At 43.1% G+C, this 72,089-nt stretch overlaps 1 protein-coding gene and 4 non-coding genes across 6 annotated transcripts in view; 2 read left to right on the forward strand and 3 right to left on the reverse strand.

Annotated features, from left to right (window-relative positions):
* jcada (junctional cadherin 5 associated a) overlaps positions 1-16,105 on the forward strand; it is a 17,237-nt gene extending 1,132 nt beyond the window's left edge. For both annotated transcript variants that reach the window (XM_041066082.1, XM_041066081.1), the window contains exons 2-5: positions 7,802-8,327; positions 10,380-11,321; positions 11,637-15,229; positions 15,541-16,105. In XM_041066082.1, the coding sequence (XP_040922016.1) occupies positions 7,957-8,327; positions 10,380-11,321; positions 11,637-15,229; positions 15,541-15,575 (4,941 nt within the window). In that variant the 5' untranslated portion in view covers positions 7,802-7,956 and the 3' untranslated portion in view covers positions 15,576-16,105. The remainder of the gene's footprint in view (positions 1-7,801; positions 8,328-10,379; positions 11,322-11,636; positions 15,230-15,540) is intronic.
* Positions 16,106-18,836: 2,731 nt separating this feature from the next.
* trnag-ucc lies at positions 18,837-18,908 on the forward strand. Its single transcript has one exon. It is a non-coding gene; the product is annotated as a tRNA-Gly (tRNA).
* A 345-nt stretch (positions 18,909-19,253) lies between these two features.
* On the reverse strand, positions 19,254-19,325 carry trnag-ucc. The gene has a single exon. It is a non-coding gene; the product is annotated as a tRNA-Gly (tRNA).
* Positions 19,326-35,777: 16,452 nt separating this feature from the next.
* trnas-uga lies at positions 35,778-35,859 on the reverse strand. Its single transcript has one exon. It is a non-coding gene; the product is annotated as a tRNA-Ser (tRNA).
* A 557-nt stretch (positions 35,860-36,416) lies between these two features.
* Positions 36,417-36,498, reverse strand: trnas-aga. Its single transcript has one exon. It is a non-coding gene; the product is annotated as a tRNA-Ser (tRNA).
* Between the last annotated feature and the right edge of the window lie 35,591 nt (positions 36,499-72,089).

Raw genomic sequence — 72,089 nt, forward strand, 5'->3', positions numbered from 1 at the left:
CATGCCAAGCCTGTCAGTCATTTCATAACGACATGATGACAACACTCGGGTCCAGTAACGCGGAGCTCTCGGTTCTGGTCTGGTGCACGCCAAATGGCGATGGGCATGAGCTGCAAACAGCCTGTGGCAAATGGTCCGCCAAGTTTAGGTGTCTTTGATGTTTGCATGCTGTCACTTTGTCACACCTGCAGCATGTTTGCATGATGATGGCTGCTGCTTGACCTCTCTTCTCTTCCCCCCCTCATGCAGCCTCCTGCACACACAAGCCTTGTTTCCTAACCTTGCATGGATGCAGTGTCAAAGCAGCAGCTATCCCACTGCCAGTTTGCTTAAACTGGTAAATAATGTTATGTGCTTAAATTTATGTGTGAGAATTGAACGTTGAACTTGAAAGGTTTCTACGGTGTAGTTATATTTAATAGCCCACAACTCCCAATGGATTCAGCACTTGCCTCTGCTCTTTATTCATACCTCAAATTATGTCACAGTGATTGCAGCAGCTTAATGGCTTTAATTTTAGAAGGTCTTGCACATAAATTGCTGCTGTCACTTAGGGACCTCTAGAGGACGGATCGTCAAAGCCAAGATTTCACCTGATCTGTTCAAGTTCATGATAATGTTATTACTTAGTTATCACAACGCTGCTGCACCGAACAAACCTCAGCTGAAGCACCATTATCCTAAGTGTAGGTGTTTGTGTGGTAATCCCATTTTATCCCACCAGATCTGATCAAGCCACTGTTATTAGAGCTGGTCTGTCACATCTGCCCTCAGGTCTGATTATTTTAGGTAGTGTTGTTTAGAGTATTTATGGATGTACTGTTAATATTGCCCAGGAGTGAGCCGTTCCCTCTTGCCAAGACCTTTCATAGCTCAGTGAGCTTACATCGAAAGCTGTTAGTAAATGTCAGCAAAGAGACATTTTCGAGATGGAGCGTGCAGGATTTGTAGATACCAGAAGCCGATGAGTTAAAAAGCCCAAAATACTGCAAATCATGGCCCAGACCAGCACCAGCTAATGTGCAATTTCACAGAGAAGGGTAAGAAAGAATCCTAAAGTGTGTGTGGGCGCATATGTGTTATGTGGTGGGTCTTTTCACACATCCTTGAGACTGGGATGGTGTGTGAAGACAAGGCCCTTCTAGATGCCCTGAGGGGGGTGGGGGTGGGGGGTTGAAGTATGGTGGGACGGGGAGCGTATTAAAAAGGGAAGCAGCTCATTAATTCCTTCCAGCAGCGGAGGAAAGGGTTGGTCAGCGAAACTGGAGGGGCCCTCCACGGCTATGAAATGAGTCATTCCAGTTCAACTTCCAGGAGTGGTCCAAAACAGCGTGCGATAAGTGAGGGCTGGGATAACTTCCTGGTCCTGCAGGCAGCCTGGTTATCCTAGAACTAGACTTTCCCTTTCCAGTAATCGCACACACAGTGTGTGTGTGTGTGTGTGTGTGTGTGTGTGTGTGTGTGTGTGTGTGTGTGTGTGTGTGTGTGCGTGCGTGCGTGTGTGCACTGGCTGTTTTAACATCTTTGATGGCAGACAGCTCTCTCTTCCCTCTGTCAGTCTTAAGCTTTATTTCTAGGCCAGGCACATCAAGAAAATGAATTTTTACCGCCATTGGGTAGCTGCAGACGAAGCCTCTGAAAGTCATCTGATGTTTGCCCGGCTACAGGGATCCCCTCGGAGGTCCTGTCTGATGTCACATGTGATGTCAGAGCAGAGGTGACGCAGGCAGGAGGAAGGAGGCTGGTGGATGAAGCCAGCCAGAAACGTGTGAAAGCTACTGACATCTGCCAGTGTGTCTCTCAGAGCGAGGATGCAGGAAATGAGATGGAGTGCACAGTCGGTGTGTGCATGGTCGTGTCCCCGGCCGAACGCTCGCCGGTGGATGTCCGTACGGGATTTCTGTTTGTCAGTTTTATGCCCATGCAGTGATTAAGCCCTTGAGATAACCCTGACTGTTCGTTTTCTTGTGTTTACGTAGCCGTTTTCCACATACAGCCGTCATGACAGCTCTTTAGTGACATTGTGTGGAAGAGCCTTTTCATCCCACCTGTGATCTGCATCACAGTCACCTGTCGACATAATTCAGCAGCTGCCTCGTCCTATCAGCTGTCGTTAAACATCCTACTCTAAATGTGCCTGAGTTCTCACGATGCAGCGTCGCCTTTTGAATTTTGCTGTGGTTGAAACATGTTCGTGTTGGATTGTTTATCACCTTTCCTTCTGTAACACTGAGCGGGAGGCACGCAGAGTCCACATCTGATGATCAGAAAGCCAGAGCGTGCTAACCCTTTGATCACTGTGTTCCTGGCTGATAAACCATGCCACTGTCATCTCTAGCAAGCCCCAGACCTTGACAGACACTAATTACCATGAAGCCAGTTTGGCAGGCTCAGAAACAGCATGGATGGGAGTAGTTCAGCGCAGGTGAAGCCTACTGTGGAGCAGAACAGTGCCTCGTTGGATTAGCGTGCCTAATAACCTCTCCTTTATGCCCCCCCCCTCCCCTCCCCTGTTCATTTGAAATGATCATTTTCAAATGCTGGCATGAGCGGTGGTGTTTTGGAGCAGGCGCTCAGCCCCTCAGTATCTCCCGGCAGATAATGTGAGAGTGCCGGATGCATTCAGTTGAAGAAAATCTCATGACGTCAAATTCCTGCATTTCAGCTAAATTGAGCTAAGCCCGCCATACAATGGAAAATGAGTCCATTGATGTAATTACCTTCACGTCGGCAGTGTCTTAGTGGTTGCTCTACGGCTCTGCCTTATGCATTAATGAGGTATTAGCAGTACAGTTCTTGTGCGTAAGCCAGTTATTGAAAAATTTCTTTGGATTGAAGCACTGACGCTGCGTTAAACTTGAAGGACAAATATTTGGCTGGTCTACTTTTTGACAGTCTGAAATGAATCAGAACCGCGGCACAGTGTTGCAGACTGCGATGTGTTGGAATATGGTGGAAAAAAAAAACAAAAAAACACCGCCCTCCCCTCCCCTCCCCTCCCCTCCCCTCCCCTCTTCTCCCCCCTCCATCCCATCCTGCCTTTGATTTCTCTGCCAGTGGAGTCTGACTGTAATAAGTTTTGGACTGAAGCGGTGCAGCGGGAATATCTTAGCAGCCCACATGCTATTGTCTGCGAGCTGCCATTCACAAAAGCAAAACAACTGTTGCCATGGGATGTGCTCAACAAAATAATGTAAGTGGGTGTTTTTTTGGCTAAACCTTTCCACATGAGCTAATTGACTCACAATGCTTGGGTCCTGCCTGTTGCTGCTCTCTCTCACAGGAGGGCGTGGATGCTCCAGAAAGCACATGGGTTGCAACGTGGTGATGAGCTCCTTTTGAAAGCTTTTTGTTGTTACTCCTCGTTTAAACAGATGTTCGCATGTTCGTTTACAACCTTTGTTTTCCATTGTTGCAGTAGGTTATAATTGCCCTCAACTAGTTGCACGGCTGCTGAGCCCAGTGGGATTTTTCTGATGGATGGCCGGTGTCCAGAGGGCAGATAACTCCCCAGATAATATGCCCACACTTTATGTTGCTGAGCTACAGTCTACCTGATGTGGAGAACACTGTGCTTCCCAGAGGTCAGCGTGGGTAAAATATGGCCTGAGGCTGTTTTGGCTGTTTATTCCTCCGGCCTCAGCCAAAAGCGGGCCACCCAACTTCTTTCCCCAGGACAAACAGGAGCTCTCACAGAGCCTGACTGGAAGCATTTGCGACACCGTCGGCTCTCCTCCGTCCTCGTGACGACGCACTTCCTCAGGAAGAGAGAGAGACGGCCCCTCCGCTGGACACAGTGATGTCACATAGATAAACAATCGACGCACGGTTGCTGTTTGCTGAATGTGATGGGCTGTCATCCCCGAGAAACCTGTGTGCGTGCACAGTCCTAACAGATGCAGGCCAGAGACTAGCCAAGTACACACCCACTCGGGTCAGTTGTTATAGATCCAAGGAGACTGGGAACAATGTGGTGGAGAGGTGCGGCTCTTGTGGAATATTTTAGGAAGCAGGCTTATCGTCTTTTTGGTTCCAGGCTGTGGTGTTTGAGAGTTCTTTTGTTGTGGTTCCTTCAGACTGGAGCCTGGTAATTCTAGATTTGTTTTTCTCTGTAGTTCTTCACATTTAGGTGGGATGTGCTATTTTAACTCAACATTAATCATTGTTACTCGGTTTGTTTGGACCACAGTGCAGAAACTCTCCTGTTTTTCTGCTTTATGCTTGTCATAGTTCACTTTCATAGACAATCAGGACTCTTCATCATCTATAAAGTTTATTTATTTAGTCTGATTTATTCAGCGAACCTTTACCATGTTAGGCTTGTAACCCAGACAATCTAGACTTTTTACTAACATATTCTAACGCTGCAGTTCTGCCCTCCCCGAGGCCCGATCTAGGTCTCTGTCCTGCATTGTCTGCCACCCATGCTGTCCCTCTGCTTTCCTTCCTCCCCACCTCCCCACCGTGCCCTCATCTCAGTTGGGCCATGAATAAGGAGCTGACACCAAACTGTCAACCTGCAAGCCGTCATGCCCCTGCAGCCTGCCGCTGGTGTAGTCACCAGGAAGGGCACGGGCCCCCCTCACACAGCTAAAAATGCTTGTATCTGGTTTTAATAAACAAGCCGCGGCCTTGACAAAAGTTCGCTTGACCTCCAAAGCGGCGGTCTTACATCTTTCGCCGCGTAGTAAATGCGAACGATGATGTTACAGTAGTAGTTTACAGTGGCTGATCAGAGAAACGTGGGAGCTGGTGTGGGGGTCGTCTGTAGGGAAATGCCAGCCCTCATGTGGTTCTCTTTATTTTTAGCCTACTTTGCAGCACATGTTATCCATAAACTGTATCATTAATTTCTTTTTGAGCGAGCCGTGTCATTAAAACTCTGCACTCTTTTTTTTTTTCTTTTTTTGCCCCCCTTGCCAAATTCAAGCGCCTTTAATGCCAGTCTTTTTCACACAAGAAGGCATTGTAGTGAAACACAATGTTGTTGTGTTTTGGGGGATGAAAGCTGACCATTGTTGAATACCGTTGCTTGAATCTGAGGTTTTTATTTGAAATAAAATGGGTAATTCCATTGCGTAACAGCATTAGCAGTATTTAAACGGAGCTTGTCATGGGAAGGTGGGGGGGGGGGGTAGCGAGGGTGGGGGTAGGGTTTGTGGGGGGGGGGGGGGGGGTGGGGGGGGGGGGTGCTGAGTGAGGGCAGGTCATTTTACAGGAGGAAATCCTGACTATTAATGATGATGGAGATAATCCTCATTTAGTGATGACACCGAGAGCAATTGCCTCAGATTAAAGGTTTAGTTAGATTAGATGGCATATGGATGCTCTGTTAAGACAGGTTAACATGCAGGTATCATAACAAATGTATCATTATCATATTAATAATCACAGCCCTTTACCTAAGGCTCAATTAATTAAGCCTTTGCCTGGTTGGAGGGATATGCTTCATCGACAGGAAGGAGGAAAGGGTGTGATACCAATCTGACTGTGATCTCAAAGCCTGATACGAGCTCCTCTAACGGGATACCTGCTGGTGCTTCTTAACTTCAAGTGTAGAAGTTCCCACTTCCGTGAAAAATTCATGTTCATCATGAATAGTCTGAAGTGACGAATGGCCACAGACATCACGATCTCAGATTTCATTCAGGAGCCACAGTATGACACTGTGTGAGGAAGTGAACACAGTCACTGGCCTGTTGCCTGACACAAGCTCAGCTAAAGTTCATGAAATAACAGTCAATGAAAAATCGTGTCCCCACCCCATACTTTTTTTTTTTTTGGCCTTGAAATTGTTCACAGGAACTTCCCAACCAAACTCCGAACTAGCTTCTCTTTGAGGAGATTACTCAAAACACTGATGGAAAGAGTTAAACTCAACAAAAATATGAACTGGGCAAGCACCAAGAGTCAATCCTCCAAAACTAACAGGTTTAAGGTTTTAAATGAAAAAGATAATCGTATTAGAGAGCCAGACATACAAAGAGAGCGGCATTTCACGGTCTTGGATCCTGTTAATCACCTAGTAGGCTATCCTAGGGCTCAGGTACAAGGAGGAGAGAAGCAAAGCAGGGAGGGAGGGAGGGAACAGGAGGGAAGAGACAGGGGTTGTGATGCTGCCCTCTGAGCCAGGACTCCTTTCATAGATGGATGTTTTCATCTCTATGGGACTATTATGGCTAAACAAATGCTAAGAAGCAAAACAAATGCTAATCTGTTTGCAGCTGAATACATTTCGCCGACACTATCGCGGCCGTCTGTTTTCCAGAGCCGAAAACGAGCAATTTGGCTCTGCCGTTAAACAATCGCAGTGCGATTGGCTTTTAAACTGTCCGAGCAGCATACGAATCTGGCAACAAGTCTCATGCTGCTGGTCCTGAATGCCGTCTCTTATTAAGGACAGCCAGGTTTGTTGGCAGTCTGTTTCAGCGGACGGTATTGAATGAGTGGGTTGCAGCAGCATCTGTCCTGTTGACAAGGCAGCAAGCATGACTTCATCAAGAGCATTACATCACGAGCAGATGCACCCTGGGTGTCATCAGTTCAGTTCCTCATCAGTCCTCGGTTCTACTTATAATCATTTCGGGGGCAGAAAGCAAATGTCATAATGCCATTTAACCTTTACAGTCTCACACTCTTTGCAGATTATCAGGGTTTACACAGTGTTTTTGCAACGTCCCAGTTTTCTGTGTTGTTGTTTTTTTTTTTGTGGTGTCCCTCTACAACTGCTCCATCTTCACGTTGGTTTAAACTCTTCAAAATAATGTAATTTACACAGACAGGGCTACAAATATCGGTTACTGATTAGTGTGCAGATTATTTTCTCGATTAATTGTTTAGGTTATACGCTGTCAGAAATGAGCAGTTTCCCAGAGTGTAAGGTGACTTCTTCACATCGCTTCTTTTGTCAAGCAAGAAATTCAGTTTACTATCATAGAAAACTTAAAACATCACCAAAAATCAGACTCAGAAAAGCAGGAACCTTTAATTCAGAAACTGTTTCAGGAAACACACCGTAGAAGAAGGCGTGGAGCATGTTAAATCATCATTCTGATGTTCTGTACTTTTTCAGATTGATCTTGAATTCTATGTTTTTTCAAGGGGTTTATAAATATACCCAACCTTAATCCAACCCAGAGATTTATTTAGGGCATACGGCTGAATAGAATGTCTTCATCCTTTTAGACTATAACCATGAAATAGTTCTGAGATGAAGAAGAGATGTTAAGAGGCAGAATGCAGAGGTGAGCAGAGAGGAATACAATCCCCCAGTTGCCTCACTGATGCAAAACATGTTGCGGTTGGCTGCTAACAGCTACCTTACAGCCACTGCATGGAGGTCTACAGGGAGCCCACTGTAAATAGTGGCATTTTGTGCTTTCACTGCAGCACCAGCAGCCTTATGAAACTCTTGTCGCCGCCGATGATCACGTTACCGTGGTTTGTTTTTTTGGCAGCGTTTTTTTATGTCCCAGTCCGGCTCAGTTCTGGACGGGTTTTAGTGCTGGTGATCTCCGAGTGAGATGGAAAGAAGGTTGTTGCTAGGAGGACTGGAGAAGAGAGGAGGGAAAGGCTGCTGGGAAGGCGGGTGATCTTGATTGTGTCGTGGCGGCTCAGAATTTGGGTCCGGGGGTCTTTTTTTTTTTTTTTTTTGTTTCGTCCTCTCAGCCATCCGCATGGGTTGGGACCTTTGACAAAAACTGGACACGGGTAGCGGGGATAATGGTTTTACTGTCACCTTCTTTTCTCTGTGTCACATCTTGTCTCTTCATGTCATTCCCCCTCTTTCTTTTTTTCCCAGTGATGGCCTCAGTTGCGCAGCTGTGCCGGTAATCCTGCTGCTGCACGTAGGGAAGAAGCAGAGGCGCCTTGACAACCGACCTACCTTCCTCTCTCACAGAAAAAAAAAAGAAAGGGGAAAAAAATATAATCACACCAGCATAAACAAATGCGACCATGTACAGCGTGGAGGACCTCCTCATCTCTCATGGATACAAGCTGCCCAAGCATAACACCTCCTCCTCAACCCCTACCCCAACCCCTGTGTCCTCGTCCCGCCAGGCTCCCTCGTCCTCACCGCCGTCCTACAGCAAACACCATGAAATCCTGGAGAACAGGCCCGGCCCCAGGACTGTGAACGGCTTTGAAAGAGGGCCCGGGGCGCCCTATGGGAACGGTGGTGGAGCCAGGCAGCCCCAAGCGTACGTCAGCGGCTGTACCAACAACAATAACGAACCCAGGGACAGGAGCCAGCCCAGGCGGGAGGGTGAGAACCGGAGCCAGATTGACACCCACTCCCTGGGAGAGTCACTGACCTCAGACAGTGGGTAAGACATAGTCTGTGTTGTACCTTGAGACCAGTGATGTGCGCATGTCTGCCTGAACCTTGTGCCCTGTCCTGGTTATGGTTTGTTGCTTTGTTATGATGCTTTGATGGAGAAAATTAATAAAACTTGTCAAGGAGTTTTGGGGATTTCACATCATATGATAAATAGAAGTGCCTAACACTGTCTCTGTCCTTCCTGCCATCTCTCTCCGTCTTCTGTCTTTCGCTCTGTGTCACTTCCTTTCTCTCTTCCGTTTCCCAGTCAAGTCTTGTGCAGGGGAGGAGGCATAATGTGTGCCGGAGTCTTAATCTGCCACATGGGACCTTGAAATTATAATCAAAACAGCTTTTGGGCAAACCTGAAACCTGTGTGCCCCATTTGAGCATGCCCAGGCTCAGACACACAGGTTGCCAGGTTTGTCAGGATAGCCCCTTTCCCATTGTACCTCCAAACATAGCCAATATTCCATACTGGCTTCCACCATTTCACAGGCTTTACACCTACTTATATAATGCATACATCATCAATAATACAAGATTCATGTAGGGCTTATTTAAATATGTATATGGAGGATAGGCTATATTTAGCTTAGTCTGGAGTTATGCAATTGAAACCTTGCCGGATAAGGACTGTTATGATACTGCATGATATTTCCAGAGATATCGCCTGGCTGCAGCCAAACTGTTTTTTCCTGAAAACAGGATTGTTTAGTTTGCCTATTTGCACCAATTCTGGGGGTTAGTGTGCTGTAACTGAGACAAAGTCAATACAGCTGTTCCCATGTCCACACAATTAGGCCAGCTTGTCAGATTTTTTTCCCCCTTTTTCCTTACATTTTGTTTGGCTGACTTTTTTCCCCTAATCCGTTTTAGCCACCAGCCAGTGACAGAGCATCTGAAAATAGTCGAATGACCTTGAATAATGTCAGAGGCTGCGTTAGTGTTTTTTTTTTTTCACATTTTAGTTTCATTCTTTGAGAAGAGTAATCCTCATTTTCATGTCGCTGCTGTGCCAGTGCTATCAGAGCTTTCTATTGGGAATGTGGGAATTGCTAAGACATATGTTCTACAATTTCAGTCTGTTGTTTGTTCATCCTTCTTTTTTTCCCCTTATCCAAATCCGTTTTGCCTGGCAGCCGCAGTGTAGATAAGGAACAGGCCTAACTTGGCGCTCAGATTAGGCTGTGCTACTTAGACCCAATTAGACTAATGATGGTAACTCATCTTACAGAGAGATGCCCTCAGATTTAGCAAATTGGCGTGGCCAGCCCCCCCCCCCCCCCCCCAGCAAACATCTCTGGCCAGTGGTGATCGTGGATGGAAATGTCAAGGACGCTCAGCGGCCTCAGCCTCGAGGGTGTGCACACATGTGCTTGCGTCTTGTTTACGTTGTCAGTCAGTCAGTCAGTCACTCCACAAATATCCTGAAATGATCAGGCTGTACGCGGCGACCCATTGCGTGCTGTTGTAACCCATCAGCTCTGCCGTCAAACATCCTCACATAGATGCTGCAGCTTTCCTGTCACTGGTTTGGTGAGATGATGCGTACTTAAAGCTAAAGAACAGTTCAATAGAAAAGCTGTCAATGGTACGTCCTCTAAATTGTTGATCTGTCTTGGAGGACATCTGGGACTAAGCCACCGTCTGTCATTGTATAACGTGTTCATTATGCTCCATAGAAAATCACAATTACCAGACACTGCACTGCCACTCGTGGTCATCTGTCTCCATCTAGTGGGAGATGAATTCGGTTGTTTAATCTGTCCACGTTATAGAGAAACAGTAAACATGTTCCCTCTTTTCCTGCCAGCAGTACCTCTATGTTGGCATTTAATGGCCCTGAACAGCTGTATGTCAGTGTTTTGATTATTTGATTGCTTAAATAATTCAAAGTGCTCAGAGCTTTACTGAGATTTAGAGTGGGTAGGGAGCAACTGCTCCACTTCAGTTTAGGAAAGGTCTGAGCATTGGGGGCTTCAGACACGGTTCAACCATCTGACAAACAATTCATTGAAGCATATCAGTATTTTTACTTGTGTATGTTTCCTCTCAGGTTCTGTGATGGCACCAGAGGTCCACAGTCGCAGTCAAAGGATGTGTCCTACTGGAGGAGAAGAGGCCAGGACTTTACTGTGCTGCTGGATTATGCTGACTTCAGAGAGCCGCATGGAGGAGGACCGGGGGGTTACGGCAGGCCGGAGGGGCCTCAGCAAGCAAGAGGCCAGGAGATGTCTGCAGAGGAGCGTCAGAGGGCTGCTCAGGAGAGGCAGCGCTGGGCAGCCCAGACCCAGGCTCAGGCTCAAGCCCAGGCCCAGGCCCAGGCTCAAGCCCGCTCTAGAGAGAGGGAGGCTGCTCTCCATCAGTGGAAGATGGCAACTGAGAGGAAATGCCAGAGCTTGGGGACAGATGAGTGGCGTCCAGCTGTAAGCTTTGGCCGCCAGCTGTCACAAAGTGAGGGTGAGCGTTGGTCACAGGAGCAGCAGCGGCTCCATGCCAGGACACCAGAGGGCATGGTAGTCCACCCCAGGACCAAAGCCAAATCCCAGTCCCTGCCCAGGATGTTGCAACCTGAGAGCCTGCAGTATGTGGACATAGCCTCATCCGGTCAGGAACTGTACAGGCGGATCAATGGCCACCCACTGTCACACCACAACCTTTACAGGGCCCCCCGCTGGCCGGAGAATGGCAGGCCAGCTAGTGCCAACCAACTCTCAATGACACCAAAGCCCCGCTTCACACGACCCCCCAGACCTCCCTCCTATGAGATGCACCAGCAGATCAGGGGAAGCTGTGAGGTGTTGTCTGGGAGAGACTCAGCCATTCCCCAGGCCAGGGACAGAACCCCGATTCCCATATCAAAGACAGGTGACCCCCAACTGGACTATTTTGCACCAGACTCTGGACCTCCAGGATACATCCCTCCCCCGTCATATAAAAGAGCCCCTATAATGGCAGGGGGACGCCGGGGGTATGGTGAAATTGCTGTTGACTACAGGTAAATAAAGTTTTTTTTGTTCTTTATCTTAAACTGTTTATTCAAGACATTTCTCACAGTACACCACACTAATACTCTGTAGTGTAAACAAGAGACTAAAACAAATCATTATTTTAATGCAAGAAATTCATAGATGAGAGACCTGCAAGACATAAATGTATTTTTGTGCCCAAACAAAAATTCATAGAGCAATGTAATTAGGCTACTTAACATCACTTTAATTCTTTTTGAAGCTTTAACTCATTTTTATTCCCTTTTGTCTTGTTAAAGTCATTGTCGCTTAGATAAAGTACAACTGTGTTGTTTTATTTTTAGGTACAGAGGGGATGTGTACCAGCACATACAAGTGGCTGCAGATGGATCTCACTGGTTCGCCAGACATCCAGCAGGTTCCTGGCCTGATCCCCAGAGAGAGAGGAGCTTGTCCAGCCAGAAGCAGCTTTACCCTGTGTATACTACCCAGGAGCACCCTGGAGGGGGGGTCCAGTATATCCCCTTTGATGACCCACGTATCCGCCACATTTCCTCAGCCCTGGGTGGCAACTCCCTGACGGACGCGGACAAGATCCGCCACATTCGCAACGAGCTTCCCAGCGTCACCGTGTCGGAGCCTGCGTCCGACAACAGTGCCTTTTTGCCCCCACCACTGGGGCCTTTCATCGCTGCCAAACTGGCCGATGATGCTAACCAGACATCTTCTAGCGACTTTGACAATGACGATAACAGGTGGCACAGCGATTTGCACAAAGAGACTGTCGATAACTTCCCAGCAACTGACCAAAACTGCAACAACAGATATCCCAAAAACCAACGTCCTCCTCCATCTCCCTCTTCAGCCTTCCAGGCTCCATTAGCAAGAACTTCCTCTCGCCAGGGGTCCGGCTCAGACCAGGTCTTTGCAGAAACCATCACCCAAGTGAAGAAAATTGCCCCGGATTCAGGGCCAGAGAACAACAGGAACACCAAGAGAAGAGTGAGTGAGACCATCTTCTGCCTTGTGTCTGTACCCGTTCACACGCCGACCAACATTAATAAAGACTTGGCAGCAGATCAGAACAACAATGAGACAATACCAAGCCTGACTGTCACTAACATGGAAACCTTTGCTGTAGGCCTCAAAGAGAGTCCAAGTGTTCGGAGCAAGTCTGTGAATGAGATGCCTATCAAACCCCACTACTCTCACTTTCACACCAGCAGCACATCCTCAATGAGGAATTACAAGAGGGCTCCTTTAAGGAAGGAGATAATAGATGCCTGGGCCCTCCAAGCCAGCGAAGACAAGGAGTTGTGCTATGCTGGGTCCTGGCCTGGAAACCAGTACCGTAACCAGGAAACCCAGACTGGCTCACCTTTGACGGTGGTAAAAAGTCCAGAACCCCAGAGTCCTCCTGGGGGACAGGAGCCTGTTCAGTCTGCCTCAGACACAACTACAGACAGTGGTTTGGGGACAGACAATAGTTCCTCTTATGGTTACCCCATGGCAGGCCAGAAAAACCTTCATCCCTCCAGCAACAGCGCCTTCTCCCGTCTCAGCCTCAGCCCAACACAACCGCCGTCACTGCTACCCTCACCGCAAGACCCATCCTCCCCATTCAAGGCCCATGATCAGGGAGACCAGCTGCCTTCCTCTCCCAGGAGGAGCAGCTCTAGTCCCCCAGAGAGTGCAGAGCAAGTGGTCTTTGGACAGTTTCTCTTAAAGCCAGTGAACCGACGACCATGTGATGCCATAGGTGAACTGGAGAGCATTAATAAGGAGATGGAAGACACGATCAGCAAGAGACCCACTGTGGTTCAGTGCACTGAATATCTGGATGGGGTGAATAGGAGACTAGATCGATTTAAATCAGGAGCACATTTCACTGCTGGTCCAGAACCAGGCAGGGAAGCAATCAGTCTTCCACCAATGCACATAGAAAAACCCACCAATATAAAAGTCAGATCAAAGTCCTTGGCTTCTACTGCTGATCTAGACTCCATGGACATGAGAAGTGCTTTCTCCAGGCCAGAGGCCAACAGCATGCCACCCACAAATGAGCTGTCTGTTCTCCCCAACCCAGGCCTCAGAGACAATTGCCTCCTGTCCTCACTATCCCCACACAATGAGTCAAACCGGCTCTATAGACAGGACATCCCAGTCCCTCAAGAGTCCTTGCTGAAGGATGTGGGGCTAACTGTATACACAGAGACTCCTGGTGGTCCCGGGGAGCCAATGCAGCGCTCGCTCTCAGTCCCAACTCCACTCAATCATAAGGAGCTTATTCAGTCAGTGCAACTCTCGCGGGACAGCAGGACAACACTCGTTAAAAACAGCAGTTGTTTGGAGCACAATTCAAATAAAGAGCTTCAAGCTGAGGTGGATACTGAGAGAGTTCCACCATTCAGGGGCGAGGTGAATTTAAGCATCTGTAGAACCAGGAGTGAAAGCAGCAGATCACCTCAGAAAGACGGTTCACCACATATCACAAAGCTGACCCGGGAGGTTTCCTTTGTGTTTGAGGATGATGATGGCAACGAGAGATACGCCATCTCTGAGCCCCTGACCTATAAGAATGAGTCAACAATAGCAGATAAACATCTGGAGAGCTTACTGATACAGGAGAAGGCCAATTCTTTACCTGCAGAGGACCTCAGCAACCTGTATGAGGTCAAATGCGCAAAAGGTATTCCCGAAAACGAGTCCATCGAGCAGAGGGCAGCACGGATCCTGGGTATATCTGTTCCGGTGGAGGCCTTGGGTGTGGCTGACAAACAACCTGAGGACAACCAGGACGAAACAGACACCACTGTAGCTGAAAAACAACTAAGTCCAAGTGAAGAGACACCGCAGGTGATAGGAGAGTGTGAGCAAGTCAAAGAGGAGTCCCTGATTGTCCAGGGCGCAGAGACAGAGGAGGTGACGGAGACAGGATCAGGTGTGGACCAAGAAGAAGGTGACAGACAAAAGCACAGCAGCTACCACAGTGATAGTGAAGACAACCAGGATACTGACACAGCCGTAGTACTGGACTTACCTGAGTTCCCACCCAGTAAGCTTCCCTTGTCCCTGCCCGTCATTCCGGATGAGAAGCTTGCACTGAGCATGTGCAGTGGGGAGAAAAAGGGGCGAGGCGGGGCATGCAAATTAATCGAATCCCTGCAAGATAAGCTAAACTCCTCCACTTCTTCATCTGCTACATCTCTTTGCAGATTATCCACAGACAGAATGGCACGCCTGAAAGAGCTGGACTCAGTGTCTCGAATAAGACGCCTCAGTCTTAAAAGTTCTGAGTCTGGAGAAGAGGTTGGTTCTGAGGAGAGAAATGGAGACAGAGAGGAGAGTGAGGTTAAAGAAGAGGCAAAGGAGGAAGATGAGGAGAAGCAAGAAGAAAAGGATGACAAGAAACTGGAGGAAGAGGGAAGGGAGGAGGAGGAAAACCCAGATACACATGGGAATGCACATCAAACACATGACAAGTTGGGAGATCCTGAAGAAGACTGTAAACCTAAAGAAGAAGTGAATGATGGGATATGTCAGGAAGAGCAAAGCCAAGAGGAGGAGGCAGGAGAGATTAACGCTGAGATTGCACTGAAAGTAGACGATGAAGGTGGCGGAGAAGCAGGTGTTGAATTGAAAACAGGAGAAAGAGAAGGAGAGGTGGAGCTGAAAACTGTGGAGGATGACAAAGAAAAGCCTTCGGAGGAGCTGAGAGATGGACGGATTGCAGAGGAGGTCAACAGAGCTGAATCCACCCAAGACGCAGAGGGAGAAAAGCTGCCCAAACCAAAGCAGCGCACCAGGCTCCAGAAGCCTCCTCTGCTTCCTAAACCTCGCAGTGTTCCTAAGAGGGAGATAACGCTGCCACTCAGCTTCAGCTCCGGGATCTGTGGCCCCTCCAATATAGAGGATGAGGAGATGCTCTCGGTCTCAGGTGGGTACGAAGGAATTAAGAGATAAACCGACTGAAATGCTTATTTTGACCTTAGAGTGAAGCAGTACTGTAAAATGATATACAGGTATTAGACGCTGCACTAACGTGTCCTGACTCTAGCATCTCACTTCACACTCAGATGGACTGGAATAGCTTTTCCAATCTCACTTTTGGAAAGAAAACAAATAAGCATGTTTCCCAAAATGCTGGACTATCCCTTTAAAGTCCGCTTTAGTAAGAGCAAAGAACATCTCTCTGACTCGTTTTCGATTGTGTTGTCTCACCTTTTCTTTCCTCTCTTTTCTCATCAGACTCCTACGACCCCAGTCGGGTGGAGAGAGTGTAACCTCTGACACTGCCTTCACCACGGTGGAAATCTATCTTTTTCAAGTTAACAGCTTTTTCCAGCAACAAAGGCTTTCATCTCACCTCCTGGCTTAGTCAGCCGTGACCCCTCCAATATTGTTACACATTACTTCTCACAGAACTGACTGTCCTGGTGCTGCGAGAGCATTTTTACAGCCAAATAAAGGCACTGCTGGTGCCAATTCTCCAGGCCTTTTCAACCTTGTCATCCTCGTCTTTCCATTCCCTCCACCTCTCGAAAAAGTTTAACTGGACTTCCTGTTTTTGAAGTTACTTTGCTTTTGGAAAAATGCATGTCATTATTCCCAGGCTGCACTTGGGCTCCTTTGCGAGCTCAGGTTGTTGAAATATGAATGTAAAAGTGCTTCTGTTCAGCAAAAACAAAAGAAATGTTACAGAAAAAAAAAAAAAAACAAAACAAGAAGGCAACAGTATTGCATTACAATCAGTATTAACCTACACCAAATGTAAATAAGAAAGAGTTATAAGATTTTATTAAGAATATAAAAATTCAATTTAAGACATTTAATTGCTGAAGAAATGTATATTTTCTTATCTATGTTAAGAAAAGACTAGATTTTTGGAAGTGTAGTCTTTGGGTGTGTCACTAATAATGAAACCCCCTGCTCTTTATTCTTATACTTGTGTGATAGAGAATGTACTCAGAGAGCCGGGATTGCAATGAGAAACACTGTGGTCCTTGAATAGTTTCACTCAAGAGCAATATAGTCGTCGTACACGGGCGTTTGTGACATGATTTGAGTAGTAAGTCTTCATTTCAAGGAGCTGATCTCATTTAAACGTTTGCTTTGAAGCTCTACCTTTTGGTACAAGTGTTAGATTTGCGCTGCTGAGATTATTGGCTTTATGTTACCAGCGAGCACCTGATAATCTCTTCAAACACTCAGAGATTACACTCGGAGGGATTCACGCTCGCTCCTTCCCTGGTCTCCGGTTGCCACCGGTCTCAGCATCAGCAATCGCAACGTGTATCAGAAACGTCTGGGTTAAGTGTCATTTTCGTTAATCCTCATACTGTTGAAGAAGAAAATCTATATTTTGTGGCATTAACAGGAGTCTGTATTTAACCGTGGAGTTTTCCTCGTTCATATCTTAGTTTCTGTGTGATTTCAGAAGTGCTTTTTGCAGGAAGTGGTAGATGTAGCTATATCGATCGCAGTGTGCCTTGTACACACTGTTTCTGTGTCATTTGTGTGTAACACTTTCAGTATTGTCGGTTTACAAATCCTAGTTTAAACTGGACATCTATGATTCATTTTACTTTAACAAAGAAAAGAAACATTCGGAGATGTTTTGGCAATAATAATAAATATTAAGCTGAAGATGCTTAATGTTGATGCTGTACAGAACATAGCTGTTGGAATACTAATCACAGTATCTGAACATGTTCGATAATTTAATGTTGACATATCAGTGCTTTATAAGTTGTGGGCATAACTGGCAATTGGTTTACACTCACTTCACTTATGGGGTAGCAATACAAGGAAGTAAAAACATACCAAACCAAACTTTGTGCTATGCATTGGACATCAACATTCACTGGGTTTAGTACCAAAATTCAAAGCTAAAAACTGCAACTTCTGGTTTGCTTGTTTTGACCCTGTCACTCTTCCTGATCCAGCTGTGTTTGATGTTGAACGTTGTTGGACGTGGTTATAGACTTGCATGGAAGTGGCTCTGACTTGAGTTCGTCAGTGGAAGCTCAGTCTGAGGTTTTGTCTTTGTCCCGTTACCAACCCAGTACCCGTACCTCTGTGTTCCAGGTAATGTGTTATCTGGTCATTCTCGTAGGTCTTTTTGTACTGCAACTTCTTTGTAACATAAATATAGACTATTGGTGCACATCTTGCTTTGATATTTTCTATTTTCATACAGAAGTATGTACAGCTTCTTTTGTATGCGCGGCATCTTTTTTTTTTTTCTTTTCTCTTTTTTTTGTGCATGAAATGCGTAAGACGTCACAGAGAGAAGGTGTATTTGCATATAATTGCATTTGGTACTATATAGTCTATCCAATATACAAGTGTTATATTTCATATAATGTATATTTTATTTTCAAAAAGTTAAGCTACATATTTAAACAGAACAAGGTATTTTTAGATTATTGTGAAAAGGGAACTGTTTCTGAAGGCACAATATTTGTCTATATTTGCTATGATCATTAAAATGGTCATAAATAGAGACAAGTGTGTGCTGTTGTACAGTGCTGCAGACTATTCCTAAATAAAAGTCTTTGCATGAAACGTGCTGCCTCTGACTTATATTCATTCATTATTATTAGACATTATTTGATGAATAGACAATGGACAGTTATTTATTAACAATGGTGGAAAATAAGGAACTCCTTTATTATGTAACAATCTATCTATTCATTTGTGTTGGGGGAGTTTTCTTATACCTTGAGTTTGAAAAATAGTTGTGCTATTACAACAATAGTTGTAATTATTATTATATAAATTAGAATCTTTGTGATCAAATAGTTAAAGTATAGAAATATATAAAACAAGGGAAGTATTAGATGCCAGCTTTTACTGATGTGTATACTGTGTACATAGAAAGAAGCCAGCACTATGTCAGGTAGCATTTGAAAATAAAATGAATTAAAATTAAAGGTTTGAGTAATAAAAACCAACTTGCATGGACATGGACAGAAAATGAACGTGCTGCCCCCTTTGGGCCAATGTACGTATTTTCACAGAAAAACCGGCCATGCGTGAAAACCAATCTGATCATGGTACAGTCTGCAGGTGTTATATACAGTATATCTCATATATGTGTTGATATTCATCAATATGAAATAACCCGTAAAGTACATAAAGTAGTCAGAGTTATAGTGAAACTTAATAGTTCATGCATCATGAAACCAGAAAAATGTGTGAAGTGAAAATATCTCGGATGAGTGGGTGACGGGCTTTGCTGCGTCTGGTCATGGCTTTATGAGCAGCACACAGTCCCACAGTGATACAGTGATGTGACGGTCAGAGCACCATCTGCTGCAGGTAATTAGCATTTTAAATGTAATAAAGTGAGATGCACAAAAAATAGTATGTTGTAAACAGTAACAGCAGAACAGTAACTTGTAGTGAAAACGGATGTAAAACACGTGTTTACTCTTTTCTTCAGTTTCACCTTCTTTTCCTCTTAATGAGCTTCACAGTAATTTATACTCTCATATATTGAAATCAGGCGTGATTGCGTGGTAAAGTGTTATGTGAACACAGCGATGGTGGTATAGTGGTGAGCATAGCTGCCTTCCAAGCAGTTGACCCGGGTTCGATTCCCGGCCATCGCAATTAGCTTTAAACACCCGAAACATTAGGTTTAAGTGACATAACGAGCACTTTAAACAGAAGGTCTTTTTCGAATTCACTCCGGCAGTAATCCCTCTCATCCGTGCGTAAAAGCGCAACCAGACGCACGTCTTTACGCTCGGAATATACATCTGACCTCAGTCTGCTCTGATGCTGTTCAGAGTCAGGGAAAACACACCATCTGTTTTCATTTACAAAGCATTAAGATCACACTTCAGATTTTCAAAGTTTGATTAAAAACGGTTTTCTGAGTCCAGAATTCACAGCGCCGCTGAACCGACGGACAGCAGGCAATTAATCTGTGTGCAGCCAGAGGCGAAAAGAACTGCGATGGCCGGGAATCGAACCCGGGTCAACTGCTTGGAAGGCAGCTATGCTCACCACTATACCACCATCGCTGTGAAAATACCTCTTTTCCAGCAGAAACTGAACGACGTTCATGTGTGGAATTCAGCAGGAAGAGGTGGGAGGGAAAAGAGAAGGAGCAGCGGAGAGGGAGGAGGAGGAGGTATAACAGGGAGAGAAGAGAAGAAGGACTGAGCTCTGTGACAACTGTTTAAAAACTCTACAAACTCACCTCTCTGGTATAACACAACCTCTCAACTCTATAGAGCATCAGAAAATCCTCAGGTTTGATCCCCAGCACCATACATTACGTGCAGCAGGACTGTGCCAAGTCAGTGTCACAGCTGCTGCAGCTTTGTAATCAGTGAGTCATCAGGAAAGACGACACAACCTGAACTTTAAAACTGTGCTACTTCAAAGCAGCTGTTTCTCTCTTATAATAATACTTTCCCTGTAATTTTATATAAGATGCACCAGCAGGCTGATACTGACTTTACTCAGTAGTAATACTGTAGCTGTGTATTTCTACATTTATGAGGTCAGTGGCTCTGATCTTGTTGGGAAGCTTCACCTGGAGAGCTGGAGGAAAACGGATGTTCAGATTCTTCTCTTTGACATCAACAGCTGTGTAAACCAGGCAGGAGCTACAGCTACAGTCAACTCATCTTTCTCTGACCCTGGGACCAGTCCTTCTTCAGCCAGGTTAGAAATAAAGAAATGTAGCAATAATTTAAATGCATTTCTTTTCTTTTCTCCTGTTTCCTGATTAACTACCAACTTGTATTTATTCATTAATTGTTTATTTCATGTATTATTTTTCAGCATTAATGGATTTATTTTAGTCCTTCATTTTATAGAGAGATGAGGTGTCTCGGGTTGTCATGGTGATGCACTGACGTGTCGGTGGCTCCTGTAAAAGCAGATTCCTGCGTTCTGGTTCCATTCTGCACCTGAGCGCTGACTGACAGGAGCTGAACTCTTGACCAGTGAAACTCTTCACCTGAGACCAAGTGTCGCTTTGTTGGAAAGAGTAAACTCGTAATACTGGAAACTTCTCTGATGCACTGCTGACATCTGGAAGTGAGAAAAGCAGCTGTTGCAGCGAGGAGAACGTGGCCTCACCTGGTTTCCTCCGTGAGAAACACCTGCTGACCATCGGTATCTTCAGTCTGCTGGATGACCGCCATGGTAATAAAACTCACAGTAGATCACTGATGAGTGAAACAACTTTGCTCTAAATCATTTTTTAATATATTAGATAATAAGCACATTCATATTTAGAAATACATTCATGGATTATTTTATTTTATTTCGTGGAAAATTATCCCCCAGAGCGGCATCATAATATTACACCTGCATTAAAGTTTTTATTTCGGTGTAAAATTATCACAGATAATTGATTTTATCCTGAGTTTGCACGTGAGAGGTGGAAAAAGTCTGAATATTCACGCAATGATGGAGGAAAACTTATTTTTTTGAGGGGGGCAGAGACGTCGACTTTAACATTCAAAGTATAGGACAAAGATGGCGACTGGGCCATTTTTCATAAAATGCTAAAAGCTGGTCTGTGGAACGCGCCATGGAGACGACGTCAGGTGCTGGAACGAGCCACTGACCGGCGTCTGACGTCAGTGTGGTCAACCTGGGCTCGTTCTCTGTGCGTTAGACTGGAAGCTGGAGCTGATAAGCTGCTTTTCTGAGTAAAAAAGTATTGATATTTGTATGGGTATCAGCGGTACTGGCCCTTTTTTGCAGTATGGCACACCCCTATTGGTTTCTATGTTTTGTTTCGTAATACATGGCCTGTGATATTATGGTCTGGCTCAATTATCACTGGCCAGTCATTAGCCAATCAGAGATGACGACCCACCTGGTTGTTAGAGGGGTGGGACATAAAAGCGGTAGGTGCACGCCGGCAGGACCCTAGAAACAGGTGGATAAGGAGACGCTGGTTGTGAGTTCATTCAAATCCGTGAAATACTGTTGTTCATCAGGTGAAGACCCGGGGACTTTGAGTCAAAGTGTAACCTGATAAAACCGGACGCTGAGCCGTGTGTTGGAGCTGGTTTCAGCTCGTAGTTCAGCTAAACCACGGAACCACTGTGACCACCACGCGCTGCACCGGGTCCGCCATTACCGCGCCGGTTTGGAGGAGAGGAGAGCGCGTGTGCGCGGAACGCAGACTTCCACAGAGTTCCTGAGTGAGTATGGATCAGTGTGAGCACACTGAGGGAAACAGACCAGGTGTGTCAGACCAGGTGTGTCAGACCAGGTGTGTCAGAACAGGTGTATCAGCCTGTGAATCTCTGTTACAGATGCTGCAGTGGAGGAGCCCGGGTTTTTCCATCGCGTGAGCCACAGACGCTACTTTCTGCTCACGCCCGCGCACACGCTTGCGCACACAGCCTCGGTGCGCGTGTCGCCATCGCACCGCTCACCTTCGACAGACGGTTTGGAAACGGCTTTCTGAACTTTCTACGAAAAGTGGGTACACACATTTCAATCCACGATTTCACACGAGCCCCAACGAGCGCACCAACGACATGGTTCCGAAAACAGTCACAGTTTACGGCGCCATGTTGCGCTGGTGCCACCTGGGGTTATGTTTTCAGGTGGAGCCCACCTGGTTCTGTAGGAAATATTCCTTCAGACTTGGTGGTTTTACATATTTAAATTCTGGACCGTGATGTGGTTCATGTGGTAAAGATAAAGGTTGAATATGACACGCGGGACAGCGCACCCGCACAGAGATAATTAGGCCTCAGCGGCCTCCTCAGTTCACCTCCCACGTGCTCAGGTAATCGGGGGTATGTGGAGACAGACCTGTACGTCCTCAGAGTTGGACAGAGACACAGTTTTTACCCACATAAACCTTTATTAGTTATATTAGAATTCAGAGCTGACGGTAAAACACCTCATCAGTTTGACCAGTGTTGATTTTCCGTTTTACACGTTGAGCAGAATTCAATAAGCTTCACACAGACGGATTTATATTCAGTGAACTGATGTCCACAGAGTGTGAGTGTTGGAAAGGATCAGTCCACACTATGTCTTCACAGGTGAACTGGCTCTGACCTGCAGACTTAGACTGAGCTGCTTCTTCTTCTTCTTTCAGGTCCACAAACAGATCAGCATGAGAAGAATTCAACTAATAGTAGGAGAAGTTTTTATTCTCTGGTGCTGGGGTGTGTTTGATCGGCTCCCTTGCCGACCTGTCTCTCTCTCTCTCTCGCACGCACACACGCATACACACACATACACACACACCCTCACCCTCTTTTTCTTTCTGTCCACCATGCTACACAATTATTTGTGTCCGCCCGACCGCTCTCGCGCGCTCCCTTGCGCTTTCTCTCTCTCCCCCCTCACCGATTTTGACCATGTCTGGCCGCTGTGACATAACTTTTCCTCCTACAGAATTTGTTCCTGTCCATCCAGTATGGCTGCCATGGGTCCTCTCTCTTTCTCTCTGTTGGTCGGGCGGACGGTTGTATTGTTTGTTTGACTGTTTTTGTTTGCTCGTCGATTTTGACCACGTGGGATGAAGAGGCTATACTAGGTATGTGACTTTCACCTCTTTGATGCCGGGTTGTCTGGCCGCCGTGCCATAACTTTTCCTCCTAGAGAATTTGTTCCTGTCCATCCCTCTGACGTGGCTGCTGTCCATCCGTCCATCCATCCATTTTTTATTTTAAGTCCTTAAAATTTATAAGGCTTTTTTTTTTTTCTTTAATCCTGTGGTTTGCTCGGCCACTGTGCCAGTTTCTATCCTTCTGTCTCTCTCTGTCTCACACACACACACAGACTCACACTTGCACCTCTGTCTCTCCCTCTGATCAGCCCGCTAAGGGTTGATCTGGGGGATCAGATGAACCTAAACACCAAATTTCCAAATCAGACATATGATTGGCAAAATATACAGTAATATATAAATATCAGCCATTAAATCACATGACAAAATGCTTCAAATAGGACAAAATAACTTAAACTTATGACCATAGTCACAAGTGTGGAGGGACATAATAACACAGGAAGCTGTAAAATACATTTACTGGGGTGGGGGGTGGGGTGGGGGTCAATGTTACACACATACACAGCCTTTAACCCTGTTAAACCGACGGGAGCGCCGGCGATCTCTTTTGCATATCAATTTTTAAATGTTGGTAAAACTGCAACCACATAAGATAGAGCAATAATTCTTTTTGCATATTAAACCGGAGGAGTAACACTTACATATCAAACTTTAAACATGTCTCAGAGAGCTGTTCTCTTCCATGAGTGGGTGTGCAGAAAACCAGTAAAAAGTCACAAAAAATCCATAAACAGCGCACACAATAAAACTAGTATAATCCAGATAGCGGGTGTTCGTTTTGTTTTTGTCTTAGTTTATAAATTTGAGTGTATCTCAAAGACCAGCCAATGAATACACTCAAATTTATTGTGGTTTAAAATTATTTTGTGCAACTTTTTTATATTTCTAATTTTGAGGGATACAGCTAAGACATCTCTGTATTTAGAAAAATATGTGGCACCACAGCAGGTAAAAATGTTCTGGAGGATTTGGTTCTATGGCAGGTTTAAAAGGGTTAAAAAAAAAAAAATCAGGCATTTCTGTAAGACCTACTTTCAGCTTTCAGTTTGGATAGTTTAGTTTAGGTTAGGTTAGGGCATGCATTATGTTTCAGTGTGTCCTCACAACTCAAGTAAGACAAGAATGTGTATGTCATAGGTCTACTGTATATAGAGGTGATTACTGTTGAGGTTAAATTGGTAGAGTGTGAGCAAGGAGGCTTCTACAGCCGCCATGCTGGCGTGCCAGTCGTCTCTTAGGCTCTCACGAGCATTGACGCCGTTTCCTCCAAGTAGATGTTTTTAGTTTAAACAGAATCCAAATGTTAGAATGAAACTTTTATATATTAAAAGTTTCATTCTAACATTTGAACATTTATATTTTTTGGTTTTTTTTTTTTGTTTTTTTTGTTCCCCTCTCCACATGTGCTTCTCTGTAAATTCTTTTAGTCTGTTGATTAGCCTTGTTATTCCCTGGTGATAAATTCTTTAAGATCATAGCTGATTATAGGGACCAAGACTTTGATAATGACTTGCCTGTATTTTGACTAGTTATTGATTATTGAGAAAGAGAAAGTCTTAAGGAAACAGTCTTTGTCTTGAAGTAGAACTGCTAATCTTTCCAAACAAATGTAAACAGAGTGACAGCCATTTCAGAAGGCAAACCTGAAAAGATGTTTACAGATGGTAGAGAAACCTTTCACTATGTTTTAAAAAGCATGTCAAAGACACTAGAGGAGAAGACACAGCAGATGGAAAATATTTGCTTCATTTTCCATCTGCTGGTGATGATGAACACAGTGACCACTGTGAAAACCTAATAGATGTGTCAAGTTTACCAGGTTGAACGATAATGATTAACTTGCTCCTACTGAGCAACATGATATTGACATTTTTGAAATGAGACATTGTCCTGGGCTGAATTGAAGAGACAGTCTTAAGGAAACAGGCTTTGTCTTGAAGTAGAACTGCTAATCTTTATAAACAAATGTGAACTGAGTGACAGCCATTTCAGAAGGCAATCCTGAAAAGATCTTTACAGATGGTAGAGAAACCTTTCACCATGTTTTAAAAAGCATGTCAAAGACACTAGAGGAGAAGACACAGTTAAGGCCTCGTTCCAGTGCTTGAAGGATCAGAGTGAGGAAGACATGTTGAAGTTTGGACAGACCATAAATTCTGCTTAAATGATTCTGTAGCTGCTGTAGTTTGATTATGAGTGAACTGAGGCTTTATTCTGTGGCTGAACCTCCAGTGATGGTGTTACTCTCTTTCTCCATGTTATTTACTTTTACATTGTCTGTTGCACACATTTCTCCCAAATTGTCAGTTTTCTTTCTTTTAGCACCTTTTTCATACAGTTGTCATGTTATTTATTTTAGTTTGACTCTACATATTTGTATGTTTTTTTTTATTCTTTTGTTTTCATAGTTATCCTTTTTCTAACTTGTGAAATTACTTAACTTTGTTACTTGAAGAAAACCTTGTACTCTGTAGTGCTTGATCATTAGTTTTGTGTTGTTTTGTTTTTGTTTTTTTGTTTTTTTTTTATTTCTTGCTTTACATCTGGACTTTTCTGTTTCTGAGCCCAAGACATGGAGCTGTCAAGCTGTTGATATGATTAGTTTGCAAAAGGTGTAAAATGCAGTAGAAGACAGTAGGGTCTTCCCAGACTGTCTCCATGTACGTCAGGATATTGGACTTGCTAATTACTGCTGAGCCTCTGTGGAAGGGTTTGCAAAGATCACAAGACCACGACAGAACATGTTGAGGAGGAATTCCACAGGAAATACAGAACTGGAATGTGATGAAGTTCTGAGTTAATGGACTGATGGATGGGTGAGTTCGGAGACTCCCTGCAGGGATGGATGCACTGGACTGTTCCACACCAGAGTCAGAGGAAGCGGCAACCAAAGGTAAGATCAGAGGTCATGTTGAAGGTTTGCTTTAGTCTGTTTGCTTTTTACTTATTACTAATGACTGTTTTTCTCTGTTTCTGTCATATGTCCATCCTTAAGGAAGACTGGAAGGGGAATGTTGTGGCCTGACCTGATCCACCAAGCCCTGGACAGCGCCTGGATCTCCGGACCTCACCTCTGAAGGACTGTTGCGGCCACATGGCACAAGTCTGCAAGCTGCTCTTCAAACTACAGGACACGGACCAGGAAGTGAGTCTGCTGCATCCAAGAGGTGGATGGACTGATTTTCTGCACAGTGAAGCTCAAGTGCTGATTAAGCACAAACTCTGACCATTTATTTACAGTTTTACAAACTTTTCACTTGTGATGCCTCAAGAGGACACAGTCTCAGGAAAGTGCAAACGAAACACATCTGGAACTGTGATGCTGGCTTTCTCAAGTGGTTTTTCAGCTCATAGATGACGTGTTATGAATGAATTGTCCAGCTGTGTTTTTGCTTTTTTGTTAGATTCAGAAACAAACACAATCTTCTTTGTATGTGTGTCAGAATCAGAGAAACTTTATTAATTCCTGGAGGGAAATTCTTTAGTGAAAATCAAACTCCCAGTGGAAAATGAAGGAAATGCAACATAGTATGCAGAAGAGTCAAAAGAAAGAAGGTAAACCCCCCCCCCCCCCCCCTTTTTTTTTTTTTTTTAAGGTAAATGTAAGTTAAAAACAACAAATAGATTTTAAAAAAAAGACTACAATAACCCACTGCTTAGAAAATATTAGAAAATATAATAATATTAGAAAAATTAAAAACATGTCTTCATATTTATATTTACATCATAGGTTTACTGTTTATAGAAGTGATTACCGTTGAGCTAAAAAGGTAGAGTGTGAGCAAGGAGACTGATGATTGGTTTAACTAGAATTATTGATTGAACATTGCTGATCTGATCTGATGAATTGGTTGTAAATGTTTCTGATGTTGGCTTTCTCATGCAGTTATTCAGCCCATGGATGATGCTTTATCAATACATTTAAAATCTGTATTGGCATCTGAGAAACATTTCTGATCACATTTTTTGATATTGAGTAAAATCATTGTTAGGTCACTAAGTTGCTAAGTTTTCCATCAGTAAATGGTGGAGGTACACGGACAGGTCTGATGTAGATGGATTGGAGATCCTCCAAAGTAAGAGTTGTTGTTTAATAGTATTCAGCCTGTGTCCTGAGCATAGTTGCACTGCTGTCCATCATCACCATCCAGATTTTGATAGAAGCTTTATTGTACAGAGAGGGTGAGTTGGACTTTGAGGTCAAACACTGGCTCGTCTCACTCTGCCAAGTTTTGTTCCAAGGGGAGACAGGAGTAGGACCTTTCTGGGTTGAAGTAGGTGTGGTGAGGAAAGGTTTTTTTGGCGTCGGCACATAGGGAGGCCTCCCGGCAGGGAAATTTATCCCACCCCTGCAAAGCGCTACGTACGGTCAATCGCAGACAAGATTCACTGCAGTATCAGACGTGGGGTTATTTGGGTCAGGTTTAAGTGTAGGTGGTTGGTTTTTTTTGGGTTTTTTTTGCATGGTGGACAGGGTAAGGGAAGGAAGCCTGGCAGAGAGATGACTCAGATAGCTCAGACTGTAAAGATGCACCCAGTTTGGGTATATTTGCTTCATTTTCCATCTGCTGGTGATGATGAACACAGTGACCACTGTGAAAACCTAATAGATGTGTCAAGTTTACCAGGTTGAACGATAATGATTAACTTGCTCCTACTGAGCAACATGATATTGACATTTTTGAAATGAGACATTGTCCTGGGCTGAATTGAAGAGACAGTCTTAAGGAAACAGGCTTTGTCTTGAAGTAGAACTGCTAATCTTTATAAACAAATGTGAACTGAGTGACAGCCATTTCAGAAGGCAATCCTGAAAAGATCTTTACAGATGGTAGAGAAACCTTTCACCATGTTTTAAAAAGCATGTCAAAGACACTAGAGGAGAAGACACAGTTAAGGCCTCGTTCCAGTGCTTGAAGGATCAGAGTGAGGAAGACATGTTGAAGTTTGGACAGACCATAAATTCTGCTTAAATGATTCTGTAGCTGCTGTAGTTTGATTATGAGTGAACTGAGGCTTTATTCTGTGGCTGAACCTCCAGTGATGGTGTTACTCTCTTTATCCATGTTATTTACTTTTACATTGTCTGTTGCACACATTGCTTCCAAATTGTCAGTTTTCTTTCTTTTAGCACCTTTTTCATACAGTTGTCATGTTATTTATTTTAGTTTGACTCTACATATATATCTTTTTTTTTAATTCTTTTATTTTCATAGATATCCTTTTTTTTTTTAAACTTGTTGTCATTGTGAATTTATTGAACTTTGTCATTTGGATGATGAAAACCTTGTAGTGCTTGATCATTTGTTTTGTGTTTTTTTTTTTTTTTTTTTTAATTCCTTGCTTTACATTTGGACTTTTCTGTCTCTGAGCCCAAGACATGGAGCTGTCAACCTGTTGATATGATTAGTTTGCAAAACGTGTAAAATGCAGTAGAAGACAATTGTGTCTTCTCAGACTTTCTCCATGTATGTCAGGACATTGGACTTTCTAATCACTGCTGAGCCTCTGTGGAAGGGTTTGCAAAGATCACAAGACCACAGCAGAACACACTGAGGAGGAGTTCCACAGGAAATACAGAACTGGAATGTGACAGTTCTAAGTTAATGCACTAATGGATGGATGAGTTTGGAGACTCCCAGCAGACTTTCCACCCTGCAGGGATGGATACACTGGACTGTTCCACACCAGAGTCAGAGGAAGTGAGAGAACGGCAACTAAAGGTAAAATCTGAGTTCATGTTGAAGGTTGCTTTAGTCTGTTCGCTTTTTACTTATTACTAATGATTGTTTTTCTCTCTTCAAGGCATATGTCCAACCATAAGGAAGACTGGAAGGGAATGTTGTGGCCTGCCCTGATCCACCAAGCCCTGGACAGCGCCTGGATCTCCGGACCTCACCTCTGAAGGACTGTTGCAGCCACATGGCACAAGTCTGCAAGCTGCTCTTCAAACTACAGGACACGACCAGGAAGTGAGTCTGCTGCATCCAGGAGGTGGATGGGCTGATTTTCTGTATAAGTGAAGCTCATATGCTGATTAAGCACAGACTGCAACCATTTATTAATTCATTTGTTAGAACCAAAGTTTTACCAGCTCTTCACTTTTGATGCCTCAAGAGGACACAGTCTCAGGAAAGTGCAAACGAAACACAGCTGGATCTGTGATGTTGGCTTTCTCAAGTGGTTTTTCAGCTCATAGATGACGTGTTATGAATGAATTGTCCAGCTGTGTTTTTGTTTTTTTGTTAGATTGAGAAACAAACACAATCTTCTTTTTATGTGTCAGAATCAGAGAAACTTTATTAATTCTGGGAGGGAAATTCTTTTGTTACAATCAAGCTCCCAGTGGAAAATGAAGAAAATGCAACGTAGTATGCAGAAGAGTCAGAAGATAAAGTAACATAAAAACTTTTTTTTTTTTTGATAAGTGTGAATTAAAAAGAACATAGAATTTAAAGAAAAACTACAGTAACCCACCCTTTAGAATATACATCTACCCCAATATTAAAAAAAAAGTCTTCATATTTATATTTACATCATAGGTCTACTGTTTATAGAAGTGATTACTGTTGAGCTAAAAAGGTAGAATGTGAGCAAGGAGACTGATGATTGGTTTAAATAGAATTATTGTTTGAACTTTTCTGATCTGATGAATTGGTTGTAAATGTGTTTCTGATGTTGACTTTCTCATGCAGTTATTCAGCCCATGGATGATGTTTTATCAATGCTTTTAAAATCTGTATTGGCATCTGAGAAACATTTGTGAGCACATTTTTTGATATTGAGTAAAATCATTGGTCAATAAGTTGCTAAGTTTTCCATCAGTAAATGGTGGAGGTACACGGACAGGTCTGATGTAGATGGATTGGGGATCCTCCAAAGTAAGAGTTGTTTAATAATATTCAGCCTGTGTCCTGAGCATAGTTGCACTGCTGTCCATCATCACCATCCAGATTTTAATAGAAGCTTTATTGTACAGGTAGGGTGAGTTGGACTTTGAGGTCAAACACTGGCTCGTCTCACTCTGCCAAGTTTCGTTCCAAGGGGAGACAGGAGTAGGACCTTTCTGGGTTGAAGTAGGTGTAGTGAGGAAAAGTTTTTTGGCGTCGGCACATAGGGAGGCCTCCCGGCAGGGGAATTTATCCCACCCCTGTAAAGCGTTACGTACGGTCAATCGTAGACAAGATATCATATGTGGGGTTATTTGGGTCAGGTTTAAGTGTAGGTGGGCGTTTTTTGTTTTTTTTTTTGCGTTGTGGACAGGGTAAGGGAAGGAAGCCTGCAAGAGAGACGACTCAGATAGCTCAGACTGTAAAGATGCACCCAGTTTGGGTATATTTGCTTCATTTTCCATCTACTGGTGATGATGAACGCAGTGACCACTGTGAAAACCTAATAGATGTGTCAAGTTTACCAGGTTGAACAATAATGATTAACTTGCTCCTACTGAGCTATGTGATACTGGCATACTTGATGTGAGACATTGTCCTGGGCTGAATTGAAGAGAAAGTCTTAAGGAAACAAGCTTTGTCTTGAAGTAGAACTGCTAATCTTTATAAACAAATGTGAACAAAGTGACAGCCATTTCAGAAGGCAAACCTGAAAAAAATCTTTACAGATGGTAGAGAAATCTTTCACTATGTTTTAAAAAGCATGTCAAAGACACTAGAGGAGAAGACACAGTTAAGGCCTTATTCCAGTGCTTGAAGGATCAGAGTGAGGAAGACATGTTGAAGTTTGGACAGACCATAAATTCTGCTTAGATGATTCTGTAGCTGCTGTAGTTTGATTATGAGTGAACTGCGGCTTTATTCTGTGGCTAAACCACCAGTGATGGTGTTACTCTCTTTCTCCATGTTATTTACTTTTACATTGTCTTTTGCACACATTGCTCCCAAATTGTCAGTTTTCTTTTTTTTAGCACCTTTTTCATATACTTGTCATTTTATTTATTTTAGTTTGACTTTACAGATTTATGTGTATGGATTTTTTTTCTTATTCTTTTGTTTTCATATTTATCGTTTTTCTTAAACTTGTTATCATTGTGAATTTATTTTGTCATTTGGATGAGGAAAACCTTGTACTGTGTAGTGCTGGTTCATTTGTTTTGTGTGTTTTGTTTCTTTTTTTGTTGCTTTACATCTGGACTTTTCTGTTTTTGAGCCCAAGAAATGGAGCTGTCAACCTGTTGGTATGATTAGTTTGCACAAGGTGTAAAGTGCAGTAGAAGACAATTGTGTCTTCTCAGACTGTCTCTATGTACGTCAGAACATTGGACTTGCTAGTTACTGCTGAGCCTCTGTGGAAGGGTTTGCAAAGATCACAAGACCACAGCAGAACATGCTGAGGAGGAGTTCCACAGATAATACAAAACTGGAATGTGATGAAGTTCTGAGTTAATGGACTGATGGATGGATGGATGAGTTCGGAGACTCCCAGCAGACTTTCCACCCTGCAGGGATGGATACACTGGACTGTTCCACACCAGAGTCAGTGGAAGTGAGAGAACGGCAACCAAAGGTAAGATCTGAGGTCATGTTGAAGGTTTGCTTTAGTCTGTTTGCTTTTTACTTATTACTAATGATTGTTTTTCTCTGTTTCAGTCATATGTCCAACCTTAAGGAAGACTGGAAGGGGAATGTTGTGGCCTGACCTGATCCACCAAGCCCTGGACAGCGCCTAGATCTCCGGACCTCACCTCTGAAGGACTTTCTGCAAGCTGCTCTTCAAACTACAGGACACGACCAGGAAGCGAGTCTGCTGCATCCAGAAGGTGGATGGGCTGATTTCCTGTATAGTGAAGCTCAAGTGCTGATTAAGCACAGACTGTGACCATTTATTAACTCTGTGGTTGGAACTGAAGTTTTACAAACTCTTCACTTGTGATGCCTCAAGAGGACAGTCTCAGGAAAGTGCAAACGAAACACAGCTGGATCTGTGATGTTGGCTTTCTCAAGTGGTTTTTCAGCTCATAGATGACGTGTTATGAATGAACTGTCCAGCTGTGTTTTTGCTTTTTTGTTAGATTCAGAAACAAACGCAATCTTCTTTGTATGTGTGTCAGAATCAAAGAAACTTTATTAATTCCTGAAGGGAAATTCTTTAGTTACAATCAAACCCAGTGGAATATCAAGAAAATCTAACGTAGTATGCAGAAGAGTCGGGAGACAGAAGTAAGATAAGAACCCCTGTTTTTATAAGGTAAATGTAAATTTAAAACAATAAATAGAAGAAAAAACGCTACAATAACCTACCCCTTAGAAAATACATCTGCCCCAATATCTGAAAAAATAAAAACATGTCTTCATATTTATACTTAGATCATAGGTCTACTGTTTATAGAAGTGATTACTGTTGAGCTAAAAAGGTAGAATGTGAGCAAGGAGACTGATGATTGGTTTAAATAGAATTATTGATAAAACATTGCTGATCTGATGAATTGGTTGTAAATGTGTTTCTGATGTTGGCTTTCTCATGCAGTTATTCAGCCCATGGATGATGTTTTATCAATGCTTTTAAAATCTGTATTGGCATCTGAAAAACATCTGTGATCACATTTTTTGACATTGAGTAAAATCATTGTTTGGTCACTAAGTTGCTAAGTTTTCCATCAGGCGTTGGCACATAGGGAGGCCTCCCGGCAGGGGAATTTATCCCACCCCTGTAAAGCGATATGTACGGTCAATCGGTCAGGATTCACTGCAGTATCAGACGTGGGGTTATTTGGGTCAGGTTTGAGTGTAGGTGGGTGCGTATTTTATTTTTTTATTTTTTTAATTGCGTGGTAGACAGGGTAAGGGAAGGAAGCCTGGCAGAGAGACGACTCAGATAGCTCAAAATGTAAAGATGCACCCAGTTTGGGTATATTTGCTTCCTTTTCTATCTACTGGTGATGATGAACACAGTGACCACTGTGAAAACCTAATAGATGTGTCATGTTCACCAGATTGAACAATAATGATTAATTTGCTCCTACTGAGCTTTGTGATACTGGCATACTTGATATGAGACATTGTCCTGGGCTGAATTGAAGAGAAAGTCTTAAGGAAACAAGCTTTGTCTTGAAGTAGAACTGCTAATCTTTATAAACAGATGTGAACAGAGTGACAGTCATTTCAGAAGGCAAACCTGGTAAGATGTTTATAGATGGTAGAGAAACCTTTCACCATGTTTTAAAAAGCATGTCAAAGACACTAGAGGAGAAGACACAGTTAAGGCCTCGTTCCAGTGCTTGAAGGATCAGAGTGAGGAAGACATGTTGAAGTTTGGACAGACCATAAATTCTGCTTAGATGATTCTGCAGCTGCTGTAGTTTGATTATGAGTGAACTAAGGCTTTATTCTGTGGCTGAACCTTCAGTGATAGTGTTACTCTCTTTATCTATGTTTTTTACTTTTACATTGTCTGTTGCACACATTGTTCCCTTATTGTCAGTTTTCTTTCTTTTAGTACCTTTTTCATATACTTGTCTTTTTATTTGTTTTAGTTTGACTTTACATATTTATGTGTATGGTTTTTTTATTCTTTTCTTTTCATAGTTATCCTTTTTCTTAAACGTGTTATCATTGTGAATTTATTTAACTTTGTCATTTGGATGAGGAAAACCTTGTACCCTGTAGTGCTTGATCATTTGTTTTGTATAATTATTTATTTATTTATTTATTTTTTTAATTTCTTGCTTTATATTTGGACTTTTCTGTCTCTGAGCCCAAGACATGGAGCTGTCACTTTTGTTATTGTGCATTTATTTAACTGTCACTTGGATGAAGAAAACCTTGTACTCTGTAGTGATTTTTTTTTTTTTTTTTTTTTTTTTTTTTCCCCCACCCCTGTAAAGCGCTACGTACGGTCAATCACAGTCAAGATTCACTGCAGTGTCAAGTGACATGGGGTTATTTGGGTCAGGTTTAAGTGTAGGTGGGTTCGTACTTATTTTATTTATTTATTTATTTATTTATTTATTTTAATTGCATGGTGGACAGTGTAAGGGAAGGAAGCCTGGCAGAGAGACGACTCAGATAGCTCAGACCACTGTAAAGATGCACCCAGTTTGGGTATATTTGCTTCATTTTCTATCTAGTGCTGATGATGAACACAATGACCACTGTAAAAACCTAATAGATGTGTCAAGTTTACCAATTTGCTCCTTCTGAGCTAAATGGACATACTCCAGATGATTTTGCACCAAACCCTGGAAAAAGTGTCACACGTGCTGGAGTCTGTGTTTTTTAAAAGAAGTAGTATTTAAAAAAACAATTAATAATAATACAGGTTGAAGTTGGAGGATTGCTTTGTCCCTTTTTCTTGTATGTTTCTCTTTTAATTTTGTCACTTGGATGAGGAAAATCTTGTACTTTATAGCGTTTATTTAGTGCTCACATTTTGGCAGTAATTTGGTGTTATTAACAGGATTCAATTAGCCAGAACTTCTCCATTACATAGTGAATAAGGTCAAACTGAGTTGATTCATATGATCTAAGATGTGATACTAATATGACATAGTGCTGTTGTAAGTAGTTATTTATTGCTGACTGTTGCTGACTCTGTCTTAGCTGTATTTTTACCAAGTGAGTGATTTTATGAATGAATTTCAAATCTGTATTGGCATCTAAATTATGTGTATGTTTAACAGAAGAGACCATAGCAAATTATTGTTCTAACTTTAGGTTCTTATAATATGGGATATCCTGCTGTTTCCAAGGTTACCGTTCTCAGTTTGTACTGTGAGGTCGGTGTTTTTGTGCTCTGTCCTGATTGTTGGCTGATGCTCTGTCATTTCCAGTCTCTGGTCAGTCTGTGTTTAACTGCAATAAGTATGTACATGATATAACTGAATGTGATGTAATTAGACCCAAAGTAATTTTTTTTTTGTTTTCCTCCCTTTCCTAACCCCTCTGTGCCCCCATCCCCATCTATTCATCCTTTCTGTATCCTTCCTCTACCCTCCCTATCTTCTTTCCTTCCTACAGTGATTTTCCCATACTAGCCCGTTTTTATCATTCCTCATCATCCTCCCAGAGTTTATTTTTTATTATTGTCAACAAATCCCCAAAAAAAACTCATTCAGCATTGAATGACTATTTGTAATGGAAGCTTTCTGTGTAAACTCATGATGAACATCCTTTGTATTTTTCTTCCACCTGTGTCTCTGTCACCTTTTGTCTGTAGTAAACCAGTTTTCACTTGAAGTTACACTATGTGTTTGTATTGTTCAGTACTTAAAGCATAAAGGTTTAATGTTACAACTCAGTGTGACACCTGATGTTAGTGGATAGCAGAACATTTCTATAGAGGTTTGGGGATGTTTAGTTAGTGATGAAGTGGGTTTAAAAGTACAAGTCTGCACTAACTGTAAATTCAACATCAGTCATCCATTATGGTCTCCATGTTTCCACAGTCTTCAGTAAAAATAGTGGAAATAATTTTACATTTTATAATTTTACATTTTTCATATTGAGAAAATAAAGTTTCTTTTATAGTGGAGAAACAGTGGCTGTGAATTCACAGTTTGTATCTTCAGACAAAGTCCTGCTGTAATGATTTATAAAGCAACATCTAAATGTCATCACTGACTTACTGCAGTCTGGTCTTATACAGACTTTATTTTCATGGTGGTATGATGGAGAAGGCAGGGACTGAACCCAGAGACACTTAAAAGAGAATCATGTTCTCACTGAGCACAGAGAACACTTCTCAGCCTCTGCTCCAGTAAAGGAGGAGGTGAACACAGTTTTACAGGGGTTTTTTTTGATAACACACAGAGCAGTTCTAAATGGAGATGTTTTCTACACCTCCCTGTTGTGTTATCAGGGAGCGATATAATTCGTGACAATTGTTATCATGGAGTGATAACACAACATGGGATTTAACCTCCCCTCACGCAAAGAAATTTATCATCACTGTTTATCAGTCTCGTTGTTGACAGGATTCGAACCTGTGAGGGGAGACCCCAATGGATTTCAAGTCCATCGCCTTAACCACTCGGCCACAACAACTTCATAGTGAAGCATCAAACCTGTAACAGTTTAAAACACCAGTATATTCAGAGCAGTCTGATCTCACACAGAGAAAAGCACAGTGATGCCAGATATTATCACTGAGCTTTAATCCACTGCAGCAAGAGGCCGTATGACAGCACAACTCCTGAACATCAGCTGCTCCTGGGAAACAACCAGAGAGCGTCTGTCACGAAATATTCAAGTTCTAAAACTGTATTTTATTAGAGTGAAAGCTGGAACCTCCTTTGTCTGTGATCAACAACATATCAGTCAGAGTCCATTCTCTAACACTGAAGATTTCCTACATGGAGGTGTATTAAAAATCAACAGACACACAGTATCTTCAGCTTCAAAATAAGGGGAGCCTTCAATGGATCTGTTTTCAGCCTAAATGTGTGCTTCCAGCAGTCTAGTCTTGCACAGACCCTGTAAACATAGGGTCTCACACAAGGAAAGCATGCACTTTATTCTCAGACAAACAAAAGCATCCTCAGTCTGAGACAAGGGAACATCTCCTATCACACCACTGCTCACCCACAAGCTATTAGAAGGAACGTTGTCGGCAGGATTCGAACCTGCGCGGGGAGACCCCAATGGATTTCTAGTCCATCGCCTTAACCACTCGGCCACGACAACCTGGCAGCTGCCTTTGGCTTTACTAGTCCTCCAGGGGTGAGAATGAGAGTTCATTTCATTGCATGTGCGCGATGGATGTCTGTGCGCCTCGCAACCGAGCACCCATTGATGTGTGTTAACATCATCACGTGACATAAACAGAGAAAACTTATCAGTTTACTTTGGATTTAGGTTGTGGCAATCATTTTAAGTACATGAGGCCCCAGGGGTGCTCGTGATTAAACATTTAAGAAATATTCCACATATAGAATTGTACATTGATCAGAGTGAAAGGTGGCTCCTCCTTTGTCCCACATCAAACACTGTCAAAGAAACAGCCAAAGAAGAGTCAGTAACACTGAAGATTTCCTTCATGGAGCAGCACAGGCCCGGTTCACACTGCTGAAAATGTCAGTGTGCAGGAAGACCCTGCCTCACATGCTTTGTCCAGCAGATGGTGCCACTGACCTATGACATAACTGAAACACTGGGAATCCAAATGCATGGTGTTCTTTCAAAAAAGCTTCCTCATGAGGAAGATTCAGGTGCTTTGACTTTGATACATAAATTACTACATATATAAGTGTTGTCAGTGCCAAGATTCAAACACAATCAGACCTACATAGCTCTGTGTGTATGTGTTTTCACAAGTGAGTAGCCTTCACATTTTGAATGAGATGAGCACAAGCTGCTGATGTGGCAGCAGGCTGAGAACTGTCCTTGACAGTGACAGTGTGTGTGAGTCCCCTCCACATGACTTCTTGTATGCAGGGGAGTCCGTATGCTCACCTGTGTGGATATTGGTGTGAAAGCATTTTAAAGGAAAAACCCTGCACAGGATGCATGTGTACATGTGTGAGTGTGTGTATGTGTGTGAGTGTGTTCCAGAGTCTTATAATCTCACCTATGATTAACAGTGGAATCCAACCGGTCACAATAAGGTCTTTGTGTTGAGTGGCGAGCCAGCAGGTGAAAACTCTGCTGCAGACCTCAGAGAGACCATGTGATGGAGAGGTAGTACAGTGTGCTAACTCTGTCTTATCTGCATGTATGCAGTGTGCATGTGTGTTTATGTCTGTGCATGTGGAGGATCTGTATGTATGTAGCAGCACATGCTTTAGTGGCAGAGTGTTTGACTGTAAGCTTGTTTTCACTTGTGGATGAATACCAACCAAGATTAACCATGTTTAAACCTTTGAGGATTAAGTGATTTTTAAACTGTTCTTTGGTCAGTTCACTGTAAATGAACCATAAATCCTTAGTTAGGATGCAAAAACATCCAGCCATGTTATCCACTGTGACAGCTCATCTAAAAATCAAACGTTTCTTCTTTCAAGTGAAAGATTACAACTGTAACCAAACCAAAAGATAAATTCAAATTATTCAAGTATTTGACTTAAAACAAACGACGGGAGAAACCACGAAGTAGAAACTGGTAGCAGTTTCTACTCCAGCCTGAGTTGCTCCATCATCACATACAAATATGGATTCTGAGCAGGGCCGGGTCTCCTCTGCCAAGCCGACAAAGCTGTGTCTGTGCTGCCTTGAAGCAGGCCAGTGGGGCACAGCGGCCATGAGAGCTGCACATTCAGCCACAACAACATTTCAACAGCCGTTTACATGAGACTCTGCCATGAGGAGACTTTTCCTTCCATGAAATATGCAGCTGCACTGACACTGGCAACGGAGTCGACGAGGATTCTGTGTGCGCGTTTATGTGGGTCGTTTTCCTGCTCATGGCTTCATTCAGAGGACCGTCAACTGTACATTGTCAGTGGTTATATGCATACTTCACTCAGTCTGTTTATTTGCTCTCACCAAATTGGTTTGCTCTGTTGACTGTGACTATTAAGTGTGTTTGAGGGATAATTGCTTGTGTATATTTTATGTTGTGTGCATATGAGAGGGGAGTGTTTGGTTATAAAAGCATGTACATGTAGCACGTCTTTGCATTACTATATTTTTTAATTTGTGTGCATGTGCAGCATCATAGTGCAAGCACAGCCCCTTTTGTGAGTCTTGGCGCCCATGGTCTCCTGCTGTTTGCCTGTTTGTGTTACCCTCCACTGGGCTGGGACCAGCATGAGTGACTAAGAGGGATGTGACACATATTCTCTGAGGTGAGTTTCCCCACACTTCTTGGCGCTCTCTGGCTCTTCTGGCTGGGGGCCTTAGGCCAGGGATGGATGCCCGGTAGGGAAGTCCAGGGGCTGGACACGGCTGCATCCCTTGAGGGCTTGTTGGTGGACTGGTAAATTTCAAATGAGCAGAGCCCATGTTGTTCCCAGTAAACACCGTGTGTTCCAGCCTCCATCACACACAAAAAGACTCGAAAATGAAATCAAACTCCAGATTACTCTTACAACCCAGGAGAATAAGCTGATACCCTCGCCAAGTTCCCACTCTGAATGATGAGTAGGAATATTAGAGGGAAGTGAAAGCAAAACATGGAGAGAGTTAAAACAACCTAAAATGTCATGGACTTACCACAGAAATGCGGCTTGTTTTCAGATGAAGCAACCCTGGTGTTGCCCTGGAATGGCCTCTGAGTTCAAAATTTGACTTTACACTCAGGGGAACAGCAGCCCTTCAAACAGAATTTCATTGCCCTTTCACTTTGAGAAACACAGTAAAACAGCACACAAACATTCAAATAAAAGAAAACAAACTCCAGTATTTTTCTGTATCGCATTCAAAGACACACGGACAGCACTGACACAGAACCTCTTTAAAGACTCAGTTTGTGGTTTTTCCATTCCGCATGCCACCATGTAGAAGATTGTATGTTGTCATTGGCAATATCTGGAATACAGACGTTTTACACAGAGCCTATCCAGTGACACCGGGGTGACTGTCATGCTGGCAAGCCAGTAACCTGGATCTCTTTAAAGTCAATAAACATCAGAAAATGAATCCTTTGTGGGATGCAGAACAGTCTCACAAACATTAGTTGCCCAAATTACATACAATCTCTAAAAGAATGCATCGCGCTGACCGTGGGTGGTCCTTCCTACATGGCATTTTTTCACTTTTCCTTCAGTATAATAGCCTTTTCCAAAGACATCACATTCGATCACTTGTGACATTTTATCAGGACTACCGAAATTTTTTTTCATAAACACAACGTCAGGTACATTTAGCATAGACTTGAACTCACACGGTGCTGTCAGGTATACCGTTCCCCATTCACCACATAGACCTCATCTGGAGGAGGCTGACAGAAACGGAGGCTGGAGCTATTTTATTGTGGTCTAGACCAGCAGAGGTATGGTTCTTGAAATCACAGACCCCTCTCATCAAGCCACTGGTTTGAATTCCATCTGTATCACATTACTGACCCAGTGCTGCTCTGTGATGTAGGTGTTCCTGCTTTGTGTATGTTTCATCGTAGAACTCAGTGAAAACTCCTGAGCTATAAACGATCAGAACTAGATCCTCCCCACTGACCCCACAGGAACCCCCTCTGAGGTGGACAGCACACTAGCGTGAATGCTAACACAAAGCAGGATCACCATAATGGCTGGTTACACCGGGGCCCCCAGTGGCTCGAATCCTGACACGAAGCTGATAACTGCTGGAGTTTAAAGGCTCGTTCAACATCCTGGCTCTGTCACGGAGTCTTAAGAGGAAGTCTAGTGAAAGCCGCTGTGGAGCCACACAGGTTGTCTATGCATCTATAGCACCTCTAACCAGCTTTACACACACACACACACAGCTCACACAGGTGAATCATAAGAAGTGAGTGATAGCTAAAGGCTGATGGGTCACAATCAGTGTCTGTGCACATTTTGTAGACTTAATCTAACATATGAATTTTCATATGAGAGAATTTTCATGCTGTAATCATCTATAAACAGTGTCAGTGTTTTGGACATGAACAATGGATCAAATGAATACGTGCAAAAGTGCATAAAAGGTGTTGTTTTACTCATAGTGACAAACTCACAGAGAGTTAGTATGCCCCCCCCCCACAGCTATGGAGTTCTTTAGGCTCCTTCAGACTCAGCTCTCATCCTCCCTGTTTCCATGAGCCTTCCTTGTAAGCACCAAATGAAAAACAAACAAAAACAGTGAAATGAAACGAACAAACAACCTAAAATCTATTAATGCAGCCTTGAGCTAGATTGTTTAAAGCTTTTTTTTTTAAAGCTAGGTTGTTTGTCAGCAGAACTATAATTCGTTCCAAATTCAAGCCTAACTGCAGCAATGAGAACAGAAAATCTGACTCAGTGCCCCTGCTTGGCCAAACATCCAGTCAAACTTAAACTTCCCTAAATATTGTTTATTTAGCTTTAATCATCCACTGTCTCATATTAAAGATAGTTAGCTTTATGACTTCCTCTGCGTCCCTCTCTGAAATTCAAACTTCACAATTCCCCGGCCCCCCTTCGCCTCTTTTCCTCTCCCATGAAAATCCACAGAGCCAACAAGCCAACTCACTATTTATTCTCCTCTATATGAACCGGAGTGCGTCTTGTCTGTGTAAATACAGGTGAAATGAAAGATCTGTCTGAAGGAGGCGGGGGAGCCATAGGCTGGATTTACCAGGACATGCCATAGTTATTTTACTGTCTCTTTAACTTTAATCCTTATTCCAGAGGACTTGGCATGCATCTAAGCTTTCAAACACTGCTCTGCACATGTTCATATAAGCACTAAATCTCAATTAACAACAAGGAAGCACATTCTGTGGCTCCCATGGAGATTTATCTTCTATGGCGGCCGGGCTCGGGGAACAGAGAAGGAGTTTTAGAAAGGACTGACTTTGGAGTCTAAACACACTGTGCACATTACAGCTCATTAAACAGCCGCTAGCATACACACAGCACCTATAATGTTTTCTCACTGATTTATCAGTATGTACTGGTGCTGATAACAACTTCTAATGCTAGCAAAAGAAAAAAAAACATCTCTGTTTCAAACAGTGGTCTCTCTGGTTTGCTTTGTACGCTTATTTGACTTTGCCAGCGAGTGTGTGAGTTTGCTTTCTTTCAAAATCTACAGCAAATAAATCCCTCACATCCATTTAACGGGATTGGAAATGATGAAATATGCCCGCAACACAAAGTGGCTCTGCAGTAGTTTGACGTGCCAGTGTAGAGACTAAATTTTAGAAGGAAAAAAAAAAACATTCCACACTTTAAATCCTGGTTAAGACTTGCATAACAGGATTTCAGGGCATTGTAAGACTCAGCTTGCAGCTAATATTGGACTAATTCTGATTGTATATTGTTGATGTCAGCAGCTTTTCACAAATCCATTTCTTAGTTTGTGAGCAGTTCTTCTAAGTTTACTTAATTGGGTTGCACCATTGAAATTAGAAATGTCTTCTAAAAACTTCAGATGACAATGACGTGAAGTGCTCACACTGATGAACCCACAGAGAATTATCAGCAGACTCTGCAGCTGCCCCTGACTTTACAGAGATTTAAAAGGAGTTTCAGCTCAAGGTTTAGCTCTCCAGTCCATACATTTTCCTGTTTTGCTTCACTCTCATCGATCTCATAGTGACGTTTTTGGCCACAGCAAGCAGCGGAGGAAGACTGAAAGCAATCGTCAACTAAAGCTACTGCGGTAACTTCAGCATAACTTCCTGAAAATTCCAGTTTTAGGGGGCAAGGATTTACTTTAAACTTCAGCTGCTAATTTCTTGTAAATGTTAGTTTGTCCATGCTTTACACGATAAATGTGTGTTTAAGAATTTGCAGTTCACTGCAGTTTTGCGGTGTAGGGTCAGATGTGTCAAACATATAACACAGTACCTCTTTTACTACTCATTCTACATGATTCTGTAAATGAATCTGTACATAATCACTCGTTTGTGTGGCACAACCTGTTTTAATTTAGTGCTGTGTAAATCTCCACTTAGTAAACATTTCAATTCTAACTAGACTAAGTCTGACCTTACTAACAGCTGGTTTAACTAGCAGCTGATCTCTGACATGAGTCACTATTTGACCATAAGCAATGAGTTTTTCAGCCTCACCCTCTGCTTGTCTGAGATAAATGAGCATTCAGACCTACACTGACCCTTGACCTCACACTAAGGTGGTGCCTTTTCATTCGTCTAAGACACCAAGCGTTCACATGAGGCAGGGAACCGAACACTTATGGAGTCCACATTGTTTTCAGGGCAACCCGCTGTTGTCAATCCAGTCCTCCTCCTCCTCCCAGCCGAGCCGCTGTCTCCCCATCTGCCCTCCTGCCACTCTCTGTTCCCAGCGTGAGGGCCGAACAAACCGCTGCTTCCCTGAGCCAGAGGCCACCACCCTGACGGTACACGCAGGCCGAGCACGACTTCAAAGGTTGTAGCTTGTGGGCATTTCATTGGGTGTGTTCTACAGTCTGTTTTGTATTTGTCTTTTTCATTTAATTTTCCTCCTTGAAAACAAAGCACTGAAATATTTTACTGTAAACCAGCAGAGCAGCTAAGTGGCTGCAGCTATTTGAATGCGATGGCATCTATTGGACAGCAACATTGCTGTGCAGTGAAAACATTAAAAACTGCTCTTTTAATGCATCAAATAACTACATCGGATGTGAATGTGGACAAGTCCTAAGAGAACTATCTAACAGTTCTCTGAGGACAGTTTCCCTCAGCTAAGGAGAGTCTTTCAGCTTGTTGTTTTGTGTAAACGCTTTGATAAGCTGTTCTCTACCAGCTCAGCAGCAGACAGACAAATCAGTAACTCGCTGGTGAACATTTAGCAGCTATAAAGTCAGATATTTCCCTAAATGCTTTAACCTGCAAATGTTTTTAGCCGTTTAGCCTTCACTAGTTGTGGGAGGCAGGCTCAGCTACACGCTAAACTCCATCCTCCCCAGCAGCCTAAAGCAGCTGCTTAAATAGTCCCTTCCATCAGCCTGAATCAATCTAGGCTGTACCATGACTGCTCACCATACATGTCCTGAAACCAGGTAAGTGATAAAGTTATGCATTTGCTCTGACCTTTAATTGGAAACACTTCAGTTTACCCTATAACATACATTGTGAACTTACATAAGCAAATGACAATCCACATATGGTAAATAATACCAATCTATATTACCCCACCCCAACACCCTCCTATACTTAGTCTAGCCCAGTGACATCACTGATGATGTAACCCAGTGTATAAAGACAGGAAGTGTTTGGGCGCCTCCCCCTTTTGTCCCCCCAAGCACCAGGTGGGTAAGTAACCAATTAAGAAAATGATTAACTTGTGAAGCACATGGCTTGAACCAATGCACAAACTAAACTCAGCAGTGCTTGTGTGTGTTGTACTTTAACCTGCAATGATGATGGGATGTGAACTGTGGCTAAATATGATGCAAAACACAAATAAAATGCAGAAATGTCCATAACTGCAGCTGAACCCCCTCGGTGGCTGAGAAGGCCGAGTGTTTGGGGAATGATGCGCGGCTTGTTGGAGAATAGAGTTACACAATGTGTTTAAATTTCATAGACTTGCACTTAAGCTGATTTTGGTTTTCACTTCATTGTTTGTGTGTGTTTTCAAGAAACTAAGGGAGCAAATATAATCTTTTCCTGTATGAACCACTACGCAAACGATAGATTGCTGAACATGCCGATCAATGGACAAGTGTGCTTTGAGGAGTTTCTGTGGATGTTTTTGACACATTTCTTAACTCAGTGACTCGAGTTTGATGTTGGTTTGTAACTTCTGTGAAACTAGGCCGACATCAGCTGCCATCCAGGCAGTGGGTGAATATTTAAGGCTCAAAGGGCAGATTTTCATTGAAGTATTCCATTAAAATGCTCCCAGAGAGTTGGCAAACATCTGAATATTGTGAACTGTCATCATCTGTGGACATCTTGTATATTACAACTTGTTTTAATGGCTGTCTCCCACTGATTCCACATGTCTGTTTGCATGGCAGAGTATGTTTGGCGTGTATGAAAAAGAGACAATGAGAGCTGAAGTTGAACATAACAGCATCTGTATGTGGATTTATGTCACTCCTCCGTGCTTCTTCTGACTTTTACAGAGGTGCATGTGTCCGTACGGTTTTCAGTGTGCCTGTACATATGAATGCAGTGACTGTTTGCATTTGCATGTGTGTGATCCTAATCGTTGCTCTGTCTCTGTCCAGTGTGTTTGCTTTGCGCTGACATATGGTGCCGTCGCTGTTTATCTGCACCTTAATTAGACACACAGGCTGTTAGGAATGTGTGTGGGAGAGGACAGCGCTGAGCTAACAGACTCTTCTTCCACCGTCATCTCTGTTTACCTGCCATTGTTCACAGCTTCTGTGTGGAGATGAAGAGAAAGGAATGATTTATGTGTGTAGTGACAACAACAAGTGTTTAGGTTGCAGTGGCGCCAATGCGCTTCTTCATCCTGCAATCGGCTGAAGCCCCAAAGGCACTGACTCCACGGCCGAGTTTATTTGTGGGAACTTTTACAGAATTCAGAATGCACCACTTATTCAGGGACTTTATGAGATTATTCATTTACACCCTCAAATTTAAGGCTGGGTGATTTTTACAGGCAAAATGAGTTATTTTCTTTTTTTTTCTCTTTTAAAAACATCTAGTGAGCCAACAGTTCCATGGGAAGAGACAGGCATCGTTTCTTAATGAAGTCAAGTCGCCCACTAGCCGACTCCTTCTCTCTTCTTTCATTCCCCCATTGCCTTTCCTATGCTGCATCTGATATTGTTGATGTTGTTTTTCTTTCATCCTTCCTGAAAAATGAATAGTGGCTCTGTCACGTCGGGGAGTGCGGGGTTCTGGGTTGTCTCCTTCCTGTTGCCTGTCTTATCTCGCGCACAGATCCTGGCTTGACCTGCTTCGGTGTCAGGCCTCTGCTTGCTCCCAGGCTGTGGATACAGACAGAGTGGGGAGTTGGGGGGTTGGTGTGTGTGCGGTGCCCCTCTCTTTCATATTCAGCTCCCCAAGAGTTTAGAGCAAAGGCAGGAAGCTCCTACCAGCTCCTTCCTCACTTAGACCATACAGGGACAGTGGAGGCACTGGGTATGAAGGGTTTTAAGTGGAAAGAGCCCAGATGCGAGACAGGGATGGATGAGTGGGGGAGCTCGGTGTGTGGGGGCTTTTACTTGAGGCCCCGCCATGAGGTCTTCATTTGTTCTAGGGGGCCATTACTGTGACAGACTGTTTACAATCACCGACAGATTAGGTTTACTTAAGGATTTATGTTATTCCTTTAGCTGAAACTTATAAACACCACAGACGCTTTTCCACCGCCCCTCTGTTATAAATTAACACTGCCTGCCGGGGCAGTGGGGTTTACTTTAAGCATGATGAAAATGTGTGATTTTCTAAAGTCTGTGTAGGAAAAATATGTTCTAATTCTTTCCCAAAGAGGCAGAATGAACAGTAGGCTCAGGTCAAATTCGTGGGGCTACCAGTGCTGGATTTCGCTTCGCCTACTCTCTTTTCACTTGAGAGAACTCAACACCTCATTAAGAAGTGGGACCTGAGTCAGGGGAGGTCCACTGCCACTGGGTGGTGCACTATGAAAGGGAAGTTGTGGAAGATATTTTCTTTTCTTTAAAATCTCTGCAGGAGGAATTTCCTTTTTTTCACTCTATCCCCAACTACTAAAGTTTGAAAGCAGCCATACAACACTTATTAATTTCTGTGTAATATATTTATCTATATGTGTATGCAAATGTGCTCAGAGTCTTGACTCAGTGTTGACTGATCTCCTGGCTTTTATCAGCTGATGTTTACTCAGTTGTCATGTGGAGTGAAGAAAAAATATTTATGAATGAATTCATACTCTAAATGGATTTACAATAGGTCATTAATAAACAAATATGTTAATATGAATATCTATCTAATTTATTTAATACAATTAATGTCTCTTATTCTTTTAAAGTATATAATATATAATGATGTTACAATGTTAATCATAACTTAACTGTTTATTCATCAGTTCACGCCCTATAGGAACATTTAATACTACATTCAAGTTTTTTTCAGGCTTCTGAGACACATTACAACACTAGACAACTAAAATCTCCAAATTCAAATTTTGTCAGAAGTCTGCCTGTGTCTGTCCAACCCGTGCAGTCCCGTCCCTGTCCAGTGGCCCTGCCCCAGGAAAACCGCAGCTCTGTTAATGACATGTTTGAGCCTCAGTCACAGAAGAGCAGCACAGCACGGAGACCACTGAAGCTTTTGAATAATCAAAACAGAAAATCATCCTCCCTCCTCTGCTTCTACAGCAACTACAATAACGAAGACAAGAGAAAAAAGGGTATTTTTTTCAGGCTTTGTTGATCCTGTTGAATAATAACTTTCCAAGAGGAAATGATAAACATATGGAGCAATTATACTATACAAGAAATTCAACTCAATTTCGAGTCTCTGCTTTCAAGTTTATGATGCCGGATCAGTGTTGTCATTTTCAATTTGCAGCTCAGCAAGCTTCAGAAAGAAATGTCATGAGCTGAGCTCAGTCATAACAGTGAAAGACGCTCATATCATTATTGTTCTGGATTTATTCTGTGGTTCCTCCCTTTTTCTCTGAAGTCTCATCTTGTAGTTTTTCAATAGCTGTAGTGCTAACCACACGACATGCCGGCCTAAGTTCATTAGTCACTCGGCCTCTAATCCGTTTTTTTTTTTTTTTTCAATTTCTGAGGGAACTCTGGCTGACCTCTCGCCCACCTGCATGCGGACACTTTTAATTAATGCATTTGGTTTTTCCATAGGTCTGTTTGCTCTGTGAAAAAAAAAAAAAAGAGAGAGAGAGAGAGAGAGCAGAAGCAAGGCATCCTGGGCGGGTTGGTATCCGGAGTAAGGCTTGGCATGCAGCTCAGCGAGACCACAGATATTCCCCGGCCTTCCATCTCCTCTTTTCTCTTTCCTCATCAGCGTCTCCGTCCTCCCTCAGGCTCTTACACGCTCACACACTCCTCTGCTAACAGTGTGGCACATTCACCACTGTGTCTTTTCTGTGCCGGGGTCATGACCTGTCTTGACAGTGCTGTACTCTCCCTTTTCTTTAGGCATGAGGATGGTGCTAACAGAGTAACAGAGGAGGCTGTCTTCCATTCACACTGTTTGGAGACATACACATGCGCACACATGTGAAAAGACACAGAGCTGTTTGTCTCATTTACAAAAGCAAACAACTGGGGTCGGTGTGAGGCTGTGCATGGTCCCTGCTGTATCCCAGCTAGATAGATTTATAGTGTGTGCTTTCCCAAGCAAAACTAGAAAGATCCTCTTCCTGTCATTCATTCAGTCTCTCTACCAGACCCAGTGATATATTTCACTTGCTGTTCAGCGCTTGAATTAGTCTGCACACTCGTCAGCACTAAGCTTATTCACAATGCAGCCTTTTTGGTCATATGTATGTGTGTGTGTATGTATCTTAATTGTTGATACAGAGTAAATAGACTAATTAATTACACACCATGGTGCAAACCCCCAGGACTGCCGCACTTATGTGGAAGAGAAAACGATTAAAACAGTTACCTCTGTCCTAAACATCACAGTTTACAGACCAAACTTTGTATTTACTGTAGCTGTAAGTAGGATTTCAGATAATCTGACTAATCTGTTGGCTCGTTTACAACCTGTTTGATCGTCTGAATACTTGTGTTTCTTGGCCAGTCTGACCTATTTTTAGCCACATTCCCTGCTCTCAGCAGTGACTTCAGTGAATGCAGTTTTACCAGAACCTAGAGACTCAATAGCCTCCAGAGCTCCAAAAATAAAATCCAAGTTTTTATAAATCATAGTTTTCCTAGATTTCTTAGATTTGGATGCTAACGCTCTCATCAGATCCAAAGGCCAAACAAAATCTAAAAAAAAGTTTCTTCTTAAAAGCAGCTGTGGAAAAAAAATCAGGCATTAGATCCCTGTGACAGTCATACATATTTCACACATATTTGTGTGTTTATTAATATATTTATTTTTTGACTTACATTGTTAAAGATAGACATTGGTTGCAGTGTTTTCTATGCAGCACAGACCACCACTGGCCCATGTGTTTCCCAGCCAAGTTCAGACCATCTCAGGGGGTTTGTTCCTGTCACTGATATACCTGTTGAACACATCCTGGGGCAGCAGTTTATACCGTGCATACACAACCTCGACAGTTGGACAGGGTGTGGGGTTCAGGTCAGAGACGGAAACAGTGGTGCTCATTGAGGTGTTGTGATAAAAATCAGCGGAAAAGGCCGGGATGTGGGGAAAAACACAGAATTAATGTTGCGTTTGATCTGAATGGCTACAGGCGGAAACTGCTGCCTTGTGTATAACATTATTCAACCACTGTCAACTCCAATAGCACAGCAGAGGTTTCTTTCATAAAGGCTGGTTTATGCATCTCGCAGAGGAAGCAGAGAGAAAAAGGGGCAGGGGACAAAAAAAGGCCAGATTCATGAGGCACGGTCGTGGGGATACACACAAACAAGTGAAGCTGCCCCTTGTGAGGAAACAGAGAGCGGAGGGAAAGCACTAAAAACATGGCGGTCAGGAACTCAGCTGACTCACTCACATCCTGAAGGCCAGGCCATTGTGTTGAGAATACCGTGCAGAGGTTGTGTGTGTGTTTTTGGATGCCTCAGTTCCGGTGATCTTCAGTTGATGTCTTCAGGAAAGTAAATGTAGTTTATTTTAGGTCTGAAAAACCAGGACTGACAGAGGTCCAACCAAAACAGGCACCAGAGACAAGGGAACCATCCCATCCGATCCCCAAGTCCCCTTACTTCCTGTTTTCTTTCAACCAAGGGGCACCAGAGCTCTGACTGTGTGTGTGTGTGTCTGCGTGTCTGTGTGTGTTATATGGGGAGGATGTTTGGCCCGATAATGGATTTTTGTCCTGAAGAGGAAACTAGTTTGAGTGGCTCCTGGGAAATATGTTGAGTTGCTATTGGAAGATAAAGTCTCTGTCTTTGAGACATCATGGACGCTTCTGATTCAGCAAAGGTACAAACCAGGACATTTAAAGCGATGAGGTTGCTCTGTTGACCTGATCCCCGTAAAGGATGGGATAAGTACAGGATAGAGCTAAAGAGTGTAAGCATAGTGGTGGGCTTTACTTTAAAAAACACACATACACAAGTATTGTAATGTGACTCATGTTTGACCTCCAGACTCTGTGCACACAAAGAAAGTCTGTTACAGTAAAAACCATGGAAAGGGTGTCTACATGAGCACACATTGCAAAAACCTCCATGTGAGTGTTTGTCTCCCTATGCATTTTTGTGGAGAGAAAGGACTTAATGTACTGGAGCAAGGGTGTGCTGATGATCTGGGGCATGAATGTCATATAAGAGCTGCTTTACTGGAGCACTGACACACGTCGATGCTTTAATAGGACAGTGATGTATGCTGACCCCGTCTATATAGGTCATAGTGCTGATTGACTTGGGTCACGATGCCACCGGTGGGTGGGCTTATATAAAAACACCAGACATGTTTTTTTTTTTTTTTGGCATTGCCATACATCATTAGAGCAACCATGTTTCCCTAGCTCTGTGCCTTTCAGCAATTAATGCAGTCAGTGTGTCAGGCAACGGAAATGGATTAGTTCAATGTCTCTAGCCTATATTATACAAGCTAGCAAGCTGATATTATGCTTTATAAATCCTATTAAAAAACATTATTTAAACCATAGTTTTTGTCAGACCTACACTTCTTTTTAGCAGTTGAGAGTCAAATATAGTCTGCAGTCTCAAATAGAGCTTATAGTCAAACTATAGTAACAGTAGAACTTTAGTCACCTCATCTATCAACAGGAGTGATGTAATTTCTTCCTATTTCATTGAGTCTCTTTCCTATGAAAAAAAAAACAATAGACGCAGGAGTTTTGGTGCATGAAATGAAGTTTCAGAATTGTATTTTCCTGTAATGGTTTGAGGTTTGTGGTTATAAGTGGCAGTAGAGGAAGTAATGAACTGTACTGTGTGTACCACCAGCTGCAACAACAAATGGGCTTGTTTGTATGATCTGTCCAGACCCTGAATCTTCAGCTCTGCAGCCCCGAAGTTTGGTTTGCCTGTTGACAAGAAATAAAACATTGTGGAACTTCCAGCTTCTCTGCCCTGACAGCTGATTTAACAAAAAAAACAAAACAGTTGAAAGCAGAAACGCTGAGACTCCTTTTTGGTTTTGGTGAGAGATGCAGCATGTACCTGTGTTTGTATGTGTGTATTCAAATACACATGTAGATCCCGGTTGGTTTTATGCTTGGTGAGGAGAGTCACATGTGTGACTGCCTGCTGATACGCTGGGCCACCTCCACTTCTCAGCTGCTACACACTGTGCAGATATTCTAAACCTGTTCTGACAACATCAAACCAAAAGAATGGAGTTGTATTACACTGCACAGTGAGTTTTTCACATGCCAGAGATTCTGTAAGAAATAGTGGGAGATACTGTATGCAGCGGATCCTGATTCTGTCTACACTGGCTCAACATCACAAATTTATCTTTAGACAAGTTTTATTTTTCTTTCTTTTTACCTTGGCTACTCTATCTTGAAATAGCCCCAAAGCATACAGCATTAGTGATATTTTATTAGTGCTTTCTGTTTTTTTCTATTAGTTTGGTATTTTATACACTGGTTTTGAGTTTGGCTAACTCTTACAGACAGACAGACGGACAGACGGACAGACAGACAGGACAGGACTGGATCACAGGCATCAGCGTTCTGTCGCTCACCCATAAATTCTTTAGCAAAGACATCACAGCAGGAATTAACTGCATTAATCGGAAAACTGACAGTGGCTATTATTTTAAGAAATGAGAAGAATGGGGAAAATATGGACAGGAAAAGGCAAACCAAAGGAATTAGCAGCATTTGGATGGTTATGGTTTGGGAAAGATTGTGGTTTTTATTATTTATTTTATTTTTTTAAATCAGAAGAAGAGATAAGATGTTATTACTTTACTGACGTTTAACTAAATCCAGGATCTTTGCCCACCCTTAACCAAAAGTGTTTCTGCAGGACTTTAAGACGGCTAACATTGTTCTTACAAGATCAGTTTCTATTACTTTTTACTAATTTTTTAGTTAGATAAACTTTATTTAGAAGAAAAGGTTGCAACAAGTGCAGAACATTAGATTTCCTCTGTCAGCCTTGTCCTTCTATTCCCAGTTAAAATTGGAGGTCCCTTCCTGCTCCAACACCTCCAGTCTGCTGTGAGACTTTAGGGGCCTCAGTCCTGCCGAGCATATCTGTCCACTGCCTCCAGAGGGGGTCCCAGTTTCAATATGGCTTGTACACATTGACACTCCGTCTCTTTCTTTGTCCACCTCACACACACACACACACCTCCAGCCCCCCCTGAAAGTCATGCTTCTGAGTGATGGAGTCAGCTGGGCTCGTCTCAAAGGGAAAAAGCGCCTTCCCAAGCTAGCGAGTGGGGGTCTCCCCCATTTCTCTCCCAGCCCTCCCAGTCCTTTAATAAGGCCTTTCTCTAGGTGTCAGAAGGAGATGGGAGAGGGGCCCCTGAAGGGAGGTCAGGGTCACAAACAAAAGAAAGTTGCACTGAAGATTTGGACAGTTTAACTCTTAAATTGACGCTTTTGGAGTAAAAACTCTAGTTGTAATAAGACATTTTCAACGGAACCTTTATTATTACAAGCGTAACGTGTTAAAGGGAGAAAAATGCAACCCCTGCATTGCTGTTCTTCTTTACACACGTACACACACCATCCACTCAGGCCTCCAGCTCCTGGGGGTTGTTGAACTTGCACTGTTTTATTAGTTGTGAGGCATCCATCATGTATAAGCGAGCAGTGACCTTTTCAAATTCCTACCTGTGATTAAATAGCAGGAACAGTCTTTGAGGGTGCGAGCTCAGTGGCAGCTTCAGCACACAGAGGTCAGGTTATTAACACATAGAGAAAACGTAGATGACGGTCTCTCAGAGTCTGTCTCTCTGAAGTGGGACAGGACTTGTTGAGAAGGCGTTGAGATGTGGTTAATGGCAGCCATTAGTGTTGCCCCAGACTCAGGGCCAATTTAATTAAGAATACTGTTCAGGGAGGAAGTCACACTGAGGTAGAAAATAGGATTATAATACTAAGGAAGGCAGAAAAAAAATCGCAGTGCAGGCAAATGTCAAGGATTAGGGTAAAAAAAAACAGTGATCGTTTTGGGGACATAACTTTCCCACACAAGCACGCGCACACACACACCCAAAGTGCTCACACACTTTTCTTTTCTCAGCCTGTCGTAGGAGTTAGTATTAAACATTTCTCACAACTGCCATGTTTCCATACAAAGGCCGGTTTGTCCGAGTTGTGTTTGCTCAGTTTATTAAAATAGTCTCTGCACTAAAGTGATCAAACCCCTCCGTTCGCCCTCTAAATCTAAGTAGTCACTCTAAAAATATTTAATATGCACCATCAGCGCGAAACCAACAAGCCGCCTCTCAGTCTCCCTCACTGGCTGCACTTTAAAACAACACACACACAGACGTTGTGGAATGCGACCATATCTCCCCGATAAATCCCTTTTTAAAGCTTTTGATTTTTCTGCGATGCCTCTCTGTGTGGAATGTCTCTCAGCGTTTTCCTCACTCATATGTGACCGATATTGCTTTTAAAAAAACATGAATAAAGACATTGTTTAGCAGAGGGAGAGTGAGAGAGGGAGAAAAGAGCCAATAATGTTGGTGTTGTGTTGGCCCAGGCCTCCCTTTTGCCATGTGAGGCTTTATCTTCTTCCCTCATCAGACGAAGTCTGCTCTGGGTTATTATTGCTGACCTCTGGGACCTTTAGCCAGCGGAAAGAAAGCTTTTAACCCTTCTATAATTTCCAGATTGTGTACATCATGCTTTAACTGTGTACACATACTAGTTTATCCTGGGTTTAAGTTATGATCATTACTTGCAAGGGACCCGACCAGTTTTTGACACTGCAACTTTTCTTGTAAATGCTTTCCGCTCGTGTAAATACTTGTACTGCAGAGGGCTTTACATTACAGAGTGATTAATCCCATGGTTTCCATATGACCAAAATAAAAGCCCACCTCTCAGCCCCTGTGTGGAGAAATAAGCGAAAACATCCGTGTTCTGCTCGACCTGAAAACAAACCCGACATTCATAATATCCACAAAATAAATGACCCGCTCCCTCTGAACTCTGGGGGAGCCGTGTACAGTGTAACATAATCTACATTCAAAGTGTCGGACGCACAGGCCTCTGCTCTGTCCCTCAGCGGTGCCCTCCCGCTCGACTCCAAAAAATGACACACTCAGAGAAGCACTGTCATCCCCTTGTCCTGTTCTCACCCCCAACCCCAACCCTTAACCACCCCCCCCCCCCCCCCCCTTCAAACACCGCCACGCAGCCCCGCCTGTCCTTTCATCTGAAGAAAGTGCCCATTGTGTGGGTAGTTTGTTGTAAAAGAGAGATGTAGCTGTGCCCAGTTGGCGACTGCTAAGTTTCCGTCTCGGAAGAGAGGACATCACTGCCTTGTTGTGATTTCCAGCGCTTTGGTTCAGTACTCAAAGGATGCTCTTTCTAAGTTATCTCTGAAAGGACTGTGTTGTAGGGAGAAGTGGAGAGCACTCGGTTCTGAGATAGTGCTAGCAAAAAGTTTTTCTATCCATAAATCTTTTCTACTTGGTGGTGGTTCTGCACTGGTACGTACTACTTCCAGGAAACAGCAACAGCCTGGCACTCTGAGTCTGACAGCTTTTATATATTACCAAACTAACCACAAACTAATGGAGGTTGAAACAGAAGCAATACAACTGTTAAAAAGCTCAAGTATTAAAAACTCACTCAACTACTGTGTGACAAAGTTTTGCCTGTTTTAAAGCAAGCGTGCAACAGGTAGGGAAATAATCCACTTAATGCCCATGCATCCTTTTTGAATGTCCTACTCTTGTGGCCTAAATAGTGCACAATGTCTAATACTTGAAAACCACGAAAAACTTTAAAGTTCAATAAATGTGGAGGTTTGACCTGGTTTATACCTTCCCAACATTATTCTCAGACAGACCCGTGTGCTTGTTTTTGTTTCCACCCTGAGATCTGACTTGTAAACCTCTTTTACAAGAATATTAGAGCACCTCCTTACATGAGTTGATTCTTCACAGTGTGAGCCTCAGTTTTATTTTTCCCCTTTTTCCTTTCCCTCTGGAAAATCCTCTTCAGAACGGCACACAAAGCCTGTCTTCACCGTGGAGGGGAAGGAAGCTGCGGGAGACTGGAATACCAATGCACTCCGCGTCAGAGATTCAGAATGGAAAGTCATTATAATGGCCACTGAGGCGCTGGCATAATATTTACAGTGTGTGAGAACACGCTGGTGCCCAGGGGCTTACTGTAGGAAACACTGCCTGTAGCATCTTAGTCCAGAACAGGATGGATCAGGTCCCATCGGGGTCCCACTGGGCCATGTGCCGTCAGCTGATTGACATGGTGACGACTTGCCAGGCTTCCATGACCCTAGCACCGCTGCCACACCACTCCTTTCCACAGCACCTTCAGGCGGGGAGCTGGCATGTCCATTGATGGCGATGCCTAGTTTAAGTAGCACTATGTCTGTTGTTCTCTAGTCATGACTTCTGAGTATAGTTCAGTCCTTGTCCCACTTCATCTAATCTGGGATGCCATCTTTCCCCCTTTCCTCGCTCTGTGTTTTCTTCCTGGTGGTCCTGGCTGGGAAAGGACCACAGCAGGACAGAGATGAGCTCGTCTCTTTGAAGTTGAGCGCCTCTGAAAGGAGGCCCGACTCTGCCTGAGTGATGGAGCCTGCCTGCCTGGCAGACATCAAATAGACAGGTCGCCCAGTTCCGACAGCTACGTTTCAAGCCCCTCCTTTTCTTTCTGTACCTCTCAGCCACCCATCCACATCTAACTTGAACTTTTTTTTCAGCTTGTAATTAGAACCAGGCAGGCTGCAACAGAGGTGACTTGTTTGGGCTACAGACGTGCTGCTGGGGTCAAAGGCCATGTCGGGTTTGAACTTCCTTTTGTGGGAAGGGACTGGCCTCTGATATAAAGACACAGGCAACGTGTAGGATGAAAAGATGAGAGGAGGAGGAGGAGGATTGTGGGAAGGGGGATGTTGAGCTAAATCAATGGTACCTCCTGATTACAGAAGGTATCCGTTGGTTACATCAGTCAGGGTTCAAGATAGGAATCCATGGTCTGAATCATAACTTGAATTCTTCCTAAACTGTGAAGGACTGGAAGTGTTGTTAAACCTGCCATAAAAAACAATGACGTCGACATGGGAAGTCATAGGGTAGGATCGGCTAAGCAGCAGTTGTGTCACTGACTTCTCTGGTGAAGGAAAAACGAAACACATTCATCCTCAAATTGAACCTTTCAGGAAATTTTATGAGGAGTTTCTTAAGGGACTCCATGCTGCACCATGCATCCTCATGTCCTTTAAGTACAAGTGAGTAAACACAACCAAACTGTCCTTGGGTCTTTGTTTGTTCAACTCGTTAAAACATGACGTTTATTAGTTTGGTGTTCCTTTTCATTGGGGCTTTTAGCTCCATTAGTCTCTTAAGTTGTCCCTGTATATGTCTGAGAGTGTTTATCTAACTGTGTTGACTGGGGCGGACAGAGGGAAGGGTGAGGAGGAGGTGTGGGGGTGGGGTGAGGGGGGGGGGCAGATGAAACACAGCATGCCAAAACTAGTCACTCAGCAGTCTGTCAGTGACAAACCATCCAGTCTGAAATGTCAAAGCAAGCCTTTTGGCTGTGACACACCCACCCTCCGCCTCTCTCATCAGTTCCAATCTCTACAAACATTGGCTGGTTACGTTCACTAGTCCTCTAATTGCTAATTTGCCTAATGGATGTGAAGTCAAGTGTCTACTGTTATCTGGGCCGTGGAGTTTGGGGGGGGGGGGGTGTCAGAGAGAACAGGGGGGGTGGAGGTCATGCTGGAGACCTCCCTCAAGGGAATTTCTGCTCCGTCTGAGCACTTTACAGGATTATTTAGGCTAACTTTCATCTCTGATGCCGGGGCTGGGAGCTCGCAGAGTGCTCTGACCTTATGACCTCTGCCTCTGTTCCTCTCCCTCTTTGGAAGGAAAATTCCAACATGTAAAGTGTCTCTCCTAACTGCAGTCTCATAAGTATCATTCTGGCTAAGCTCACCGCCAGGTTTGCCCCACAGCCAAATGACAGAGTGTCATTACCAGAGTAAGAACCCACAAGGTCAAGTTTGCACAATGGTCTTTTTCAGGCAGGTTAAGAGGAGCTTCTGCTGAGCTGGAGGAGCGCCTCATCCTCTCTCTGTGTTTGATGATAGCAGGATTCCTATGTCAATAAGTCTCCATATTGACACTGAGAATTTCCAAGACTTGCATGTGAAAAATGGTTTTCTACATTTGGCCCCATGCAGACTTTGTGAAAGGTTAGATTAGTCTCAATGTTCCACTAACTTGTTACCATATGGATGTAATCAAGTCAGGATTAACTTGGTGGAACTTTTGACATGTACACAATGATACGGTGAACTCCAAACATCCAATTTACACAGTTCAGGGCAATAAATTCTGATGTAAGTGTCTGTTCATTAAATCGCAGCTATGTATAAAAAGTTTCCTGATGCCTATGGAGAGGCAGTGGCGGCTAATGACCTGGGTAAATGTTGGGGATCGGCATGCAGCCCTTTAACCCTTGTCTCCCACCGCTTACGACCCTATGAAGGAATGTAATTGTATTTTGGCTGGCCCTTTCAGCATGTGTATCAGATATTGAATTGGTGTGGGAAGATGATGGGTGGTGGGAGTGTCCTAGAGAGGGGGTGGGTTGGGGGCACTAAGGCAGTTCAGCCAGAATGCTCTGGTTAGGACTAACCTGTTTAGGTTTGAGGCATCGTGCTTCAAATTAATTTGGTTGTGTGATGTGCTGTTTGTGCCTCTTCAGCTTTAACCTCCTCCACCTCACTGACCCACCACTGGGGTCAATTACTACAGTTTCATTTTGTGTGGATAGAATTTGTCCAAACTCCCTGAACTTTATTTAATGTTCTAGTGGAGGTCTCAGAGTTTTCAGAGATACCAGATATGTCATGCAGGATTGTGGGTAAATTGGTACAACAACACACACAAGTCATCTAGAATATTATCATTTCATAAGCTGCTATTAAAACATTCTGCTTCACTGAGTAAGAGAGTGGAGATACTGTTTATCCTGACTTTATGGGGGGCTATAGGTTGTTGTTCGTATTGGTTGTTATTGATGGTAGTTCTGTTGTTATATCTCTGGTTAAAAACCAGTGGTTGAGGTGAACTTAGGGGTATAGTGTAGGGCTGATGGTCAGAGGACACAGCGTGCATAAGCCTGGGGAATGTACTGTATGGTCATGATTTAGTCACCGTACAGACTTTCTCTGATCAGTATCAAAAAGCAACAAACCTGCACCCAGCATTCAGCAGTCTGCTTCTTATTTTCCAAACACTACACCCACCATTAGCAGAGCAGGAAAATAATCATTGTCCATATGTTGGTATTTCATGGTAAATGGAATAATGAGAGTGTAATGAGAGAGAGGGCCCCTCTTGCCAGCACACAACTGGGAGCTGGAGTCAAGCTTGGCCCTGTTGCCAGGATACCAGGGTCACCCCCTGTGGGCGGCGGTGTTCTTTGGCCAGTCCGTGGTTGAGAGAAAGAGAAAGGGGAGGTATAGCACGAGTGCTGATCAAAGTTTAGCCAGTGCCCTGCTGCTCTCCAAATAAATCCTCCCACCGCTGGGCTCTCAGTGCCAGCCATGTTTCAATAAGTCTCCCTTATTGTACACACAGCCAGGGGTCTTTGAGCCGAGCCATTCACTGTGAGCTTCCCACAGGATTACATATCTAAATATATGGTGTGAGAAGAGCCACTACCCCATGTATGTGTGTGTGTGTGACTGTGTGTGTGTTTGTACATGTGTGAGAGGCGTTAAGTGATTCTGTTAAATTAACCAGAGCTGAAGAGGATCAGTATGTTGAAGGGCCCACCTCACACTGGCTGCTCCTGCATTAGTGGGAATTTACCAGTGATCCACCTGTGCACCTACTGTGCAGAAACTCAGGAACAGTGTTTTCAGAAAACTACAGATGTTTCGCTGTAAGATAAAGTGGTACACGCTCTTCTTCTTTGTCAATTTAAAAATCCATTGAAGGGAATACTGCAAACGTCTTGTTTTTGCTTGCTGTCTTGCCAGGTGGGGGATGAGAAGATTGGTATCAATTTCATCCGGGCGTTCAGAAGTATGGAAGCCTATAGGGGACTGAATTTAAAATAATATAATTATATAATTCCACAATAGCTTTGACATTTTTCAGATGTTCTTTGAGTCTTTTTCACATTCTCGTATGGATGTTCAATGACCATTATTATTGTCACGACACCAAAATTATGACTTTGATATGATACCTGCTTAAATATCTCGATACCAATACTGAAACAATATCGTGGCAAACTAGACAATGACATGTAAATGTAAATGCAACAGACTGGGGCAGTGTTGCACTTACTGCATTTGAATAATGTCCACTGTAATGTGGTTAAATCTTTGAAAATGAAATGTTATGTTGTGTTGAACACTAAGAGTGCTATTGGTGTCTGTCTTCTGATCTAACTGCTTGTAAGAAAGCAAACCAGTGTTTTTCCCAAATGGGAAATGGAGTATTATTTCAAGTATCCTCAAGTGTGTTGAGTAATCCATGGCTCTAGTTTGGAAAATCAGTTTAGTTACCCCCCCACCCCCAGTAGGTGAGGTATTTTGTTGATACCACAGCATGCCTGGACTGGTGTAGAGTTGTTGGGGGGTTGGACTTCTGGGGTTTCTAAATGGTCGACAACACTGTAGATATGGGTCCAGACTAATAGGCGGTTGAGGTTCCCACTGTCAAGGCTGATGGAAGCCAAACGCTGCAATGAGTAATTTCATAAATATAGTGGCAGGTGGGACTTGTTGGACATGCCTACTCTCTCCTTTACAAATGGTGGGTAATGTTCCTGACCTCCTCACCCCACCGGGGGCCTCGGCAGCTGGGGCGCCTCAACCTATGCAACCCATACCGTCTACTCCCTTGTGTGTGTGAAGAGTGTGTGCATGAATGTGCATTTGTGCCTGTCTGTGTATATAAATTGCCACATGGCCACCTGAGTTTTCCTTTATCCCAGCCCATTTTTCAGTTCTGCCACACGCAGTCGCCCGTACAGACGGCTGCACAGGTCCCTTCCATTCACAAGAAACTCCCCCCAACTTGAATCTCTCACATTAGCTCCACGCTATTATTCCCCGTCTACTGTTAAAAACAAATCAGCTTTGTCCACTCAGTACAGCCCTCTGTTTTCCACAAACTCTTCACGGTGACACTCTGTCACTGCTGTGCCTCTGCGGTAGAGGGAATAAATCACACTACCACTTGGTATAAACATGTCAGCATGTAGGCTCGAGGAGGGGTGAGGAGATCCAGGGTTACTACTGAGGTTTGTGAGGAAGGTGGGGGCATGTAGCACAATGACCTAAGGCAGGTTGTCAAAGAGTGGGTGGGTGGGTGGGGGGGTCAGAGACACAAATCTGGTGTTTTAAATCAAACCATGCTGCAGAAGACAAGATGGATCACTAAACTGGTGGTCTGACGCTGCTATAATGGGAACATAAAGGTGGCATAGGCTGAGACAGTGTGGAATGTGTTGTCCTTGACCATCAGGAGGGAAGACAGGAGTCTGCTGCTATAGCAACGTCATGTCTTAGAGGCGGCGGGCAGAGAGCAGAGGCAGGAGGTCAGGCGTCACGGTGATACGGCGCGGGATACCGTCATGTCTGCAGCTGCTGTGTGGTAAAGAAGATGAAGAAAGATGAAAAGAAAGAGTGGTAAGGGAACAAAAGTACCACATAAAAAGTAGTGCAGAGCAGGACAAAGAGCAAAGAGAGGCAACAGAAAAGTCAGGACAGCAAGTAGGCAACAGAGACAAACAAGTAGACACAGACTGTCTTCTCAACACTCCCACAGTCTGAGGCCAGACGGCGATGTGAAATAAGATGTTACAGTAAATGGCTAATGCATGCCTCATGCAGAGAGGGACAGAGGGACAGAGTGTCTCCATATCCTCAGGCCACAGGGGTCGGCTCATTAAAGCAAGTGTCCTCCATTGAAGACATTAGTGCTCTTTGATGAAGCCGAGGGCTCCACGTCAGCCACAAGGACGCAGATAAACTCCCAATCTCTGCCTGCTAAAAGCTTCTCTTGTCTGGGTCAGGGAGCAGGAGCTGCAGGGGAGGCCGAGGACGTCAGGGGCCCGGCTGTGAGCAGAGAGAGGACAGAGTGTTTCAGGGGATTAACCGGAGCTGATAGTGAGACGCTGCTCATCCTGCTACCTCAGTGTGTGATGATATACTGATGAATGGTACTGTTTTGTGGACAATGTTCACAATGTTCATGGTTTTTACTGTTCAAAAATGGATTTTACAAAAGTAAAAGTAGAAACACTACAATTAAAAAATTCTCAGGTTAAAGTTAAAGTTTTTTTCTCTGATTGTTTGCAGTAGAGGAATGAAAAAAGAAAGAAAATAAAACAGAAATAGGAAACTCAACAAATGCTGCTTTAAATTGCCTACAGCCTGCATGAAGAATTTTGCTGACACGTTTCCAAACTTCTGCATCCAAACGTGGCGGCCAATGATGTTGAAAAGTCCAGAAAAACTAATGTACATACATATATTTGCGCTTCCTGTTTCTCCTTCTGACAAAGATGTGAATAGACAAGGGTTTTCCTCTTCTCACAGAGCAGTTAAGAGTCCACAGAGACGTCTCTGGGAGAAAAGTAGGTACAGCCAATTTTTTGGTTTGGCTGAGCCATTCCTGTTCCCCCTTCAGCTTCCCATTCATTCTCAGTGGAAATATTATTTAATGACTTTGCAAAATACAACAGGCATCGTGAAATTACATTAACAAGAATCTGTTAGGACATTTGTTCTAAGACATTCTTGTCATTAATATGAAGTGGGCAGGACATCAAAATCAGGATCTGAACGTGATTCTCGCTTCTGATGCCAGGTGGACGTCACTTGTCAAACCACTGATCTCTGACAGACCTACACAAAGCACAGGCAGTAGATCAGCTGGATTTTTGAGTTTATGACTGAAGATTGTTGTGAGTGAGACTGTGTGAGAAAATAGGACAAATAAAAAGTTGAATTCCAGAAACCAGAAAACCAAAACAATCAGCTAAAAAAAGGCTTTAAAAAAGGTTGTTAAAAGTGAGGGGAACTGCAGAGTAAGTAGTTTTTGTGCGATCATTTCTACGTGTGACTCCTCTCACATTACATGTAATGTATGGTCAATTGTTGATATATAAATATTGATTATTGCAGCTTCAAAGGAAAAGCCCACTCATCATTTCCAGTGTTTCTGCACAGTATGAAGCAGAAAACAAATGCAGTTGAAACTAATGGCTGGTTGCCTTTGAAGTGTGCACATGTGTGTTTGAAGTATGTTTCTGCTCATGTGCATTCAGGCATGTCCTTTGCGAGTGTGCATTATGCTGAAATTGTCACTGACTTTGCACAGTCAATTACGTGGACGCTCTTTGTGTGTCTGTAAGTCCCGTCTCTTTCCCCCGAGCTGTCTCCCAAGGACCTGCCAGTGTATCTGAGAAACACATAAACGTAGGCCCATGTAGTCACCATCACTGATGTTGTTGTTGCTGCTTTGTCTCCTGTAGCCTGGGCAGTGGACGGAGGTCAGAGCGGCCGGTTTTCGGTCTGGTCGTTTTGGACATGAAAGGCTCAGTCATCTCTGAGGCTGCAGAGATAACAGGTCAGCCCGCCAAAAGCTGAGCTCATGGCTTGGAGGAGATCTTAGCACATAAATGTGGAGTAAGTTTTCACTTTCAAACAAAGCAACAAAACGATTTGCTGACAAAACTCACCCAGCTCTGATAGATATTTGTTCAGCAAAATACATTCGATTCATGCTTCAGTGCCTTCCACTGAAAGAGCTCCTAGAATGCATGTCATCATTTGACAGCTCATGAACTGGCCAAATAAACCTGCTCACCCTAAAATCATAAGGATGCAAATGATCTTACTGGTGAAAGCATAATCACAACCAGACTCAAGGTTTCCTTTACACAAGGAGCGCTTTCCTAATTTCCAAACATGCAGTTCTTCTTTCTGTCCTGATGGTGGCGATTATGAGTGGATCCTGGATCTGAAAGGCTGTGAGAAAGGAAAGGGGCTTTCTCAGCCTCCATATCAGTTCTGGAGAATGTGTACAAAACAGAGTGCCAGCAGCTTTGCAGTTTGATTTGACGTGCCAGACGTCTGCTTGGCTGACTGCTGCTGCTCATATCAGATTTTCTTTGGAGTAGCTGAGAGTTTATATCAAAATCTATTCCTGTTCTGTGTTCATTTAGCTGAAATAAAAGGTTGGTAATTACTTCATTTTCACATTCAGTCCACTCCTAACTGTCGATCATGTACAAACTGAAACTCCTAAATGTTGATTTATCTGAGCAGATTTTAGAAAAGTGAACAGAAATGAAAAATAAGTTACACCACAATTCGTCCTTCAGGTCCATATCTGCAGCTTCCTGCCTGAGCTGGGGGGCTAGTCGATCAAAGGCAGGCTAATCCTCACTTTGTGTCCAGTCTTGGGCAGCGTGGAACAGCTAGCACTCAGGGGGTTTATCAAGGAAGAGATGACCTCTGACCCGTAACTGACTGCAGGTCCTGAGACAGGAAGAGGTCAGGGGGTCGTAACAGAAACTCATTCACACCTCACTGTGCTGCGCCACAGGGGGAGGTGGTCTCCTGCCGGGCGTCTGTGAGCCTCTGGTAGCTAAACAGCCACTGTAAGAGAAACCAGACAGAATCCTGGCAGCAGTATCGAAGCAGATATCAAGTTTGTTGGGAGTCTAGACAGTGAAGTATGCAGCTTGGAGAACTTGCTCTACCTTGATGTGTGCATCATGTGTGCAATGCCAATGTTTATTGTGGACACAACATGGCCAACAGAGCTTATAAAAACGTATTTTTATGAAGTCACAACGTGATGGGAGACTTTATCAGAGCTCAGAAAAACCAAGCACAACGCAGGAACAAGAACTGGCTTTTGAGCGGCAGGATAAAGCAATTAAACCACTTCCTGTGCCATCTTAAGTCTTAAGATTATACAATAATGAAAATGTAATTCTAAATGTTAAAATGTAATCATAGAGTATTCTATAATGTGGCCGATAACTTCAGTCACATTTTCATCTTGACCATTCCAGGGACTGGTCCTTTAAAACATTTCTTGGCCTTTTCTAAAGCTGTGTTCCTTAATTACAGCTTTTGGTGTTCAACAGAATTTGTCACTAAAAAACAAAGAGCAGCTTTAACGTCACCTCTGCAGGAGCACAGTTAGAAAACAAGGTCATAGATGTCATCTTTGCTCATCTTTTCTCATCATTGCTTTAGTTGTTATTCCTGATTGTTTGTTCTCATTTTGAACCTTTATGTTTTACGTCAGGATGGAGATTAGGTATAAATATTTGTAAGTCTTGTGTTTTGTTCCATTGTGTTCTGGGTGAGAAGGAGGGTCCTTTAGAGGAAAACTGTATTTGGGGAATACAAAGCTTTGGGTCACTACGCAAACATGCTCACAATGACAGTGCTAACATACTGCTATTTAGCAGGTATAATGGTTATTGTGTTCACCTTTTTAGTTTGGCATGTTTGCATGCTGACAATTGCTAATTAGTACAAAATTCAAACTACAGCAAAAGCTGTAGTTTATATTAACTCAAAGAATGTCCGCTTACTGGTGGGGGTGGAAGAAAAGTCATCCTCTGAGGACTGACATGTCTCAAGTCTCATAAAATGCATTTCTTTGTGGTCTTGCTCTTTGTGTGTTTAACTCTCTTCCAACAAAAGCACCTTACAGAAAAGCATCAATGGACATGGGTCTCCGCTGGGCATTGTATACGTCTCAAAACCTACAAAAAGAACAGAATTTTCTGTTAAAGCTGCAGTCAGTGAAATCCACGTGTAATTACAGTACTGACTTCAAAAGCTCCAAACACAGAGAGCTTCACAATTCAGCTCTTTCACAGTTATGTATTTCAGGACCCGTCTCGTGACAACAAGGTGAGTGAGGCACATCGACCTGCCCACGCACCACAAAACATCGGCTCATAAAGAGACGTATTATCAAGAGACGTATTATCAAGGCTGCACACTGCATGACTTTGAAAGGAAAGGGTAAAGGTATCAGTTGAAAAGTACGATCAAGCTTTGTCATCTGTCCAAGCCTCACGTTTCTTTGTGTGCTACAGTATCAAAGCGACATGGTGTAGGATCATCAGAGAGCATCGGCTTTGATCTGTTGACGGCCCGGTGTCTGCGGAGCTCAGCGGCTGACCTTTCATCTGGCCCAGAACCTGGGATTCACTCTGGCTTCAGTAATAAGATGATTAACAATAATAACCCCCCGAGAGAATGGGGGACGGGTGGGGGGGTGGGACAGAGATGAGCTTCAGAGTGAAGAGTACTGAGCTGCTGTGTTTTCTCTTCTCTTCTTCTCTCTGTAGTTACTCACTCTGCTCATCATCCCACTTAAAATTCTCTTTCTGCATTTCATCCAAGCAGGACAGTTTGTGTGACATGATCTGCAAACATCAGTCCTCCCTAACAGAAGAGGACCTCACTGACTGGTACATGTCCTTCATAGGTCAGGAAGGCAGACTCTGCTACTTCACCACAATTTATTATTATAGCCAGAATATATACATTTTTTGCTTTTAACACAACTGTTCCATAGAAATCATGGTTTGTAAAGTTAACATAAGTGTGGAGTCTACAGTGGATGATGAATATTCCTGACTTTTAGATGTGAAAGACTTTGTCATGCTTTCTTTGGTGGAAACTGAATTCCGTGCTTTTCAAGACCTGTTACATGTACAGGTACATTACCAGCTGCTTGTGATGTAGAGTAAAGTATATTTCCCATATTCGGGGTCTTACTCAGAGGTCATGACCTGTGGGGACATCACTTGTCACACAAACTATTTCATCTGCGTTGTCTCATCAGGGAGACTATTACAGTGGATGTGGATGAGAATCTATGATGTGATGTAAATTACAGACACACCATGGAGCCGTAAACAGACAGAGAAAACAGAGACTTTCGTTTAGTCAGCATTAAATCATTGTAGCACTGAACTTCTGATTGGATGCCTTGTTTTTCATTTTGCCATCTCGAGTGAGGAGGTTTTTGTTGTTGTTGTTGTAATATTTTCTGTTTAAACACCAGTTTGTGATTTGATGGCTGAGTGAAGAGATTTAAGAATACACGCATTTGCTGTTTGCAAATGAAAGTTTGAAAGTGAAAGTTGATTTTGATATTTTTGATATTGTGTTCCATCAATACACATGATTATAAATACATGGACACACTCAGTTAAGCAGCATCGTAGCCTACACCATATAAGCACATTCACACTTCCTATGCAGAAAGACATTTATCTAATCGAATGCTTTCATTCTAACAGTGCAATGACTTGAAATCTGCGTAACATCTGGAATATAAACAACGCGTCGCTTAAAAATTCTGCCTGTCATAAAAGGGAAGAAAAATTTGTAACTTTTCCAGTTGAGAAAATAAACCTTTCTAACAGGAAAAACTAAGTGTAATGTCATGTGATGAGAGTTAAAATCCTGACCGATGTCTGCAAACAAATCTTAGACGTACAACCGAATGGGACATCCTGTTTATTTGCTCTGTCTGCTCCGGTACGAGCCTCAGACTGGGATCACAATCTGCTGAGAACAGGAGCAGTGAAAGGAGGAAGTGTTTGCTTTTTTTTGGGACAAACATATTATGACACCATTAAAGCAAGTCTTGCTGGCAAGCAACAAAGAAAAGATGTGTGAAGTGTTTCCCTGACGTTCGGGATGTTGTTCATTAACGGCCGAGGACATGAGGAAGCAATGAAGCCAGACAAACGCAGCTAAAGCTGCCACTGCTCTGCATCACCGTGCTGGGTTGAAACTGGGCCACGTACTGGTCTCTTTCACTGTGTCACCTCTGCATTCAGACACACAGCGGCGCGCAGCGGTGCACAGGACACTGCGGCTAGATTATTACAGTCTGTGTTCCTGCGCTTGTGTTACATACTTACGTACTGCTGGGCTGGGAGGAATGAAAAGAAACCTTCATTTTGGATCTAACCTCGCTTGACCACACACCACAAGAAATGTGGGTAAATATATATCCATAAGAACTCCTACCCTTTAGTCTGCTGGCCCCGGGGACCTAATGAAATAGACGCTGGAGGCCCCCCTCTACAATCAGCAGACTGAGGCCCAGGGCTCAAATTATAATCAGCCTCAGTTTACACATTGTTTGTTGTGGGGCAATTAGGCCGTCCGAGCTCAGACAATGCGGTTATACTTTCCTGCAGCAAATGGCCTGCATCCTGTGCCTGAACACTGCCAAGAAAACCCTCAAATAACAACGGAGAGAGAGAGGGAGAGAGATGTGGCTTCTGTGGGTCCTGCCTAAGAACAGGCCTCAACCTGGCTGCATGGTTGTCAGCAGAGAGAATCAGATATGGCCTCATTTCCCTGGAAACCACCTCCAGTCACCCTCTCCTCTTTTTTTTTTTTTTAAATATATTTTCCCCCTGCTGTTTTTTCTTTATCCTTCTTCTCTTTCACAGAGGGTCTTGCATGCTTTATGTAAAATATTAGCTTGCACTTTCCATTTTTCCCTGCCCTCCCCATGTCTGATTTGGAGATCATAAGAAGAGGAAGCGGGGGTTGGGTGTAATGAGCTGTCAGATTAATGCAAAAATGAAATTCTGCAGCATAAACATCCAAGTGCAGTAAAGAATCTTTCTTTTTTTTTCTCTCTCTCTCTCTCTCTTTCAAAATGCATGTTGTCATCCTGGGCTGGAATTAATGGGATGTTTTCTATCTTTGCGGTGATACAGCGACCTGGCAGACGCTCAAGTCCCCTGATTGTATCTGGTACAACGCACACCAGCACACAATATTTGTCAAAACATTTGGCCTCCAAGCATTCTTTTCCCCGTCTTTCCTTGTCTTCCTCTGCTTATCAACCCCCCCCCGACCCCCCTCCTCCACCGCCTCCTTCTCCTTCCTCTTCCCTGGATCCTCAGAGGATTAGAAGCCTCTGAAAACCAACATGAAACACAGTGACAGACAGAAACATCTTTATCAATGAGATCCCACTGCGTGATGTCTGTGGACGAAGATGAAAATAAAAAAATGGAACAAATGTGTCTAATCCTGCCAAGGAATGTGGCTGCATTTTCATAAAAACTAAACTTTTCCAAGAAAAAAAAAAAAGGAGGAAGACCAATCTGGAGTTATCGGTGTATCTGCAGCGGTGCTGTCACGCTACAGTCGGGCTCAACTTCTCCCTGCAAACACAAAAGGATTAGTCAAAGTCGCTCAGACTCTTACAGGATTAAAACATGCACTGGTATTTCAGTTGTGCTGGCTCCTTGGCAGACTTTTTAAGCTACTGATTAGGTAATGTGAACATAGTGGTAGACCTTGCTGGAAATGAAGAATTTGTTTATGAGTTCAGAGTCTGGAGGAAGTGAGTAGGATGTGACTACAGCAGTAATGTGGACTTGAGTCTCTTTGACTCAAGCCTGATGCGAGTCGTGAATCTGAGCTGCAACTCGACTTTGACAACAGTGACTTGTGATTTCATTTCACTGGAAATGACTTTATGTTCTGAAGCCAAAATATTAAAATGATGTCATAAAAAATTACAGTGAATCCACTTGGTTCACATCATTTTCAGGAGTTGGAGTTTCACAGGCTAGATTTTTGTTTTGAGTCTGACAAAATCTTAAGAAACAAATTTAATAAGACGTTTGAAATTTGATTCAGAGAGTTGATCAAATGCGTTTGAACTCCAACTGTAGTCACAGGAATAACATGCCAATCATTTTCTGTGGACTTTGGAACTTTTCTGCAGACTGATGGTCCAAGTTGGGACTTGACTTGAGACTTGGTCTTGACTTTGGAACTGACTTGCAAATTGTTGGTGTTGATTTGCAACTTGATGTGGGGCCTGATTTGGGACTTGACTTCAGACTTGTTGGATTTGCCTTGATTAGGACTTCATAGTCCAAGTCTTATGACAGAACACTGAGGTTCCTGAAAAATTCCTGCCTTGATTTAGCTTGAAGGGACGGGACACCCCAGTAAGGTGCCATCTTGGGTGTTCCCTGCTCTCTGAGGACTGTGGTGGCTGGGTGGGGATCTGCTGTGGGACACTTGCCACGGGACGCTGGGTCTTTGCTTCTCCCCTCGTTAATCAGACCCATATGGAGACAATTTGGGGCCACATTTTCTCATTTTATACACACACACACACATATACACATGTTGTTAGGATTCACGTACTGCACAAGCCCAAGGTCACCTCACACATCCCTATTAGGAAACAGACCATACCACTGTAATTGCAGAGGTGCAGTTTTGCAAACCTATACATTTATAACTTGTATATCCAAACACACTGGATTTGATGAAAGTGGTCGCCTCTGGAGAAATGCATACGTGTGCTCTTTTGCTAAAAAAAAAAAAAAAAAAAAAAAAAAAAATCTGTCTATACAATAACAAGCAGTGAAACAGGATACAGCGCTGCGAGGCCACCGGTCCCCACAAGGAAGAGAGTTGATTTAAAGAGGGGCAAGTGAATTCAGGTTGTGGAAAATATCCTTTTTTTTTTTTTTCTCCCTTGTTTGCCGGACAAAGAGTCACTGTGCCACATGAAGTGTTTTTGCCGTTGAACTCGTAGAAATGGCGCTCTAACAAAGCTCTCATGGCAGACAGCGATTTCATTTAATTAAATGAAAAATCAATTTCACAGTCGTCCAATTCTCAATGTCCATTCATAAAAATAATTCTGTGGATCGCTGGGCTCATTCATTTTATTCATGAAGATAAATGGTTCTGCCTGGAAATGGTTCCACTCCTGTGTGTATTTGTGTGTGTGTTTTGCATCTAATGAGGGAGCTGCTCATGTGCTCAAACACATGACAAACATTCTTAAAAAAGGCCAAACTTACATGATGGGCTCAGATAAGGATTTTGTTTTTCACTGTACTGCTCACAGACACTTTAGAGTCAAATGTGGAAGTAATATATTTATATCATTTCTTTCTCAAGTCATACGCAGCACAGGACCTTGACTACACTATCAATCCTCATTTTCTCCATCTGTATAACAATAACAAGCTAACACCAGCATTCAACACTTCTCAATATCCCCATGGTTCTGGTTTATCCAGAACTTGGCAAACCTCTCTCCCTCTCCTCCAGCCTGGATCCCACAGTCTCATTACGGAGGCAGGGGCCAGAATCTCCCATTATCCCAGTCCCTTCTTATTACCCAGCCCATTATTCCCAACGTGAAGACAAAGTGAGACAGGAAATGAAATAAATGCAGTGCAGCGGTAGAAAATGAATGGCTTCTGATTGAGAACACCGCTTCTCGTTGTTTATGGCGCCCGTCCACTTACTTGTCTTTTCCATCACTTGGATGCTGTGTCAGCGCTGAGTGGGCTCAGTCACGCAGTGTGTTCACGGCAGTGAGGCTGCCTTTATACTGCAGATGCAATCTACTGGACCTGAGACAGATTTGACGCAGTAGGAATGAAAATACGTGAGGTAACAGGACTCATCCTCATCACGTGCAGAATTCTGTCCCACACAGATTTTGTTTGTCCTGGTTGGACTCTGAACAAAATGTAATGACTATTTACGTGATTAAGAGGAGACATTTTTGACTTTCCCTTCCCTTCCCATGTATCCTTGCATGTACACTGGAAGAAAGAAATGAGACAAATATTGGAAGAATAAATTGTTGAGAAACACGAAAACTAGTAATGTTTTGTTAGTAAGTGCCGAGCAGCTGTTTTTCCTTATTGATGCAAATATCAGGGGATCTTTTGCGGTCTGGATGATATCTTGATATCAGACTTGTCACGACTCCAGCCAGCAGCCATTACTAACTGCCAAGTAACTTGGACAGCCAGCAGATCAGTCAGATTATCTTTGGTCTCTGAAGACCGAGGAGAGAAACACAGCATGAACCTACATGAGACCTTTATTTCATAACATTTTACTGCGAGAGGTTTTACATTACAGGATTACTTAACGCACAAAGGTTTTTCACTGCAGAGCAGGATACAGTAAAAAGAAAGACAGGCAGTACAGTTTAGACATGGGAGCTTTGTAGAAACCCCACCTGACACATGCCACCACATGATTCCCATGGAGTCGTCAGAAAATATATGATTCATGATAATTATAAACTTTATTTGTTAAGCAATTTTCTCAAAGGAATTTATGGACAGTTTTGACTTGTGATTTGCTTTCTTTCCATGAGTAAGGTAAGAAGACTGACACCACATATGTCTGCCTTTTCAATATTAAGCAGCAGCGAGCAGCTGGTTAGCTTTGGATAGCATTGGGCTAGCTGTTTCCCCCTGTTTCCAGTCTTTATGTTGAGCTAAGCTAATCAGCTGCCATCTCCATAGTTTTATATTTTAAACGTTCACACATCAATGCTTTATCAACCTCCTCATCTTACACTTGGCAACAAAGCAAATGAGTGCGTTTCCCAAAATGTATAATTATTAGTTACTTTATATATTTTATTTTATTTTATTTTATTTTATTTTATTTTATTTTATTTAGTTTAGTTTAGTTTCCTTCATCATCATCAATGAAATGTTAGTAGATATAATACATATATTTTACACGTTTTCATTAAATCTTCCTTCTCATGGCTTCAACATTGGATGAAACATTTGTCTCACGCTGCTTTCCAATGTCACCTCCACAAAAGAAATGTGAACTACTTTGAAATTTCAAACCCCTGGTGTTAATGCTTTTATGACTTTTATTTTTACTTTAACTCACCCACATATTTTCACTGAGCATGGGTGCTCCAGGAAGTCATGACACATCTGTTATCTTAAGAAATGGTCTGATGTTCACTGGAATTTAAGATAAAGTCCTGTGGGTTTAAATGGTTCTTGTCAGGATAACATTAGTTTGTATGGACTCATCCAATGATCCTGTTGGAGGAAAGTAGTATTAGAAAGTGTGTGATGGAAATGATCTTATATTTGAGGATCTTTTTCTTTTGCGTCACATGGTAGGGTTACTGTGGTGTGTATGTGTCAGGGTTCATGTGCAGTGAAATGTAACGTGAATGTTTTACTTCCATTAGAGGAGAAATCTGAGTATAATTGGCACTGATTTCAAATTTAGAATTAAAGAGCATTTAATCCAAAAGCAAATGGTTCATGTTGCTTTTCTTGGATTGGCCAGCAGGACTTAAATAAGTGCTTTGATTACCGGTAATGAGTTTGGGATAAGCTTTCCAAAAGTCTTCACACAAAATGTATCGCATCGCAAGCTAATGCGATAGATGGCTCACCCCGGTGATTATGCAAGAAAAACTTTTGGATAAACAACTGAACCTTGTAAACCGAGACCCATTTTCTCCAACTCCCTCGCTTCCTCTAACCCCATCGCTAATGAAAATATCCCCTAACCATCACCACCCTCTCTGCTCTCTGGAAACTCAGTGACAGCATTACACTCTGCATTCCTGTCTCGTGAAGTTCTTGGCTCCTGTTTTCTGTTCGTAGAATATTGCTGCA

The sequence above is a fragment of the Toxotes jaculatrix genome, chromosome 20, assembly GCF_017976425.1.
Source record: "Toxotes jaculatrix isolate fToxJac2 chromosome 20, fToxJac2.pri, whole genome shotgun sequence".
In the NCBI taxonomy this organism is placed as follows: Eukaryota; Metazoa; Chordata; class Actinopteri; family Toxotidae; genus Toxotes; species Toxotes jaculatrix.